Here is a 72,089-nt window from a genome sequence, read left to right on the forward strand (position 1 = left end):
CCAAAGAATAAAAACCTCCTTCACGTTTTTCACAGGTGTCATGGTTTTAGAGAAATGTCAAAATTGAAATCGCTAGATCCAAGGCGGTTGGCCAAGGCACAAAAAAGGAGAAAGAGGCCCGATCCCCTCCATATCTTGGCCGAGGCCTCACTGAAGAACCAAGGCACTAAATAGCCTAGCCACAGCACAAATCCCAAGAAATTTTGAGCATTTTTGGTAAATTTTGGTTTTTTCAGGCAATTTACAGGTTTTCTCCATTAACGGGTCTCACCCCCGCGCGACCCTTCATGCTGGCAACTCCATTTTGCAAAAACTCAGCATTTCCAGATTTTTCATGAGAAGTTACATATGCTCATCCATGGCCAAGAGATTTTATGAAGTTTTGGGCCTCCAGAAAGTCAAAAAACAAGCAAAAAATGACTTTCTGCCACATTTTTGAGACACAGAAAGCAGTCTTGGGAGATTGCAATTTTGGAGGGGCAAATGACCACCAAATTCAGAAATTCCAGTTGGGTTGGAAAGTAGACTCACAGAAATTTCCAAAAAGCCTACTCTTGCTCAATTTGGACACCTGGAAGTTCCCCAAAAGTGGTCCCAAAGGCGCGCGACCCGTCAGGCAGAGGCGCGCGACCCGTCAGGCAAATTTCTCCAAATTTCAGTGTACAGCTCAGAAAAACGCAGTTTGACCATGTTTGACTTTTTGGGGTGGATTATTATCCTCTTTGATGTAATTAATGTACTTTTATGACACTTTTACACTTATGTACCTCTTCTAGAAGATTCATTCATGAAATAGGTGAAAATTAAATGAATGAATTGGTTTCCTAGCTTATAGAGGCAAGTTGTTTTGACTGCCTAGTTTTCAGTGCTTAGTTTAGAAGTGGTTGAAACAGCTCCTAGGATAGTGAGCTCGACCCATGGAGGCAGGGAAAGAGGTTATATGATCTATATTATGTACTTTCTTGCTCATTTTCATGGTTGGACTCTTGAGGGAGAAGCTATCATTGTATTATTCACTGTATCTCTGCAATTTTTGGCTAAGGAAGACCAGGGTTTTGTAGTCCTTTTTGGGATTCTTGTGGACACATGTATTGATGGTGTGTTTCTCTTTGTACTTGTAAGTGTGTTATGTGAATCATTTCCTTACTTTTCCTTCTGCACATTAGGCAAATGAAGTGTTAAAGTATAACTCGTGACGGTCATGCTCTGCTTTTAAGTTTGCTTAATATCAATGTTTTCGACTGTTTAAAGGGAATTCAAGGTTATTGCTTGCTCCCTTTAACTCCTCACTGGTCATTCTCATCCATCCATCTCTATTAAAGGCATCAATACTGTTTCCTACCTCGCCCCAAAGAACCCCCTGCGAAAACTGTGTCCAATCCCCGCACCTAAAATTGCCATTTCCCCAATTTTCCACCAAAAACCCTAAAAATCCCAAATCAACCATTTTGATCAGTTTAATAGCCTAAAATTAGTGTTACCATATTGGTTATCTCGCCTATTGAAGATCTTTATCGAGATAGACCGGAGAGAGCCCTCTCCTGCCCCGTAGGGCTAGTTACGAGGCTAAGTGGTTTGATGTTGCCTTGGAGTTTACCTTTCTCAGCCTGAGGTGAAATTTCAAGCGCTAACACATCACATCAGCTCCGAGTGCAAACAAGCAAATCATGAGGAGTAGAAGGCAGCCGAGCAAGTGAGAGACAAAGCACCCATTTATCTCGAGTTTGGGAGCCGAGCCTCCCTTATTTTAAGGAATTCATTGGGGACTTCAAATGTATAAGTAGAGAGGCCTAGGGCCTCAGAAGGATTCATATCTTTATTGTAAAATCTAAGCTATTTTCGAGCTACAATACTTGTGAAATTTCTCTTGATGTAATTTGTTGTTTTGGTAATAAGAATGAGTTTTGTTTTGAGCCAACACTAAGTTAAGATAGAGGGATGAAGCTCTTGGGTCAGGGCTCAACCCTAGCAGCCAAGTATCCTCTTTATTGTACATGTATGTTTAGTGTAGATTCATAGCTTCATTGTTAATTTCGTTTTTATATGCATTTCCATTACAAGTAGTGTAGATTAGATTGGTGGTTTAATAGTGTGCTTCCACTTGTGCCTTATTTCAAGTAGAGGGTTAGCAAGGAGAAAAAAGATCACCACAAGGTTGTTAGAAGGTGTCTTGGCCTCACTTCCTCCCTCTATGACCATGACTTGAGGAAGAGACCCTTAAGTAGCTCCAAAAACACAGATTTCTAGTTCTTTTATGAGCTTTGGAGTTTGTTGTCTTCAATTTAGTATTTGGTTAGTTTTGCAAGGTAGATTTCATTGTCTTCTTTTTCATATCCATTTATGCACTAGATCTCACTCATGCTTTCATTCCTTTCAACAACTTTCTTCATGCATAGTATAGGCAGTTGATTCATTAATTCTTCTTTTCTAGTTTATGAAAATGTATCTTGTTGCATAGCTTTTTGGAAACCACACATGTTTTATGCAGAGCAGGTGCTTCAGGAAGAGACTAAGATTTCATAGATAGCAACCACCTTCTACTTCATCCACCTTAGACATCCCTTGTTTTCACCATCACCTTCTCTAGTTTTTCATCATTTTTCATAGAAATTCTCCTAAGCACATTGAGCGAATCTAGCCATATATTATCTTGGATATTGACTCCTAAGTGATCCTAGACCTTATCCCACTTCATTCCACTCCATTTCACCCATCACAAACCTTTCCTAAGCCTCCCATCACCTACAACACCTCACATTATGCTCTCAGTTGTATCTTGTAGGTTTCCTGTAATTCCTACACGATCATCCTGTAGGTTTTCCTGAAATGGTCTATTTTGAGGCTGAATTAATGGAAAACCTCTAGGAAGTCACCAAAAGCATCCTAGGAGTCCTCCAAACCATACAACCATTTCATAACCCTTCCATCCATCCTCAAACATCCTTAATTCACCTACCACATCCACAAAAACAATTAGTTGCATACTTGATTTTTCATAAAAAGAGAAAAAATAAAAAATATATTTAGTTAGTCTCTTTACTTGCACATTAGTGTTGTTTGATGCTTCTTACTTCTACAAATTAGATAGTAGCATTTGTTTCATGTTGATTTAGCATATTTGCCTAGCTTAGCTTCTTAAATGGTTAATTAGGGAATGGTGTGATTTAGCATTACGTGTTGACCTTTTCTATTAATGGAGTAGAGTAACTCTCTTAGAGTAGATTTAACTTTCTTCCATGAAAGAATCAAGCTTCTTCTGACTCCATAGAAGTCTGGCTTGGAACCCCAGTGGTCTCTCACCAATTGAATAGTGACAACAAGCAAAACCATCACTTTTACTTGTGCATACAACACTGGCACCTCCAAGTTTATACGAACCCCGAGTTGATAAGTAAAGCTGGTAGCCCAGAAGTTGCAGCATCCTTGCTGCAATACTGGCGCTCATCAGTTTTTGGCACCATTGCCGGGGAGGTGTTTGAGTAGAATGTGATTACTACTTTCTTTTCTTCTATTTCTTGTCTTCAATATTCTACCATTAGTTTATTTCTGCAAAAGAATCTAGTTGTTTCTTTTCTTTCATTTTGCATTGTGTGCTTTCCTTTCCATTTTGAAAAAAAAGATTTCAATTCAATAAGTAGCTTTTCCATTCTGTCAGTAATTTTCATTCAATCAGCAATTTCAATTCTACAAGTACTTTCCAAGTTTAAAAAAATACAAAACCAAACCAAAAAAATTTCCTTTCATGCCTCATACGAATAGGGACAACTTAGGGAAAGTTTTGCCAAATACCCCCACTGCATCCAACAGCCAACCTTCTCTCTTATTCGTTGGCTGTGAACTAGAGGAACCCTTAGGTGAGCAACCTGACATATTTGAAGAACCTACAAGGGAAGAATAAGAAGAAGAAGAACCCATTCCTACTGAACCAATGGCTGAAAACAGAAATGAGAGAGGGAATAGAGAGAGAGTTGAGGGTGCCTTCCTGTTGGCTTGTTGGGGCCTGAACTAGGTTCAGAAGTGATTTAGCCAAACAAATCCCAAACCTACGGCCCTTTCAGCAACAGTCCACGGTGCATAGACTAAGGTCTCAATCGAGGTAGTATGGGAGGGTGCTGGAACCAGGTTTCCGCACCCTAGGGATGTCTTGATGAAAGCTGGGAAGTTTGCAAACCAATCTTGTGTGCTTGTGCTGCTTCACACAACCATCTGTCCTTCGCAACTTGTGCTATTGCTTCCGCGTAGCTCTGTAAAGATCACGAAGAGGTGCTATCTAGATCCTAATTCCTGACTGTGCGTTTATTATAGATCTTAACTTAGTTATGTGGGACCAATATTCTCATTAATCATTCAACATTCATAACAAGTGCGCGTAAACATAAACTGTAAAGAGATGCATAAAGATAACAGAAACATAAACATAGAGTATTTCAGAGTTAATTTATCTTTTATTAGTTATCTGTCCTAGATGCAATCCCAACTCCCCCTTGCACACTCAACTACAAGGATCCATGCACACAGCTGCGGACTCTACCAGGCCTCTATGCACTCAACTGCAGAGCCTCTCACTACTACTACAACCCTAGACTTGGACTTACAGACTTAGATCTAACTCATCATCCAAAAACCCCTATGACTTAAGACCCAGACTGCCTTTACACATAGAGCCTCACTCTATTTATATAATCCAATGGTCTGTGGACCATGGGTAGGCCGACACACTCTACATTAAATCACATTATTTTAGGATGAACAACCCTAGGCTCTCGTGCTCTGCACTCACATTTTGTGGGGTATTTACATTACATTGACCAAAACTTCGGGCTTTACACCCCAAAACTTGCTATGGGGGGATCCGCTGCCCAACAGGCCCCCAACATAATCATCGTGACTTGTCCGAGTCACTCGGCTGGTGCGGTAATCTTCATGCGGAGTCCATCCAACAAATTTTGCACTTCACTTACATCCACAACACATTCTTCCATTTTCCGTTGTACTAGTTGTGCACGTATCTCCGATGCATTATTGTGAGTTGCAATTCCTTGATTGAGTGCATATATGCCCTACATCTATGCCAACTTTCCTTCAATTGTGGCAGTAAGTGTGAATTCTTCCTCGAGCCAAGGCTAGATGCGCACTTTAAGCACTGCTTCTTTTTGGTGCACGACGTCCACCTGTTCCTTTAGAGCCTGGGCTTCCTTCATCTTGGCAAGTCACTGAGTAAGGGTGACCGTCTGTGTGATCCGCCTAATATTGTCATATGCTTGATGTAACTGTCATGCTTCTGTCTCCAGATGTTGTATGGTTGGATATTCCTACAGTGAGGTGAGCATGAAGAGGGACTCATCCAACAATCTCGTGCAGTCCTGTACAGTGTGCTCTATTTCTTCCAACCCCGATTGAATGGTGCGGTGGCGCTCCTCTCTGACGTCTGGGGGTGTAGAGGGTTGTGCCTTCAGCCACAGCTCATCGATCTACAGGTTCAACTCCAACTGAACCTTTGTGGCCTCTTCCTGGGCCTTGCAAAATCCAGCTGCTAGCTGGTGAATCTTTTATGTTGTTGGGAGTATTGCCAGCACGGCCAAATCCGGTATGCTGCTACAAGCCTCCTCCACGGCCTGTTCCAATCCCTCAATTATCAAACAACCAAGTGTTGCCCTATGGCTAGCCTTGGTGGTTTTATAGCATCTTTTGAATTTGACTTCGACCCTTCCCCCCACTTCTAAGTCATTAATGTGTTTTTGGCGGCAGATTGTCCCAAATCTAGCTCTTAATTCGTGTCTTAATTTCCCACCGCCCACTCCTTTTTGCCTTAAATTGGACCTCTTTTCATGAACAGTGATACCAACGCTCACCTCCCAGCCTACTCGTGTAGCAGCGTAGCTCCCTATGCGCGACCGCGACCCCTGTGACATACCGATCCTGCGTGTAACCTCCTTGTCACGCAGCTCCCATACAAACTCTTTTATAGTCCCACGCTCTCTTTCAACTGCTTGCAGCGCTGAGACTATGCTTCCTATAGATAGTCAGGTGGTCGCACCCATGGTGCGAGGCTTCAAGTCACCTTTCAACCTGGTCCACGGGCCTTCCTTAGCCACCCTTTCACCAGCTAGCACCTCACGTTCTTCCTTAAACGATGCGCTCCCCTGGTTACTTTGTTAGATAAGGTGCAGTCGCAGCCATGGCATCAGAGCCAGACATTCTCGGTGACAATCTGCTAATGTGGTGGTATGGTTGCTCATATCTTGTCCTACCCTTCCATCGACATGGTATGTTTGCGTGATTTCAGTTTCTAGTTTTCTGATTTCCACGTCTATTAACATGCTTTTCTGCTTTAGTTGTACCCGATCTTCTTCGAGTTTGCGAAGCTCAACGTTCCCTCACCGAATGGCATCTTGAATTTGCATATGTTCGTCTTCGCGTGGCTACATACTCTCTTCGCTTTGGTCCTGACATGCCGTCCCAATTATGGGAGTTATTGCATGAGGATTCTTTCCCACTGCTATAGCCTCGGCTCTGCTCATCGTCTCTGAAATCATTCGCACGCTCAGGTTCTTGTGCATGGCCCCATAGGTCCATCGAACCGCTGGCGCGCGCAAGTCCCAATCAGTTCATTCCACCTAGTAAACTATGTTCATGATTCTGCATAGCTTTGTGAATGCTCCAACGTGGACTATTTGTGGCATGCATCACTTTTCCTTCTACCGCATCAGGTTTTGATTTTCAATCCTTAGTCTAGGATGTGCTTGCACAGCACACGTCTACACCCATCGACACAGATGGGTGCGCATATTGCTTTGTCCTAGCTGCCCAGATCTTGCTCGACGTTGGGGACTTCTAAACCGTAAATGCATCTACCTTTTACCTTCATGCCAGCTTACCATGGTCTCTTGTCATGTACTCCATCCCCTTACAGGCATCACACACATTATCCTTCTAGTGTAGCGTATTGCTATTGTTCCGGTACTGTGCTTTCAACCTTGTCCAAGAATTCCTCTACCACTTCACGTCATCATATGTTGGAAGTTCCTTTCTTCTGTCATTACACAATGGAATGATCTAATCATCATGTTGCAATTTAGTATCATCACCTTGTGCAACTAATTCTGCCAGCTTTCTACCTCCTCATCTAAATCCAAAGTGCAGGAGCTATTGCACTCCCATGAGATTCTTCCATCCATGGTCGGGTTCACCTGATCCTGATCTTGTGCAGTTTTCTGGTAAATACAATATAGCTCATCATCGTGCATGGGCTCAGTGTACTGCACTCCTTTGGCTGGGTCCAGCGGGACTACTATGCGTAGGGAATTTTTCTCGAATATCATCTTCCTCTTCTTTAGGTTGATGACTCCATTCATATCAGTCACCCAATCTATTCCTAACAATGCAGGATAAGGATTGTTGTCATCAACAATCTCTATTACTTCAAAGTCCGTTTGTGTGCTCGCGCCTTCAATATCAACTGTTACTCCTTGCAACCTTCCCATGGGCATGATCTTTTGTTGGTTCACAATTTGTAATTGAATAGAGGACCACTACAATGTGGCCCTACCCATACGTTACCAGGTTTTCTTAGGTAACACATTCACGTCTGACCCCAGGTCCAAGATAACTTGATCTATTTTGTATTCACCAATCTGCGTCGTCAATCTCATCTCCCTTCTAGTGTGTAATGTATGCTTTCCCAGTTTTTGGACTACGTGCAGTTCACCCGACCTTGCACACCTAGTGATTAGCTCTTGTAGTCCTTTAACTGCCTTATTATCACACAACAACTTCATGCATGTCTCCAGAAAGGTAGTAAGCATAGAATAATCCATTCTTGTCTCTGGTTGATTCTTACTACCTAAAGTGGAGGCCTCCGCGAAGCTCTCCTTAGCTTCCATGAACGTCTCCTTTGTGCTTTCTAAGTCAAACTCAGGTTCCTTTGCAGGAGCCTTACAAAACCATGTATCTTCCTTGGGCTGCTTCCCCTTATCTTCCCCTATGGTCGCACCACTTCTAAGCATCATGTTCACATTGGGGTCTTCGTCGCGAGGTTCAGATTTCATCATTTGAATATTTTGAGTCAGAGTAGGGTGGAGTACCCCTTTCTCACGCATCTAGGTGATCAACGTAGGAAAATCTACCATTTCATGATAAAATTGAGCACAGTATGCACAGGATACTCTCATCGAGTTGGTACAATCACGGTGTAGTGCCTTCATCCTCTGAAATTGTAACAAATTAATTGCCTGTGGCCCCTTGTTGGCCCCATTCCTCCTCATCCTCGACCTCGGCCCTGAAATCCAATACCCGCCATCCCCACGGCTGGGTCGAGGCCTTGTGTTTCTATCTATATTCTATATGCTGGGGTTTGCTCCATCATTAACTCATAGCTACGACAAGTACAATCTTCATGGCCCACTGACCTACACAAATTACAAAACAGCTACTGGGGAGTCTGCGTATACTTCTGCAATAAATGAAAATTATCTATCGTGTGTTTCCCTCCTATCTGAAAAAATCGCGCACCATAATGCTGGTGTCGCACTTGGCCCTATCTGTGCTTCTGGTCTTAATGGCATTGGTCCCCCCCCTACCAAGTAGTTCACAAATACTGGACAGTGATCCTTGTCATGACCATGACCTTTACATTTTATACACCATACTTCTATGCATGCTTCTGGCCATGGTGTGCTGTCCTGCTTCAAACTCTGCATCTCCAAGAATAGATTTTGTAGTTACACATGGATTTGTTGAACTCCCAACCCAGGATCTTGTATCAGAGTTTCATGCAACCTCATCGCCATTTCTAATGCTTCAGCCTGGGTTGAAAGCTTCTGCTATGACAGCGCTATCCTCAGGTGCGGTGTTAGAGATGCCACAAACCATGCATGGTGTTGCACATCTATGAGCGTCATATTAGCCTCACAGATCGTAATCTTTAGTCGCTGATCCAGATCCCAGGTGGTCTCACCTGGAAGCATCATGATCTCTTTAAATATTATGATTGACTATGTCTCTAATTTTGGCTGGCTAAATTCTCTATTTAGTGTATTCTGGATCTCCACTATTCCTGCATTTGGGTGATCATTAGAGTGCTTGATATACCATGTCAATGCGCGATCCTGTAGTGCGCTCACCAATGTGGCCTTCTTAATGTTGTCGTCTGTGACCCCTTGTGCTTCCCAAACTGTTCTTACTACGAACTAGAACTGGTCCGGATCCTCATTCTCGACTCCTTTGAATATGGGTAGCTTGATTTCACTCGCCATGCTGAACTGGGGGGGTGGTGGAGGTGGGGTGGTTGAAGATGGATGTGAAGGAGATGAAGTGGGTGGTAGCATAAGTGGAGGTGGTAACTGTGGAATGTGCTACCCTATCAAACTGACTGCACTTCTCGAAGAAATCCGAGCGAGCTCTTCCTTGCTCTCTAACGAAAGTGAAATTAAGGGACTATTTCCTAATCCTTTGCTACCTTTGTAGATTTTTCCGCTCTGCATCGTTCCAAACATTAATGTATTCGCATAACTCACTTTTCACATAACAACATGTTAATCCAAGTATTTAACGACTTAATGTACTTACCTTGTGGTCCCTTGAGAAAACGTCACTCTGCTTCGCTATAGCTCACTGTTGTGTCTGTCACAAAGTCAGTGATAAATCCCCCTATTATCCAGTCGAGCCAATGGTCCACATCTCGCGCAATCTTATCTTCTGATGTCTCTAGTCTGCGCACTAATTCCAGAGTCCACACTACGGTTGATCAAACTTATACCTTCCCTGGTTGTCAGCTAACATCGTGATCCACTCATACAGTTTAGAAGGGAAGGACGTAAAGAAGATCTCGTGGATTTCTGTATATGCATAGCGATCTAGACACCTCTTCTTGGATATCTGTGGAGTTCTGTTTTCCTATGTCACGAACTCGTGAAGCTTCTTTTCCAAACACTCTTCAATTTCCTCCTTTGTAGGGTTCTAATGGCATGACATCAAACATCCCTTAGGCAGATCCCAGTCCTAACAACGGAACCATTTGTTAGCTACGTGGGGCCTGACCCAGGTTCAGAAGTAATTTAGCTTGACAAATCCCGAACCTACCGACCCTTTCGGCAACAGTCCGTGGTGCGCAAACTGATGTCTCACCCGAGGTAGTATGGGAGGGTGCTGGAACCAGGTTTCCGCACCCTAGGGATGTCTTGATGAAAGCTAGGAAGTTTGAGAACCAATCCTGCATGGTTGCGCTACTTTGCGTAGCCGTCTGTCCTTTGCAACTTGTGCAATTTCTTCCACATAGCTCTGTAAAGAGCGTGAAAAGGTGTTGTCTAGATCCTAATTCCTGACTATGCGTTTATTATTGATTTTAAATTAGTTATGTGGGCCCAATATTCTCATTAATCATTCAACATTAATAACAAGTGCACGCAATCATAAACACTAAAGAGTTGCATAAAGATAACAAAAGAATAAACATAGAGTATTTCAGAGTCAATTTATCTTTTATTAGTTCTCTGTCCCAAATACAATCCCAACTCCACCCTGCGCACTCAGCTGCAGGGGTCCACGCACATAGCTGCGGACTCTACTAGGCCTCTGCGCACTCAGATGCAGAGCCTCTCACTACTACTACAACCCCATACTCGGACTTACAGACTCAGAGCTAACTTATCATCCAAAAACCCCTATGACTTAAGAACCAAATTGCCTTTACACTTAGAGCTTAGCTCTATTTATACAATCCCATGGTCCACGAACCATGGGTAGGTCTACACACTCTACATTAAATTATAATATTTTAGGGTGAACAACCCTAGACACTCGCGCTCCGTGCCTAAATTTTACAGGGTCTTTACATTACATAAACAAAAACTTTGGGCTTTAAGCCCCAAAACTTGCTATGGGGGGATCCGCTGCCCAACACTTCCCCATCAAGGAAACCAATGGGGACACTAAGATGAAAAGTATCAGCCCCTGTGCCCTACCTCATTTCCATGGCCTGACCACAAAGGACCCTGACACGTTTCTATTTGAGTTTGATGTTATATGCCGAACCTATGACTATATAGATGATGAGAAAAAGTTAAAACTATTTCCATCTACCCTCAAGGATGCAATATTGTGTTGTTTCATGGGTTTTCCTATAGATAGCATCACAACTTGGGCTCAGATGTAGCAGGCCTTTAACAACAAATATTGAGACTACTATCAGTGAAAGGATACTAAAGAAGAAATTTTTAGGATGACCATAGGCAATGATGAATCCCTAGAAGATTACGAAGAAAGATTCCAGCTTAGTTACAAAAGGGCCAGGTGCACACTTGACCCTGAGTCACTAAAGTTGGTCCTACTTAGGGGAGTAAGAGAATATCTTTTGGATACCTTACATTTGTTAGCAGAAGGAGATATCTACCAATTACCCTATGAGGATATCAAGACTATCTTTAGAAACCATTCTAGGGCAGCAAGGAGAAAGGATAGGGGTAGTCAACCTATGGTTAGTACATCATCTTCCAACTCATCCATCAAGGGTGAAATTGGAAACATGCTGGAATATTTCAAAAGTGAGATGCTGCAAACCCTTGCCTTGCAAATGGACACCATGCACATTAAGAGGAAGCAAGAGGAAGTAGAGAGAGCCTTGGCCATTTTTTGTCCTAGATGCACTAGGAGGCATCCTAGGAATGAATGTCCATTGAAATCTATTGAAATTTGCTCCATCTATGAAGAAAACCACTCCACAGAAAAGTTCCCTTCTTTTCCTGTACTCAAATCTATATATGAAGGAGATCAAGGGGTCACTGAGCAGCTCTGCTACATTAACCAAAGGATACCTCATGGGCATAGACCATACCAGCAAGGCATGCAAGGGTCGTCCCATGCATATTACAACCCCAACCAAACCACATCCATACCTTCTTGGGGACCCCCTGCTCATCCTTCTTGGTCTACACCCCCTCCTTGGATCTATGCATATCAGTATCACTCCCAGCTAGCCAGCCAGTCATTTCAACCTTATGCTCCACCACAACCTCAATGGAACAAAACGCTCTAGAGGTGAAGGCCCGAATACAACAATGCTCCATCTCTATTGCCTCCACCACCTGCCCAACCATATCTCCTATGCTCTTCTCCACCCATGCAACCCCAGATGCCTGCCCAGCGAAATCCGAACCTGAACAACAAGCAGGATCAACAAGTATATAGTGGAGAGACATCATATCCGGCTTATGCTATGGAAATCTAGGATATTAACCTGATATCTGAGAGAGTTCTCCTAGATAAACAACCTCCACCTCCACCTAGGGAGGTTGAGGAAGAAAGAGAGGAAATCAATCTTAAAGTAAATCCATCCTTTCCTAAGAGGTTAGCCCAACCACTCTAGCCTACCCCAAAAGAGGCTAAACTTCTGGGAGAATTGAAAAATCTATGTGTACAAATTCCACTTTTCCAAGCAATAAAAGATGTTCCTATTTACAATAAATTGATTAAGGAGAAGTTATTAGAGCATCTAGGGAGGTGAAAAAGGGATGCCCCTACCATTAATGTCATTGGGCAGCTGTCTGACTTAATGTTGGGGCAGGTAATCTATCCAAAATATTTGGACCCTGGAAGCCCTGTATTGGATGTGCACATCAATGGCACCATTGTCCCACACACTCTAAACAATCTTGTGGCTACCATTAATGTGATGACCAAGGACACAATGCTCAAGCTCAACCTCCAAGGTACATTGAGGAAGACCACAATAGTTCTGCAACTTGCAGACTGTTCCACAGCAACCCTTGAGGGAATTGTGGAGGAGGTGATTGTATCCATTAAATCTTGGGAGTACCATGCATATTTCCTAGTTCTCCAGCCTAAGGCTAAGCTTACTGGTTACCCTCTTATCCTTGGGATACCATGGTTGGCCATTATCGATGCTTACATTAGCTACAGAGCTAGGAATATGACCATTAAGAATGGGCATATGTCCAAGCATTTAGTCCTACACCCTCCTGCTCAACCTTCTCCAGAGCGTGACTTACCTTTATGGTTGGAGGAGGAGGAAGAATATGAAGTTTGTTCCACCTAACTTTATAGTTTAGAAGCAACCATGGGAGGAGGACAACAGGATGAGGATGGCTTGATTGAACACCTACTCTAAAGTCCAACTCCCAATTCATTTCCCTTAGAAGAAGCTTTAGAGGAAACCCAGAAAAAATAATCCAATTAACTTATGCTTGACCAATTCCAACCCACTCCATGTCAAAACCATAGAATTTGGGCTAGAGAGAACCTTGAAAACCAATCCATCTATTTCTTCTCTCCAAGAAGAGAAGTTATGTAACATGCTAAAGGAAAATCTAGAAGCCTTTTCTTGGAGTTACAAAGAAATGAAGGGAGTACACCCCTTAGTGTGTACTCACCACATATACATCAAAGAAGGTTGCAAGATGGTCTGTCAACAACAAAGGAGGATGAATCTAGTTCTTAAAGATATAGTCAAAGAATAATTGCAAAAAATGCTATTTGCAGGATTCATTTACCCTATATCTGACAGTTAGTGGGTCTCTCCTTTGGTGTTAGTTCCCAAGAAGAATTGTAGGTTGAGAATTATGTTGATTATAGGGAGTTGAAAAAAGCCACAAAGAAGGAACATTTTCCTCTACCCTTCATTGACCAAGTTCTAGATGGCCTAGCAAGGAAACGATTTTTCTCTTTCCTAGATGGATTCAGTGGGTACAACCAAATCCATATTTGCCTAGAAGACTAGGATAAAACCACATTCACTTGTCCTTGGGGTAATTTTTCCTATAGGGTCCTTCCTTTTGGCCTATGCAATGCAACTACCACTTTCTAGAGAGCAGTCCCGAGTATTTTCGTCGAATTAGTCCATGATACGGTGGAGATTTATATGGATGATTTTACACCTTATGGTTGTGATTTTCAAGAAGCCCTGTCTAACCTAGGCAAAGTACTGCACAAATGCATTGAAATGAACCTATCTCTCAGTCCTGAAAAATGTGAATTCTTAATGACTGCAGGGATCGTGCTAGGTCATTCAATATCTCAGCAAGGACTATAGGTGAACCTAAACAAAATAGTTATCATCCAAAGGGTTCCACCTCCTCAAAAGAAGAGAGATGTCAGAAGTTTCCTAGGGTTAGCTGGATACTACTGAAGGTTCATAAAGGACTTTAGCAAGTTGGCCTCTCCTTTATTTGGTTTGTTGGCCAAAGACTCTGAGTTTATATGGTCAAAAATTTGTCAAGAGGCCTTAGACATCCTAAAGGATAATTTAACCACTGCACCGATTCTCCAAGGCTCAAATTGGGCCCTCTCCTTTCATATTCATGTTGATGTCTCACACAAAGCTATAGGAGAAGCCATAAGTCAGATAGATGAAAAACTGCCTTGTGCTATCTATTTTATTAGTACGAATTTATCAAAGGTCGAACTAAATTATACAGTGACCGAAAAGGAACTACTGGCTGTTGTGCATTCATTGAACAAATTCAAACATTATATTACAGGCTATCAAACATTTGTGCATACTGACCATGTTGCAATCAAATATTTAATGAACAAACCAGATGTGAATTCTCGAATTATAAGATGGTTACTTTTATTACAACAATTTGATCTAAAAATTGTTGATAATCCGTGTAATGAAAATGTTGTTGCAGACTTTTTGTCTAGAGTAAATTTTCCTGCAGGTGAAGAAGGAATGGTTGATGACTAGTTACCAGATGAGCACTTATTTGATATTTCAGTTCTCTCTCCATGGTTTGCTGATATATCAGACTATTTGGTATCAGAACAGTTCCCCCCAAACTTATCCTCCAAATAAAAGAGTAAGATATTCAGGAAAAGCACCCCCTTCACTTGGATTGGGGGCAATCTCTTCGAACTTGGCCTAGATCAACTCTTGAGAAGGTGTGTTAGGGAGGAGGAAGTCTTTGACATCCTTCTAACTTGTCATGATGGGCCTTGTGGAGGTCACTTTGCAGAAAAGATGACAACATTCAAAGTGTTACAAGCAGGCTATTATTGGCCGACTCTTCATCAGGATGTGAGAAAAGATACTAGTCAGTGTGATCAGTGCCAAAGGATGGGAAGGCCTACTCCAAGAGATGAAATGCCTCTGCAGCCTCAAGTGAATTTTGAGCCATTTGACAAGTGGGGCATGGACTTCATTGGGCCTATTGACCCTCCTTCCAAGAAAAAACATTATATTATTGTGTGCACTGATTATTTGACTAAGTGGGCTGGAACAAAGGCAATTAAGGCAACAACAGAGTATAAGGTGGTTGAGTTCCTAAGGGAGAATGTATTCTACAAATTTGGGTACCCTAGAGAGTTGGTCACAGACTAAGGCTTCCAGTTTACCTCCAGAATGATTGAAAACCTACTCAGCCATCACAAGATCAAGCATAGAACTTCCACTCCCTATGATCTGAAATGGGGCACTAAAGGCTTCTTGTCAGCTTACAAGAACTTCTTCCACTCCAAAGCTTAAACAATTTCCAAGATCTATGCTTATGATTGATAATTTGCAGAAATAAGCACTTGAAATAGGTGTATTCTTGTGTTTATCTTTAACTACTTAATTTCCTTAATTTTGTTTGCTTAAACTGATATATAAACACACATAACAGAAAATGCAACAAATAAACAAACTATAAAGACAACAAGTTTAATTAGGAGTTCACCCTGATATCTTGGGCTACGTCTCCATGAGCTCTAGTCAACTCAACTAGGCTCTTTGGTATTATGGTAAAATTATTTTACAAGTTCCACACTCAACTCCAATGGTTTACAACTGAACCTATGGGTTTAGAATACCATCTTATCCCGTTGGCTATCCATACTCTGCAGACAGATCTAGGCTTCTCTGGAATAGGTTCCTTCAATCAGTGCTCCTAGCTATCTTCAGTTCCTGGCTTGCACCAACTCCCTTAGAATTCTTTTACTATCTTTGGAATTCCTTATTATGTCTTCATCACACATCAGACACTAGCAATAGCTTGATCATTTGATCTCTTTGCTATTCTGAACTTCATTACAGCTCCATGGCTCTTAGAAGTATACTTTGAGCTCTTTGGCTCTTAGGCTTTGCCTCCAACCTCTGGTGGCTATGCCTTTGTGTTGCGGGGAAAAATATCCGACTCGGAATGATTCTATCCCTACTCTAAGGGTGATAGTTCCTTAGCAACAACTGAAAGTAAAGCTTTGATATTTTCCTTTATGAAAGTACAGAGAAGGAAGAAAAGATTGACCAACCGATATCCCTCGCTTTTGTCGATCCTGTCTTCTCTCGTTGCCTCTTGTTCCCAGCTCCTTACTCCCTTTGCCGGCCCAGCTACACAAAGATCCTGCAAAAACAAGAGAGGGAAACTACAAGAAACATGTACTCATAACTGATGCATGGATTAGAGTGAATCAGATATACAAGTAAATACAATACATCAATGCAATACAAGTATATAGGAGAACATTCAAAGCTTTATTGATAGAAGTAAAAGGTTCTGAGAAGGTTACAACCATAAATGGCTCCAATCCAGCAGCACCTCCCCAACAGCAAGAAATCTCCTCTTCCCCTCTATAAAAGCAATCACCCAATAGCTCTAACTGTAAACCAACAACACTTCCTTGCTTTGCCCAAAATTCCAGCCTCCTGAGCTCATAGGAGAGAGCTCAATATATAGATGAATTGAGAAAGGATGAGTCAGCTTGCAACTGATGTGTAGCTGCCTTGTGTCCTCTCTCTCTTCAGTTAATCTTTAGTTAGTCTTCAGTTCTTGAGTCCACTTGGTGAACCTTGCTTCCACTTGGAGAAACAAAGCCTCTGACTCATCACAAGGCGAAATACCTGATCCAAGTGTCATTTTTGGAAGTTTCCAAGGTAATGACTCACTGTGCCACATGTCCAATCTCGCCCAGCGCAGGTAGCCTTCATTGATTTTGACTTCCAGCGCAGGTACAAGGAAGAGCAGTTGACTTCCAGCGCAGATGCTCAGTGGAGCAGCTGACATGATCCATAAATAGCCTGTTTTTGAGTGTTTTCAGGTGGAGAACTGATCAGGAGTGTTGTGGTTTGCTGACCTTGTTCCTCTAAGGGTAAGAACAACATGTTTAGGGACTGAGGATCCCTGTAATTATTGACATTTCATGCTCCATGATGCGAGGCACAAAAATGTCTATAACAGTTGCCCCCTAAAGTATGAGGTCGTTTATCGGGTGAAATACTTTATCCAGAGGGTCCGAAGTTCATTCAAGTGCTGAGAGGTGCCCTGTAATACAATACAATACAATACATTATTTTTCATTCTGCTTTCATGATCTAGCTGAGGCGGGCATTCCCATGCTCAGCTTTATAAATACATTTTGGTACATAGAACAGACGATCGTCTGATGGTAGACTGATAATTCTCTGCTGAAATTATCATCCTTTGAATAGGATGATCATCTGCTGCAATGATGTACATGGCAAATGCTTTTATATATCCTGAATATATATCGCAGCCCGGATGGATGAAACTAGATCCGGGGTCTTCAAACTCGTTCGATCTTCACTCTAAGTACAAGTCGGTCCATGTGAGAATTTCGCTGAAGTCGAACATGGAAAGACATCGCTTGATTACCGGTCAATGATGAAAACCGTTAACAAGCGCGAGAGGAATCACCGATAATGATAATGACCCTCAAGGTACTTCAGTACAATTCACGTGGGGTGAATAAAGGACTTGGCGTCGAACGCCACGCGAAATCTTCTGGTCGAAGGTCATTGATGTATACCTGTCGCCGGAAGTGAGAAACTTGCCATTGAGGCATGCAAGCTTCAAAGTACTGATGGGGTTGTTCCTAGATCAACTTCTCGGATAATGAGCTGAAGTCGACAAGAAGCGATCCGTCAAAGGAGGGCCTTAATGAATCCCACATCAATGACACGGAACTGAGCTAATGATTTTAATGGAGGTGAAAACAAACTGTGACATATGATTCAGGGTGGCGATCATGAATGGATGAAGGATAATGTATGGAAGTGGATGGGACACGGTTGACACTTTCAGAATGACCTCTCTTGAACATATAACGACACTGATGCGATGGATCGGTAGCATTACCCCAAAATGTGGATGGTTTGGCGAAGACCATGGTGATGAGACCAGTGAATGAAACAACCCAACCCGATGTGGTACGGAGGAAAAGTGTCATGTTCAAGAGCGACTTGCTACCATTAAGCTTTGATGTTCTCCCAATTTTTCCCCAGTCATTTCTGACCAGTACCTCTTTATTTTTGTCAAGCTTGAGGAGGATAACATATGCTTGTTCTATAACCTGCCCTTCGAGCAAGCCCATCGCTATGATTTAACGAGCTTAGCGATAGGGAAACTCGTTCTCGTCTAAAGACAAGTTTGTCGCTATTTAATCATTTTAACGAGTCTAACGACAAGGAAAACTCAGTCCTTTTCATTTTTAGAGAGTCTGAAAAGGGTACAGAAAGTTAACTCCATAATTCCTTTTTCGTCATCTAATCCCTTAAGTCCGAAAAAGTATAAAACAATACAGAAGGGATGGGTGTTCGGTACTTTTAACGAGCCGAACAAGACAAGCGCTCGAACTTTTTGTGTAATAATCCCTCAGGTCCAAAAAGATTAAAATCTAGAGGAGGGATAGCTCTTCCGGTCGTTTAACGAGCTGGAAGGCCAAAACTCGGCAAACTTTTCATATTTTACGAGTCAGGAGAAAAGAGCTCAAAGAAAACTCGTCTTTTGAGGAACGAGTGATAAACAGGGATAGCAGCAGATTCCAGGTACAGGTTGGAATTTTCCAATCACGGCAGTGTCACAAGGATGGCTAGGTGAAATCACTCTTCGCAGCTGTTTCTCAAAAGAGGTAAACACACAAATGGAAGTGAACGATCGGCCAAATGACGGTGGAGGTGACGGTGCACAAACACGACCAAGGCTTTTATGGCTGATGAATTTACGATCTCAAAAGGTTATTTACCGGTTCATTTTTTCTGAATGAGCTTGAACTCTGAAGGAAAGCCTGCTCATAAACTTATGTTTATTTTTTAACGAGCATGAACTATGTGCTAAAACTGCTCGGATCTTGCGTTTATTTTTTAACGAGCATGAACTATGCTAAAACTGATCGATATACCAGTCATAAAATCAGAATGCCTCCTGTGAGATATCTATTTTTTAAGGAGCTTTATCTCACGAAGCTATGCTCCAAATTTGGCAAGTTTTTCTTTTGCCCCACAGGCTTTCTTCATGCAAGGTCGGAATCGGCTAATCCTACGAGTTTAAAGGGTTAGACCTACAGGTTTAAAGGGAGGATCTAAAAATTTAAAAAATAAATAGTCGTCCCTCGCTCACATTCCAAAAGGTTTCCATGCCCCCAGGTATAGGATAGAATTTCAGGCTGCCCCTCCTCTCCCCCACTTCTGCTTTTCTTTGGGTGTTCACAGCTACTTGTCATCTTGCCAATCTAATGTTAACGATACTAGTCTTCTCGTTATTTTAAGGGGTCTTACGCGGTACTCAGGCTTCCCGTCGGCCCAACTTTTAACGAACAGCTATTTGTGACAAGAGAAGAACACTTCTCAAAGACAAAACATTGGTGAAATTGAAGGAGGCTTGCCTCTTTCTTATTATCCGAAGAGGGTTCTATTTGCTGCCGCAAATCAATCTCTTTCTTCGGTGATGTCTATCATTGGGTTACTCAAATATGGTTACCCTATGTCACAACAATAGAATCTCTTTCTTTGGAGGCTGCCCCTACTTATCCTTCAAAACATTTGTTTTAATGGGTGAGGCTTGCTTTCCCCAAAGATGGTTACTACTTGTTGCAACAAGGGAATTCCTACTTGGGCATTGCCCACATCTTTAGACAAAGGTGAATGACATGCTTGTCAAACACATAACTTTAACAAAAGAATACTATTCCAGAACAACCCCTCTTCCATCCACGGACGGGGTACGGACTAGTCATATTCTTCTGCGGAAATTCTACCTTGTACCCAGGGTTTCTTCTGCCCGAAGCAGACCAGGGTGCATGCCCCCTGGGTTCCAGTCTTTCTTTCCGAATCACTCGCACTCATCGGGAAGGAGGACTGGGGGTGGAGGCAAATCTTGAGTGAACAGACCATTTAGGATTGGTATTTGACTATTTGCCATGCGAGATCCCGGAAATGAAAGTTGGTCTACGAGCTTGACCATCCTTCCTTCGTGTGGAAAACACATTACTCTAAAGAGTGAGGAGACTATCGCTCCCATGCAATAAATATAGTCACGTCCAAGGAGTAGGTTATAATCCAAGGGTCCTTGGACGACCATCACGTTCATATTAACGGTCTTCCCTTTTAATGTAATAGGAACATTGGGGAGGATCCCTAATGGTCGACTGGTTCCTTTATCAAAACCTGAGAGATTTCTTAACTCAGGTAAAAGCGCCGGGGAACCCAGTGCTTTCCAAGCAACAGAGGAAAGGATACTCACAGACGCCCCTTCATCAATGATAGTACCAGCCATAATCATTCTATAGATCTGGACAATGATTCTGAATGGTATACTGGCTGGTAACCGGGGTCTACCTAGTTGATTCCAATCAAAGGATACAACCAGGTTGCTTGGTGGTGGGACCGAATATACGGCCGGGTATGACCCTGATGATGTTCCTTCCTGCGATAAAGGAATGGGCGCATTTCCCTGACGCTCATCAGAGTCGGTGCTGATGAAAAGAACCTGGATGGTGTCATCCTTATTCTCTTCAGTGAGGGTGTCGCATGAAGATGACTCTTCGGCGACGGTGTCATTTGAAGATGAAACTTCTGAAGGTAGAACCGGGTCAACTGCCGTATCGACCTTTGGACTTTCGTCCGGTCTGGATTCAGTAGGTTCATTTTCAGTGACCGACACTTCAGCTGACCACTTGAGCGGGTCAACTGGATTTTCAACTATCGAGGGATTAGGCGCGAGTTTTTGGTATCCAGGAGGAAGTTGCAACGGTGAAACCGGGCGATCTTCCAAAACTCTCTTTGCCTCATCTAAGAATGGACATCGGTGGATGGCATGCTCGCCTTCACACAACATACAGGGTGATCTTGGTCTCCCTCTTCGTCCTTCACTCTCGCTAGTTGACGAACTGCAATCAACATGACTACCAGAGGTTGATGCTACCGGATTGTGCAACCTTGGGGACCAGTCCCTTAGTATCCGGGGAATACAAGGACAATCACGATGGAAGTGGGTCCCTTTGCAAATGACACATGGCGATTTAGGCCCGGTCGGTGCAGTGTGTGGGTTTTTGTCAGCTATCTTTTGTTTGCCCCCAGTCGCCTTCGCCATAGGCTCCTTCTGCTTCTTTTCTTTCTTCTTCTTTTCTTTCTTCTCCATGGGAGGCTGACTTTTGCCAGCTCTACCTCGTGAAGATGAAGGATGAGAGGAAGAATTGTAAGAAGTGGAAGGCTGGTGGGTAACTCTAGATTGGTCTGACTGTTGATTCGACTGCTCAGGATTAGTGGCGATCTGGACTACATTAGTTGAAAAGAGCCATACAGGTAGGCCAATTGTCAATCCTGGAAGTGACAATGTTGCCATATGAGGCGCACCAACATCTCCCCTAGAGGAGAAGGGATTTGGACTTCCTCCAAGGTTGTTTCCTTGGTTGGTGGGCTCCATACTTTTCGACTGGAAGATCAACGTGGGAATAATAGGTGATTATGTTCCGCTTAAAATAAATTTTATTAACGACGCTTTTAGACACAAACTTGCTTTTTCATGTTTTAAGAGACGAGAAAAAGCTAAAGATGACTCTAGTCGCCTTCGATGTATTAACGAGCCCGAAGTGACAAATGCTCGGTTGGACCTTTTCAGTTATATAGTTTGAAAAGGGCCAAAAGAAACTGCTCTGGAGATCTAGGCAGAGAGTGTGCCAAACCTTTCGCGAAACCACAGAATACGTTTTACGGTACGGGTGGTCGATCTTCGTGAATGCTGTGTTCACTGCATCGCGATCAGTAGGGTGGCCGACACGGCTTCCTAAGGATAAAGGATAAATGCCTATAGGGGTCTCCCAATATATACGCGACGGTACGTGGGAGCACAAATCCGTATTAGTGCCACCGACTCTCAGGAGGAATCACCAACCTTCGTAGAGATCGACAGTCACTATGTTTAACGACGCCGGAACACGTCTCTACCTAGACCTCTAGATGTTTGCGTTATGTTACAAAGCGTTGTTATGTAAATTGGGTTTATTTTAATGTTGATCTTGCTTAACAGTTTGCCTTTAAGGATCACCACGAGATGTATATATACAACTTCCTAAATGCAATCTAAGATGAGAAGCAAAACTTTTCAATCTTTCAACTTTGAAAACCTTAATCTACTGAGGGAAAAGAAAGACATCAACTTTTCTCACAGATCATAGAACACACACTAAAATGCAAATTTTTCCTAAATCGTCAAGCACACAGTCAAATGCAAAATGCACAATGCATGTATTTTCTTTTCTTTTTCCTTAATGTTGATGTAAGACAAAAAGGAAACTGTTGTATAACTTCGAATCTAATTTCAAGCGAAAGTAAACAAGCTTGTCCAAAATCAAAAGACACCTTAAGATCGACTTGTTTCGACACTGGAAATGTATAGATTCAAACCATAAGATGAAAAACAAACTAACTCAAACAACCATGAACAGTAATAAAACTAGCTCTTAAGATCACAAAGACACTTTTACAGTTCAGGATCTAAGAGGCCACAGCTATACTGGTTTGCTTTTCACAATGGGAAACTGTAACTGAAGCAAGAAATACTGAAAGAACAATCACAGTTTCATCACACAACTGAGGCGGAATAATGTCAAGGAAAGTTGGTTTACAGCAAGTACAAATGACAAGCAATCAGCAGCAAAATAACAGTGAAAACAGGGCTAAGACTCAGTAGGAAACCTCAGCAAGACACTGGCTAACTGGTCCAGCGCAGGCTCTGGTCTGTCAAACTGAATTTCAGCGCAGTTCCCGAAGGGAGTACCTGCGCTGAAATGCAGACTGCCTGTGGACAGCCTGCATTGAGACACGAGAGTTGCGTTTACAAGGATTTCCGGGTCATAAAAAGTTCAAAAATTCACTGTTTTTGCTGAAATAAAAAGCTATAGGTCAAGTACAGGCTAAGGGATGATCAAGAGGGTGAAAAGATATCACAAAGAGTACAAGAGGATCTTTGTAGATCAGCTCTTCAAATCACGAACTGGCTCAGAAATGAGCCAGAGTAGCTGTCCCTCTACTTCGCTTTTGATATAGTCAAAAGCTTTTCGATTCGGTACTCTTTGGTTCAGGAAATGAATAGCAAAGATACTACAAACACAATCAAACGGATACGCTCCCCAGCGGAGTCGCCAGTTTGTTGCGGGGAAAAATATCCGACTCGGAATGATTCTATCCCTACTCTAAGGGTGATAGTTCCTTAGCAACAACTGAAAGTAAAGCTTTGATATTTTCCTTTATGAAAGTACAGAGAAGGAAGAAAAGATTGACCAACCGATATCCCTCGCTTTTGTCGATCCTGTCTTCTCTCGTTGCCTCTTGTTCCCAGCTCCTTACTCCCTTTGTCGGCCCAGCTACACAAAGATCCTGCAAAAACAAGAGAGAGAAACTACAAGAAACATGTACTCATAACTGATGCATGGATTAGAGTGAATCAGATATACAAGTAAATACAATACATCAATGCAATACAAGTATATAGGAGAACATTCAAAGCTTTATTGATAGAAGTAAAAGGTTCTGAGAAGGTTACAACCATAAATGGCTCCAATCCAGCAGCACCTCCCCAGCAGTAAGAAATCTCCTCTTCCCCTCTATAAAAGCAATCACCCAATAGCTCTAACTGTAAACCAACAACACTTCCTTGCTTTGCCCAAAATTCCAGCCTCCTGAGCTCATAGGAAAGAGCTCAATATATAGATGAATTGAGAAAGGATGAGTCATCTTGCAACTGATGTGTAGCTGCCTTGTGTCCTCTCTCTCTTCAGTTAATATTTAGTTAGTCTTCAGTTCTTGAGTCCACTTGGTGAACCTTGCTTCCACTTGGAGAAACAAAGCCTCTGACTCATCACAAGGCGAAATACCTGATCCAAGTGTCATTTTTGGAAGTTTCCAAGGTAATGACTCACTGTGCCACATGTCCAATCTCGCCCAGCGCAGGTAGCCTTCATTGATTTTGACTTCCAGCGCAGGTACAAGGAAGAGCAGTTGACTTCCAGCGCAGATGCTCAGTGGAGCAGCTGACATGATCCATAAATAGCCTGTTTTTGAGTGTTTTCAGGTGGAGAACTGATCAGGAGTGCTGTGGTTTGCTGACCTTGTTCCTCTAAGGGTAAGAACAACATGTTTAGGGACTGAGGATCCCTGTAATTATTGACATTTCATGCTCCATGCTGCGAGGCACAAAAATGTCTATAACACTTTGTCGAGCCTCCAACCTCTAGTGTCTCTTTCACTATCCTCCCAACCTCTGGTGGCCCTCTGTGAATCCTGGGACTCTATGGCCCTCTGTGCTCTCTGGCCTTCTGCGCTCTGCTTTTTTTTACTCTCCGAGCATTCACTGGGCCTTCCAATGGATTCCCCAATATCTTTGCTCTGCCCAAGCACTCACTAAGCATTACGAGCCTCTATGAGCTTCTCAGAGCTTCTCTTAAGCATCATGTTTCCTCTGCATTTGAGAATCTACCACACTTTGTTTATCTGTGTTTCTCTCAGCATTCGCGCAATTATAGTTTTGCTCAACCTACAAGAGACCCTATGTCAATTGTGCTCTCTATGTATTCATTGTGGATTGGTTTTTTCCCTTGCAAGCATGGAAGATTGATCAATTCATTAAAGAATCAGTTTTCCCATTGAAATGCACCAGTAGGTACAAGAAACCCGGTCATTTGGCCTCCTCCTACAATCATCCTGAATTCCAACACGTCATGGAAATACATAGAGAAACGCATGAAAAACACATTATTAGTCATTCATCCAGACTTCAAATAATATAGAATCACATCTATATCGGTATCAGGTCTATGTTCTTCATCGCTCATCGCAAATCTCATTTCCTATGTGTTAGAAAATTATATATTACAAAGAAATGGAACACGCAAAATATTGCAGAAATATAAACAAAAAAAACACATAAAACAGGAGAGACACATATATACGTGGTTCACCCAGTTTAGGCTATGTCCACAGAGTAATAGCTAGTCCCTCCTTTTATATTATCCAGCAAACTGAAGAGATACAACCTACAATAGATCCTCTGTAATTCCCTCTTCACTCTCAATCTCATCTCTCTTCCTCACTCAGAATAAAGATCCACATAGATGCATTACGATTCCCTCATATATAGCGAGGGGTTGCCTTCTAGGGAAAAAAACCCTAAGTTAAACATAACTTCTACCATCATATCTCCACCTAATGAATGACCTAGATTGACTACGAAATTACAACATTTTACAAGGAAATTTTACATCTATTCTTAGCTTTGGGGGCACTACCCCTGATCCCCCTGCCAAAGGGGGGCTCCCAAAGGTTGCAGCCGCCCCCCCAGGACCCCCCCTATAGTGAATATTTTACAGGTGTCGTTGCCATCCCATTACAAAATGGGGTCCAATGCAGCAATACCTTTGAATACAGAAGATAATCAGGCTCCACACCCAACAATCTCCCACTTGGAGACTGATTATAGCAACTCCACCACTGCTTCATTTGCTAGACAATGACTCCACTTTGGACCTGGTTGTTTCTCATATTATTCACCATACTTGAAGGCCAATTGAAACTGAGTAGATTATCGGTTTCTCCCTGGTTACATCTTTTGTTAACATATTTGCAAGATTCTGACTATTGTGTATCTTTTCTAGCTTCAACTATCCATCTTCCAACCCTGAACGTATGAAATGGTACTTGAGCTGTATATGTTCAGTCATGGAATGAAATGCAAATTTCTTTGCAAGATGTATGGCTCTTTGGCTATCACTGTATAACTTTCCCAACTCTAGCGTCTTACCAAATTCATCCAGAAACCTTTGTAACCAAATAATTTCTTTACTAGCTTCTGTAGCAGCAACATACTCTACTTTTGTTGTTAAGAGTGCAACAACACTTTGTAGTTTTGAGACCTAGCTAATAGTTGTCCCACCTACAGTAAAAACATACCCTGTTGTGCTCCTCCTGTTATCTCTATCACCCGCCATATCTGCATCAACATATCCCTGTAGAGCAATGTTTGAACCACCAAAGCATAATGCTTGATTTGTGGTACCTCTCAAATATGTGAGAATCCACTTCACGCCATTCAATGTTCTTTTCCTGGATTGTTCATGAACTTGCTTACAACTCCCACTGCATGTGCAATATCAAGCCTTGTGTAGACCATTGCATACATTAAGCTTCCAACTGCTAATGCATATGGAACTTAGACATATGAGCCATTTCTTCCTGAGCCTTGGGACATTCCTCCTTACTTAATTTGAAATGGCTAGCCAAAAGTATACTAACTAGTTTTTCATTCTACATATTAAACCTTTTTAACACCTTTTCTATGTACTCACTTTGAGACAATGTTAGTTTGTGATTCTTCCTATCTCTAGTTATTCTCATACTAAGGATTTGTTTTGCAGCACCCAAATCCTTCATTGCAAATGAGTTTGCCAATTTTCTTTTGAGCACATTTATTTCCTGCATGTTAGAATGTGCAACAAGAATGCCATCTACATACAATAACAATATAATATAGTTGCCATCATTTTTCCTTTTGAGATAAACAAAATGATCGGAGTGACATCTAGTATAACCTTGTTCAGACATAAACCTGTCAAATTTTAGATACCACTACCTTGGAGCTTGTTTTAAGCCATACAATCTCTTCTTCAACCTGCACACTAGTTTCTCCTTCCCTTTTACCTCATATCCTTGTGGCTTCTGCATAAATATCTCTTCCTCCAAATCCCCATGGAGAAAGGTTGTCTTTACATCTAACTGCTCAAGATGCAAATCTTCAGCTGCTACTAGACTTAAAACAATTTTGATTGAAGTCATTTTAACAACATGAGAAAATATCTCATCAAAGTATATACTCTTTTTTCTGTGCAAACCCTTTCACCACAAGTCTAGCTTCATACCTTTTTCTACCTCCATATTCTTCCTTCAACTTGTAAACCCATTTATTTTGCAATTTTGTTTTACCTGCAGGCAAACTGACTAAGTCCCAAGTTTGGTTATGTGCTAAGGAGTCCATCTCTTCTTTCATGGCTTGCTCCCACTTCTTCCTGGTTTCTACCTATACTGCTTCATCATAACATTCTTGTTCACCAGAATCAGTCAACAATACATAATATAATGAAGGAGAGTATTGTTCAGGGGGTCTACTTATCCTAGTAGATCTTCTAACACCACTTTCAGGTGTTTGAGGTGCTTGTTGTTGTTGTGGTTGTTGTTTTGGCTGTTTATCATTATGATTTTCAGGAACCATCACCTTTTCTGTGATCTCGTCAAGCACTATGTATTCACTATTTTCTTTTTCTTGTTTCTTTTCCTACAATTGATCCTTATACAAAACCTTTTCATTGAATATGACATCTCTGCTCTGAATGATTTTGTGTTTTTCATAATCATAAAAGCGATAACGAAAATCATTAACACCATATCCAATAAAAGTATATTTCTTTGATTTTTCCTCAAGCTTTGTTCTATTTTCTTTATTAATGTGGACAAAGGCCTCACAACCAAAAGTCTTTAAAAAATAGTAGCTTACCTTTTTACCTATGCATGCCTCCTCTAGAATACCACCATCCAAGGAACTTGAAGGCCCTCTGTTTATTAAATAAATAGCAGTATCTACAGCATCTACCAAAAATTGTAAAGGTAATCCTGCATGCCATCTCATGCACCTTGCACACTCCATGATTGTCCTATTCATCCTTTCTGACACACCATTTTCTTGTGGTGTTCTTGGAACTGCCTTCTCTCTACGAATTCCATTCTCTGAATAGTACCTATCAAACTCTTTGCTACAATATTCACCTCCATTGTCTGATCTGAGACACCTCAACCTTTTTCCTATCTCATTTTCAACCAAAGCTTTCCATTTCTTGAAAGTATCAAATACATCAGATTTATTTCGAATACAATAAATCTAGATTTTTCTAGTTGCATCATCAATAAAAGTAACAGAATAATGAGAACCACCAAGAGATGATACCTGACCTGGTCCCCATACATCTGTATGCACAAGTTCTAATTTTTTCGCTCTTTCTTTCTTTCCCAACTCTAAGGAATCTGACTCTCTTCTATTTTCCATAGACACAATTCTCACAGAATTTTAAATCAACATGCTTCAAACCTGGAAACAAATTTCTTGAGTGAAGAATCTGCATCCCCTTCTCACTCATGTGCCCGAGCCTATGATGCCACAATGCCATATCTTCTCATGTAGAGGTTAAAGAATTAACAGAATTAGAAATATCATTGCATAAATACAATGTACCAACCTTTCCTCGTTTCGCTATTACCAGGGATCCTTTAGTGACCTTCCAGGTTTTATCTGTGAAACTAGTTACGCAACCTTCACCTCCCAACTTCCCTGTTTAAATTAGATTTTTCTTTAGATTTAGAACATGCCTTAACCTCCTTCAATGGCCACTGATTTCCATTTTTTTTGTTTTATGAAAATTGTACCCATTCCAATTATTTTATAGGGTTTATCATCACCCAATCACACCTATCCAAAATCTCCTTGAACATAATCATAAAAATGTTTCCTATCAGGTGTGGCATGGAATGAGGCCCCTAGATCTACCACCCAGACATCAATAATATTTTCTAATGAAAGAATCAAAGCATCTTGCAACACATCACCTATTACATTCACTTCATTATTAGTTTCTTGCTGCGTGTCTCCTTCTTTTCCCTTTCGAGACTTGCAATCTTTCTTCAGGTGTCCTTTCTTCTCGCATTTCCACGCTAAGGATTGCACTGAAAACATCATCAAACTTTAAAGTACTAGATCCAGAGGTAGAGTTAATAATGGCCATAACTAAACCATTCCAACTTTTTGGTAATGAGCATAGAAATAATAGAGCCCTAACTTCAACATCAAAATTTACCCCTACAAAATTTAACTGACTGGTAACTGTATTAAATTCATTTAAATGATCAGCAACAGATCCACCTTATGACATCTTCATATTAAATAAACGCTTCATAAGAAATACCTTATTGAGGCTGAGGGTTTTTCATATAGTTTGTCCAATGTCAACATTAAACCCTCTATTGTCGTTTCCTTTGAAATATTAAATGCTAGCGACGCCACTAGGCACAGCCGTATTGTTCCAAGTGCCTTTCTATCAAGAATATCCCATTTTGTGTCTATCATACTCATCAGATTTTTTGTCTTTCCGCTCAATGGTTGGTATAGATCTCTCTTATACAAATAATATTCCATTTGCATTTTCTACAGCTAGTAGTTTTGGCCGTTGATTTTTCAACCCTAAACCTACCATCTTCTGCCATTACTCCCAATCGAACCAGGAACCCTTATCTTCTGCGAGTTTATCAGCCAAATAGACCTTCGGCTCTGATACCGGTTGTTAGAAAATTATATATTACAGAGAAATGGAACACACAAAATATTTCAGAAATATAAACACAGAAAACACATAAAACAAGAGAGACACAGATATATGTGGTTCACCTAGTTTGGGCTACGTCCATGGAGAAACAACCAATCCTTCCTTTTATATTATCTAGCAAACTGAAAAGATACAACCTACAGTAGATCCGATGTAATTCCCTCTTCACTCTCAATCTCCTCTCTCTTCCTCACTCAGAATACAAATCCACATAGACACAATACAATTCCCTCATATATAGCGAGGGGTTACCTTCTTGGGAAAAAAACCCTAAGTTAAACATAACTTCTACCGTCATATCTCCACCTAATGAATGACCCAGATTGACTATGAAATTACAACATTTTACAAGGCAATTTTACATCTATTCTTAGCTTCGGGGGCACTGCCCCCAATCCCTTCGCAAAGGAGGGGCTCCCAAAGGTTGCAACCACCCCCCCAGACCCCCTTGCAGCGAATATTTTACTGGCGGAATTGCTACCCCATTACGAATTGGGGTCCAATGCGGCGATACCTTTGAATATAGAAGATAATCAGGCTCCACACCCAACACTATGGCCAAAAACCAAATACACAGAAATACACTGAAAATCCAAAAATTTGGATTTCAAAATTTATGCAATCGCATTCATAAACCTCATCAGGTCCATGCCTCGATCACATATTGCAATCACAATAGGCATATGTCAACAACCCTTTATATGGTTGCGATCCCGATCGCGGATCGCCGATATCGGTGCATCGCATATCGCAATCACAATAGCCTGGGTATCTATACCACTTTCAATGAACTACTCTACTGCAATATATATCGTCGATCGTTGATCGTCGCTTTACACCTCTGAAATGTGATTAATATCAATTCTTGATCGTTGATCTACTCCTCGATCCGATGGTCGATATGTGATCACACATCACATATCACAAATCCTCCAGCGAGGCCTCTTACACTTGAAAGGCTCGAATCTGATAAATATCGTCGATCACATCGCCGCTTGCCACTTCATCGCTATCACAAATCGACTCACCCAGGTTCTGATATCACACGGAGGTCTTCCCCCGATGCGATATGTCTTAGATTGCAAATCGGGAGTCCTTAAGGCCTGCTGCTAAGTCCCCCCTTTGGAACCTTTTTGATGTGATATTTATATATAACTCTGCCTTTTACCCTTTTCTTTATCCGACTCGGATTACATGTGATTTGCACCATTTAGCATCCTTTATCACTTATATAAAGTCTTTTAGACCTAGAGGTTTTGTTATGAAACCGGCTCACAAAAAGATAGAAAAGATAGATCAACACCTTAGAATTCAGCCTCTTCGAGGGGGAAACCTCCTTTACATTACACAAATGAACAATTCTTGGATGATACAAATGAAAAGACCTCCTTTCTATATATAAGAGTCTAAGGGGTCATAATATAATCAGAGCCTACATAACAATAATAATTTAAGGGCACAATAATAACAATAGTGGGATTCTATGGGGCATAATAGTAACAATATGGGGAATACATGGGTACACCAATATAATAAGGGGGTTTTACTAATAACAATAAGGGGTTACACTAGTAGTATAGGGGCCTAACATGCCCCTCTCCTTCAAAAAGTGTTGTCCTCAACGCTTGAGTAGTTCTTAATGCTTCTGTATAATTTTTTTTTCCTCCCATGTGGAATATTCAATAGGTAAGTTCTTCCACTTGATGAGATACTCTGAAATTGATCGATTTCGTAGGTGTCGGGTTCTTGTTTCTATGACTGCTGCAAGTTCCAATATGATTTTTCCTTCTATTAGAGTCGGTCTAGTAGCCCTCCACCAGAGATCAAAGCTCTTTGCATTTCGTGATTAGGTGTCCCATCAGTGTGATCATGTTGCATTCCGTTAGGCATGCCATAACCCTGGTGGAGGGAGTTTGTGTTTTTTATTCCCCTCCTGTTTGGCACTGCTGGTTCAGGTTTGTCTAAGTAAATAAAATCTTCAAAGGGTCATTCATCTTGTTTTAAATTTCGAGGTCTTAGGTCTAGGGTTGGGTCAATTTTTGTCTTGAGAGGTCATAAAAGACCAGCAGGCCAGAGGGATGTCCTTCATAAAACATCATTTCAATAATTCTCACTATTGTACAGCTAAATTTTCACCTTGTTTTCAAAATTCGGTTTTTGAAAAACAAAGGTCATTATCTCGTTTTTGTAAAAATTGTCAAAATTTCAAATTCTTCAAATGTTGAAGCGCAGCCTTGGTCTCCTTTGCCAAAGCATCTTAGAAGCTATCCCTGCAAAAATTTTCAGAAGAAATCATCATTTCAATCAATTTTTTCAAAGAAAGGAAACCAGAAGTCAGAGCCAATTAATTCAAAAAAGTGTCAACACTCAAACATTATAAAGTGGGTTTTGGGCAAATAAAAATCTAAAGGGAGCCTATAAAAGCACATCACTCTTCATTAGCAACTCATTTGCCTCTCACAAGCTAAGTGAATCCTTGCAAAGGCGATTTCAAGAGTCATTGAGCAAATTGGGCAGTTTCAGAGGCGCGCTACGCATCAGGGAGGGCGCACTACGTGTTAGGGGCGCGCTACGCATCAGGTTGCCTTTCTCAGAACAAAATTGCTCGTGCGCTACGCAACAGAGGGGCGCTACACGTTGGGCAAGGCACGCTACGCATTGGGTTTTTCGCCCAATAAACTGCCAGCAAGCTACCAAATCCTCTTTTCTCTCAAGCAAATTTCAGGTAGGCCTCTCCTCCATGGCTAGTTTTGGTTTTGCAAGATGAATGAGAAATTAATATGTTAAAATGCCATGAAAATGAGAAATCAAAACCCTACATTGCTGTGGAAGATTTAACGACTTAATGGTGCTAGGGTTTCAAAATATTTTTCTGTCCAAGGTTGCCCATTTTTGATCCCTCTTTTCCCTCATCTCCATCAACATTCTCCTTCAAATTTTCCCATAAAATTTCATAATTTTCCTCTCTAAAATCCCTAAAACCTACTAAATTCCCAAACCCTACTTCACCTTAAAATCCCACAATTTTATGATTTCCCATGTTGCCTTCCCTAAATTCCTTATTTATGTTTATTGTCCCTAATTCCCTCATGTTCCCCTATCCCTAACAATTCCCTTGTATTTATGTCCCCTTGGTGACAACATTTGAAAAAGCCAAACAACAGTTAATTGGGTGCAAAGTCAGCATTACATTTCAGCCATCTTGCCTTCAAAACCATGTTAGAAACCGAATCAGATTATCAGCAGAGTTATGACAGTGATTCAACACCAGAGGTAGAAGTGCCAAGGAGGCATCACAAGGGTGGTAAAGGTGGTCGGCATGTCAGGGAGGAGCCCACTTATTTGGCTTATTTTCAAGCTTGTCCACTTGCAATGACATGTTTTCAGTATCAATCATGCTTTGGATATTGTGAGCGGATCTCACAAATTCAACATCACAGAGAACTAGTCCGCTTGTTTGTCCTACATTTGCTCAATGGTCATGTGAACCTTGCAGGAGTGGATTTTACCCTATCACCCGAAATTGTTGCTCAAGCCACTGGGATACAAAATGTTGGGGAGGAGTGGAATAAGCGCCAACAGCTAGACAGATTTCATTATCAACCATATATCAAACCCAGGTGTATGAGACACCTAACTGCTGTTTTTCCCTTCAGATTCCTAAGGGATGAGTATGCACCCTTGATGAGGCTCATTATGCGCTATTTCACTTGTGAGGGCAGATTTTCACATTTATATTCGTACCATATCCGTTTGTTGATGCATTTCACCCAGGTACGAATGATGAACATTCCATTTTTCATGTGCCGAAATATAGATAGGATGGTGCCCTTAGTGCAAAGGAAGAACCCCGCACAGCAACACAAGAGTATATATCATTATGCACTGATCGAGATCATAGTGATGCATCAGTTGGCACAGCAGGATATTGCTTAGGAGGATTTCATCTCTCGTGACTTCTTCATGGTGCCACAGCCACCTCCTGAGATTGTCCATGATGAGGGAGGGCCTTCACATCAGTTTCACATTCCAGAGCCCGAGCATGTCAGCACTCCAACATGTGTTACATATCAGAGAGGCCATAGGGCCTTATTTCCATCTGCACGGCGAGTATTATCTCCACACCAGGTGGAAGGGGTCTCACTTTCTTCATCAGCACAGCGAGTGTTATCTCCACATCAGGTGGAAGGGGCCTCGCTTTCGACAGCAGCACATGTATAGGAGAGAGGCAAGCAGCCCATGATTGATGAGGGACCATCAGGTGATCCGGACATAGACATCATTGACCTTGACATCAGTTCTCCTAGCTCGGAGCCAAAGGAGATCATTCAGCAACTAAAGCCTGAAAATCACTTGTTACAGCTGTTAGCGCTTGAGATTTCACCCTAGGCTGAGGAAGGTAAACCTTCAAGGCAACATCAAACCATTTCACCTCGTAGCTAGCCCTACGAGGTATGAGAAGGCTTTCTCCGGTCTATCTCAGTAAAATATTCAATGGACAGAGATGACCAATACAGTGACACTGATATTAGGCTAGTAAACTGATTAAAAAGGTTGATTTGGGGTTTTTTGGGTTTTTTGGTGGCAATTGGAGGGAGTGAAATTCAGGGTGCGGGGATTGAGCTCAGGTTTTGCAGGTGGGTCTTTGGGGCAAGGTAGGAGTTTGTGCTGATGCCTTTAGCTGAGATGGATGATCAAGGAAGAAAAAAGAGAAGCTAAAGAGGGCAAACAATGACTTTGAATCCTCTCTAGACAGTGGAAAACATAAACATTAAACAAATTTGAAAGCTGAGCATGGCAAGCATGAATTCAAACTTTATCACTTCATTTGTTTAATAAGCTGCAGTAAAGAAAGAGATGGAACACATAAACACACTTACAATTACAATAAGAGAACACACCATCAACACAAGAGTCCACAAGAATCCCAATGATGTCTGCAAAACCCTGGTCTTCCTTTTCCTCAAATTGCAGAGATACAAGTAAAATATACAATATGAGCTTCTCCCTCAAAAGTCCAACCATGAAAATGAGCAAGAGAAGGCATAATATAGATGATCTACCTCCTTTCCCCACCTCTAGGGGTCGAGCTCAGCTTCCTAGGAGCTGTTTCAACTAATTCTAAACTGAGCACTAGATAATAGGCAGTCAAAACAACTTGCCTCTAAAACTTAGGAAACCTATCCATGCATTAAATATTTACCATTTACATCAAAGAATCTTCTAGAAGTGTTCAAGGAGAGTAAAAATATCTAAGTGCAATGAAAATTACACAAAAATCCATCATTTACATGCCTCAAAAGTCAACCAAGATGAAAATAGTGTTTTGCTGGCCGAACTGGTCAAAACAGGCAAATTTCCCTGACAGGTCGCGCACATCACTCTGACTAGTTGCGCACATTCACAGCTTTGTTTGAGGGCCTTCCCGGTTTCCAAATCAGATGCAAGATAGCTCGTTGGAAAGGTCTGTGAGTCTACTTTCCAACCCCACCGGAATTTTTGAATTTGGAGTTGATGTGACCCCTGAAAAGTCATTTCTCCCAAGACAGCTTTCTGCAACTCAAAATAGGGGCAGAAAGTCAAAATTTGCATGTATTTTGAGCTTTTGGAAGCCCAAATATCCATAAAATATGAAACCCATCCATAGGAAAGTGTATTTTTGCATGAAAATTCCAAAAATGCAAAGTTTTCCCCGTTCTGAGTTGCCCCCATGTATGGTCGCGCGCGGGGTGAGACCAGTCAAATGGCCAAAACTTGTAAAATTCCCAAAAATGCTTCAAAACTCTCAAAATTTCTTGAGTTTTCTGCTAGGAGGATGCTAATGAGTATCATGGTGAGTGAGAGAGGCCTCAGCCAAGATACGGAGTGGGTTGGTCTTCTTCTTCCTCTTTTTTGTACCTTGGCCAAACTCCTTGGATCCAGCGACTGTAATTTTGGCATTTCTCTAAAACCATGACACCTGTACAAAAAGTGAAGGAGGTTTTTCTTCTTTGGCATGTCATGGACAAAAACCTCTCTCAGAGTTCCAAAATTCATGTTTTATTGCTCTGAAACATCATTTGAGTGCAACTTGTCCCGATGTGTGAAACAAGGGATTTTGTCGAAATGAAGCGAAATGAAGGGGATAGAGGTTCTAAATTCTTGGGGAAATTTTTTGGGAGTAGGGAGGGATGTTAGGAAGTAGGGGAAAGTGGAATCTCAGAGATTGTGTGAGGGGAAGGGGTCCAAAAGGGCAAAACACAGGCCAAACCTAGAAAATTGCCAAGTTGTAGCTAGAAACTAGGGTTTGTGCAAAAATGAGGAATTTGGCGGATCTAAGGGATGGGAAGTGTTTGATAAGGTACCTTAAGGATAGGGAAAGGTGTATGAACATCAGGAAACAAGTTTTACCGGTGATTTGACCATCCAAGAGAAATTGCCTTCAAAACCCTAGGAGAGGGAAATGACCTTGCCAAGGCGCAACTGAAGCATGAATAAGGTATAAAATGACTCATTCGACACTGACATGATAATGAAAACCCTCTGAATGATGACAGACTCAGCTGAATGATGACATGGACTGACATTTGGGCAAACCCTAGACCTAATGCCTAGTGACCAAATTTTGCTTGAAGACTCACTGAAATAACAAAATTTGACCTTGACACTCTGAGAACACTTTGTAAGAGCATATTTGATCACTGTAGGAAGGCTGGAAAGACTGACACTAACATTGGCTCCAATGGGGATGGTAGCTCCTTGGAGGTGCCAAGAACCTTAGACCTCTCGGAGAGCAGACCAGTGCCTTACAATCATTGGGCAATGGAGTCATTATTTGCACATGTGACCCAACACTTTGACACATTTATTAGATGAAAACTTGACTGAACACTGACTGCAACTTAACTTAAGCTTGACTCAAACCGACTCAATGACAAGCTGAAATAATTTGAAAAACTCACTCAATAGACCAACACAAATGACTCATGACTGACTTAACTAAAACAGGAGAAGGGCAACAGTCCATCAAGATGTGAAATCATGATGACAACCACCGGTGTTTCTTACAAGACTATATATATCAAACTATATCAAAATGCCAATGCAACCAATCAAGCAGATGCCTTCTTGATTGATTCTCCTGATTAGATCTTCTGGTCAACAATACAAACCTATCACTGTGCATCCAAAAACATAGTTGACCATATTCTCCTTCATCACTGAATACTGCAATAAACACTATCACTGCTGGCTGCAACAAATCTGCCATTGGATCCTGGAAAACATGAAGACTTGACATTGTCACCTCCTGCTGAAAGAACAAGGTATCCATTGTTTCAATTTCTAATCTGCCTTCATCATGTGCTTCGGTAAAAGTATACTCATGGGCTTCAAAAAACTCTGAACAAATGGATGGGCAAATCTCTTCTTGGAAAAGCATTTCAGCACATGAAACATATGAAGAATCTGAAAGGTAATCCTGTATGCTATGATCTTCGGTAGTCAGACAATATGGTGGGTGATCTTCATATGATATGACAGCCAGATTATCATTATCTGTTTGCTGATCTACAAGACAATCATCTTCTTCAACAGAGGAAGAAGTTTCCCCAACACTTTCCTGACTATGTGTGCATTGCAAATCTGCTGTAGCTTGGGCTGTAACAAGACCTTTCAAAAGCTGATCTATCTCCTCTTCAGACAAAGGAGACAATGCCTTTTGTTTTCTTCTGCTTAAACAATAATTATCTTCATATGACAAGGCATTCAAACTATCCAAATTATGATTGAAAGAAGAGTTTTCACTTACTTGAACAAAGATCTCATCTTGCTGTTCATGAACATCTGAATCCAAAACTCTGTCTATGATCTCAACAGTAGAGCTCTCTTTGATGGGCTTCAGCACAAGATATTCCTGGTCATCATAATCTAAATGTTGTTCTGAAGTAGTTGTCCTGTCTTCTTCAATCTGCATGATGTCTTCTTCTGTGGGCAGATCTGAAACAAGCTCTTCTCTTTCATCAATTACAGCCATATGGCCATCTTCAACCTGCTGATCTTGACAAGTATCCTCTAAGATTTCTATGTGCTGCTGAAACGACTTTTCATAAAGGGCTTCCATGATCTCTTCATCCATGAAATTATCATCTTCATAAAACTTCTCAAGGCTTTCAATAAAACTATAGGCATGCTTGCAGCAGTCTTGAACCAAATTTAATGATGGATAAGATGCTTGATATCTTTCAATGAACATAGCATGAAAATCCTTTAAACAGTAAATACAAGCAGGCGGCAAACTTTCATACCATGATTGAGCTGTACCTTCCAGAGTGGCCAAGAATATCTTCATCAAGCAATCTTCAGGAAAATCAACCTTCAACTTGCGAATATGCATGTGAAATCTAACCAGATGTAAAGCAGCATCCTTCTTACCATCATCATTAAATATAGGCAAATTCTTTGACCAATCTACCTTGGGAATTTTATTTGGAAAACCGGGGATGTGATCTCGGCTCAAGGGAGCATATCTTCTTGCGATCCGATCCATTTTGAAAATCTCACAGCTACTGATCTCTCTGCAGTGAAGTCACCATGAAGCATTGATCTCTGGAGTTTTCAGTGAAGGAGTCGCCAGTGAATGATTTCAGCCTTTCAAGTGTCTGATCGTTGTCCACTATCAACAATCAGATCTGAAATTGATATATGTACTGGGGTAAAGATTCAATGAAGCGCTACGTTCACAAGCTCACGGAGATTGACTGAAGCAGCGTTTATCTACTAACGCTGATGTAAAACAAGAGCGTTTTCGAAGGCTACCTGGCATAACTTCAGGCTCCGTCTAACACTTATGAAATAATACGTCAATGAGCAAAGGATTAGATGTTCTCCCCAGTATGGTCGCCACTATGTTAGCACTTGAGATTTCACCCTAGGCTGAGGAAGGTAAACCTTCAAGGCAACATCAAACCATTTCACCTCGTAGCTAGCCCTACGGGGTATGAGAAGGATTTCTCCGGTCTATCTCAGTAAAATATTCAATGGACAGAGATGACCAATATAGTGACACTGATATTAGGCTAGTAAACTGATTAAAAATGTTGATTTGGGGTTTTTTGGGTTTTTTGGTGGCAATTGGAGGGAGTGCAATTCAGGGTGTGGGGATTGAGCTCAGGTTTTGCAGGTGGGTCTTTGGGGCAAGGTAGGAGTTTGTGTTGATGCCTTTAGCTGAGATGGATGATCAAGGAAGAAAAAAGAGAAGCTAAAGAGGGCAAACAATGACTTTGAATCCTCTCTAGACAGTGGAAAACATAAACATTAAACAAATTTGAAAGCTGAGCATGGCAAGCATGAATTCAAACTTTATCATTTCATTTGTTTAATAAGCTGCAGTAAAGAAAGAGATGGAACACATAAACACACTTACAATTAAAATAAGAGAACACACCATCAACACAAGAGTCCACAAGAATCCCAATGATGTCTGCAAAACCCTGGTCTTCCTTTTCCTCAAATTGCAGAGATACAAGTAAAATATACAATAGGAGCTTCTCCCTAAAAAATCCAACCATGAAAATGAGCAAGAGAAGGCATAATATAGATGTTCTAACTCCTTTCCCCACCTCTAGGGGTTGAGCTCAGCTTCCTAGGAGCTGTTTCAGCTAATTCTAAACTGAGCACTAGATAATAGGCAGTCAAAACAACTTGCCTCTAAAACTTAGGAAACCTATCCATGCATTAAATATTTACCATTTACATCAAAGAATCTTCTAGAAGTGTTCAAGGAGAGTAAAAATATCTAAGTGCCATGAAAATTACACAAAAATCCATCATTTACATGCCTCAAAAGTCAACCAAGATGAAAACAGTGTTTTGCTGGCCGAACTGGTCAAAACAGGCAAATTTCCCTGACAGGTCGCGCACATCACTCTGACTGGTCGCGCACATTCACAGCTCTGTTTGAGGGCCTTCCTGGTGTCCAAATCAGGTACAAGATAGCTCATTGGAAAGGTATACGAGTCTACTTTGGAACCCCACCAGAATTTTTGAATTTGGAGTTGATGTGACCCCTCAAACGTCATTTCTCCCAAGACAGCTTTCTGCAACTCAAAATAGGGGCAGAAAGTAAAAATTTGCATGTATTTTGAGCTTTTGGAAGCCCAAATCTCTATAAAATCTGAAACCCATCCATAGGCAAGTTTATTTTTGCATGAAAATTCCAAAAATGCAAAGTTTTCCCCGTTCTGAGTTTCCCCCATGTATGGTCGCGCGCGGGGTGAGACCAGTCAAATGGCCAAAACCTGTAAAATTCCCAAAAATGCCAAAAATGCTTCAAAACTCTCAAAATTTCTTGAGTTTTCTTCTAGGAGGATGCTAATGAGTATCATGGTGAGTGAGAGAGGCCTCAGCCAAGATACAGAGTGGGTTGGTCTTCTTCTTCCTCTTTTTTGTACCTTGGCCAAACTCCTTGGATCCGACGACTGTAATTTTGGCATTTCTCTAAAACCATGACACCTGTACAAAAAGTGAAGGAGGTTTTTCTTCTTTGGCATGTTATGGACAAAAACCTCTCTCAGATCTCCAAAATTCATGTTTTATTGTTCTGAAACATCATTTGAGTGAAACTTGTCCCGATGTGTGAAACAAGGGATTTTGTCGAAATGAAGTGAAAGTAAGGGGATAGAGGGCTTCTAAATTCTTGGGGAAATTTTGGGGAGTAGGGAGGGATGTTAGGAAGTAGGGGAAAGTTGAATATCAGAGATTGAGTGAGGGGAAGGGGTCCAAAAGGGCAAAACACAGGCCAAACCTAGAAAATTGCCAGGTTGTAGCTAGAAACTAGGGTTTGTGCAAAAATGAGGAATTTGGCGGATCTAAGGGATGGGAAGTGTTTGATAAGGTACCTTAAGGATAGGGAAAGGTGTATGAACATCAGGAAACAAGTTTTGCCGGTGATTTGACCATCCAAGAGAAATTGCCTTCAAAACCCTAGGAGAGGGAAATGACCTTGCCAAGGCGCAACTGAAGCATGAATAAGGTATAAAATGACTCATTCGACACTGACATGATAATGAAAACCCGCTGAATGATGACAGACTCAGCTGAATGATGACATGGACTGACATTTGGGCAAACCCTAGACCTAATGCCTAGTGACCAAATTTTGCTTGAAGACTCACTGAAATGACAAAATTTGACCTTGACACTCTGAGAACACTTTGTAAGAGCATATTTGATCACTGTAGGAAGGCTGGAAAGACTGAAACTAACAACAACAAAAGTTGGAAATGGAAAATTGGACAATCAAATACTTAGAGCAGCGCAACACACAGTTAGAGGATGAACACACTCTTGATGAGTTGCGAAGGATCCGAGAAGACCAGAACTTGGCTCGCAAGAGACCCGGTGATTTGACACCTATTGAGCAAGGGTCTATGCTCATTCACGTGAACACTCATTTAGAGAAGTTGCTAGCCAAGGAAAACAGGGACAAAGATATGCTCCGCCACATGAAGAATCATTATTGGGCCTGCATGCATGTGTGCAAAGCGAAAATGAAGGTACTCAAAGGACGATTGGCCAAGGCACTAAAACGGAGGAAAAGGCCCGATCCACTTCAAATTTTGTCTGAAGCCTCCTTGAAGGAGCATGGTGCTCAATGATACACCCCTAGCTCAAAATTCAGAAAATTTGGAGCAATTTTGGTCAATTTTGAATTTTTTTTTGCTAAAAACAGGTTTTTGCCCTCAACGTGTAGCGCGCTGTGCGCTACCCTGAAGATGGGGAGGTCCATTTCACAAAAACTCTACATTTTTGGATTTTTCATGACAAATTACACTTTCTTATCCACTTCCAAGACATGTCATTGAGATTTGGGCCCCCAAAAGGTCAAAAAACAAGCAAAAAATGACCTTCTGCCACTTTTCGGACGCACAGGAAGCAGCCTTGGGAGATTGCATTTTTGGAGGGGCAAATTGGCACCAAAGTGAGAAATTCCACTTGGGCTGGAGAGTAGACATCCAGAACTTTCCAACAAGCCCACTTGAGCTTCATTTGGATGCCGGAAAGTGCCCCAAAAGTGGGCTCAAAGGCACGCTACGCGTTGAGAAATGGCGCACTACGCATCAGGACATTTTCTCAATTTTTCATCTTCAGCTCAGGAAAACGCAACATTTGACCAGTTTTGACTTTTGGTGGGATTTTTCACCCTCCTTGATGTAATTAATGTAATTTTATGTTTACATGACACTTATTTACCTATTCTAGAAGATTCATTCATAAAATAGCAAAAAATTAATGAATGAATTGGTTTCCTAGCTTATAGAGGCAAGTTGTTTTGATTGCCTAGATTGTAGTGCTCAGTTTAGAATTGGTTGAAACAGCTCCTAGGATGATGAGATCGACCCCTAGAGGCAAGGAAATGTGTTAGCTTTCCTATATTATGTACTTTCTTAGTCATTTTCATGGTTGGACTCTTGAGGGATAAGCTTAGACTGTATTACTCTTTGTATCTCTGCAATTTTGGCAAAGGAAAGACCAGGGTTTTGCAGCACTATTTGGGATTCCTGTGGTGATTTGTGTTGATGGTGTGTTTCTGTCATGTACTTGTAATTTTGTTATGTGTATCATTTTCCTACTCTTCTCTTCTGCAAATTAAGTAAATGAAGTGTTAAGGTAGAATTCATGGTTTCTATGCTCTGCCTTTAAGTTTGCTTAATATCTATGTTTTCATCTGTTTAAGGAGAACTCCTGATGGTTTCTTGCTCTCCTTAGCTCCTCACCAGCCATACCTATCCATTCACTTCCTTCAAAGGCATCAATACAATCTCCTACCTTGCCCCAAAAAGACCTCTGCAAAAATTGTGTCTCATCCCCGCACCCAAAATTGTCGTGCTCAGTTTTCCAACAAAACCCTAAAAATTTGAAATCAAACTTTCCCTATCAGTTTACTAGCCTAAAATCAGTGTTCTTTATTGGTCATCTCAGCCCTTTGAAAACCTTTTTCTGAGATAGACCCGGAGAGAGCCCTCTCCTGTCCTCGTAGGGCTAGCTACGAGGCTAAGTGGTTTGATGTTGCCTTGGATTTTGCCTTCCTCAACCTGAGGCCAGATTCGAGTGCTAACACCTTCCTCTTCAAGTTCTGGCAATATTGTTTGAATTGGGATCTTCTGCAACTTTTGAATGAGTGGCCATACTTCTTTGTCCTTCTTCCATTCATCCCTTGCTTTGTTTATCCAATCTGGTTATATAATAGATATAGCACAAAAAAATGCTTCCACATCCTCATTCTTTCTTGAGAGTACATCTGAAACAAAATTTTACTTCCCTTTTCTATAGATGATGTCAAAGTCACTGAACATATTTTTGACCCATTTTTTCTATTCTTCTAAAGATAATAGTTGTTCTAAAAAGTATTTAAGACTATCATGATCCATTTTTACCTTGAAGTGTCTTCCCATTCGGTAAGGTCGCCATTTCCGAAGTGCATGTTGTATTGTGAACATTTCCTTCTCATAAATAGATTTCTTGAGATGTAGCAGAAAAATTACCCAATCACCTACATCAAAACATTTTTCACTACGATGTTGATCTACCTGTTGTTTCATTCGATTTTGGAACAAAGTGGCATTATCCTTTAAAAGTTGGAGAACTTGTTGTTGATGCTTGATGTGATCTTTCATTGCTTGAACCTTTTTCTTCTTGACATGTCCTTCTATCTTGAGAGTTTGAGGAGTGGTAATTTCTTCCAATGCTTTACAAGATATGGTCAGATTCATTTCTTGATGCTCAATGTGATATTTCACTTCTTGAACATTTTTCTTCTTGATATGTCCTTCTATCTTGATAGTTTGAGGAGTGGTAATTTTGGACAATGCATTACAAGATATGGTTGGATTCATTTCTTCTTTATTGATGTGATATTTCACTTCTTGAACCTTTTTCTTCTTGATATGTCCTTCTATCTTCAGCGTTTGAGTGGTAATTCTTGCCAATTCTTTACAAGATATGGTCTGATTCATTTCTTCTTTCTCTAGGGTTGGGTCCTGGCATATATCCTCTTCTTTTGATGTTTCTTGATCCTTTTCTTCTTCCTCTTCATACTCTATGTAAAATAATTTCTTCTCAGCACACTTATGACCTTTAGTGCATTTATTATCACAATTGTAACAAAGCCTTTTTTCTCTTTTTCTTCCAATTGTTGTGGTGTAACCCTTGTAGGTTATGGAAGGCTAGGAGAAACAACAATTCCATCTTTATAGTTGTGAGGGGTAGAATTCCTTGTTGCCATAATTTTTCTTTCCACTTTGTAACAAAGCCCTTTTTCTCTTTTTTCTTCCAATTGTTGTGGCGGTTCTCTAAATAAGTTGTTTCTCTTTTTATTCTCATAATGTGCTATAATTTCCTCCATGAAAATTGACCACATAACAAGTTGTTTACAAGAACAAAGCCCTTTATACCATAAAAATTGATCTTGTTGTAAATATGAAGATGCAATACATACCTTTTGTAATAGTGGTACACCATGTAGATCAAAAATATTTCTCCATCTGTAGTATCCAATTTACTAGATCCTTGCCATCAAACTTCCTCATCTCACTTTTTCTTGATTTTAGGAGCTCGATCTTAAAATGGCTGTAACTCTGTACATTCAGATCTTTAAGTTATGAAATTGCGATCTACAGTATCCCTTTGTGTTTTATTTCCAATTCCACCAATCTGATCAAATTTACATTCTCCCAGAAATAGTTATGCATAATCTCCCAACATGACCTGATTATATAACTTTTTAGAAGAGAAAACTTGTACGAAGTGCCACATGTCACTGTTTTGACCTTAGGATTTGAAAACTATACACAGGAAACTAAAGTCCATCCTCTTTTTGTAACTTCTTACGAAATTTCAATCCGATGCTCAAAACAAAAGTTATGACTATTTTCCCCAGGTCACCTATTTGGAATGTAATTCAGGAGTCTGAAAAAAGGCCAACTTCCTCAGATCATATCTCCGCAAATATAGCACAAAAAGATCTGAAATTCGGACCTGAGGTTCAGAACAATTTCAACCCAAACGGGTTTTTTTTTAGCATCTGAAACGTTGCAAAAAAAAGCGTTATAGTGACAATGCCATGATGACCTGTTTGGAGCAGCAAAACCCTAGAATCCAAAGCTCTGATACTAAATGTTATGAAACTGGCTCACAAAAAGATATAAAAGAAGATCATCACCTTAGGATTCAGCCTCTTTGAGGGGGAAATCTCCTTTACATTACACAAATGAATAATTCTTGGATGATACAAATGAAACGGCCTCCTTTCTATATATAGGAGTATAAGGAATCATAATATAATCAGAGCCGACATAACAATAATAATGTAAGGGCACAATAATAACAATAGTGGGCTTCTATGGGGAAAAATAGTAACAATATGGGGACTACATGGGTACAAAAATATAAAAAAGGGGTTGTACTAATAACAATAAGGGGTTACACTAGTAGTATAAGGGCCTAACAGGTTTATCCAAGATCCATTTTGGATCACAACTTCCCACTAAAAATCTTTTGGACTCCAAAAGACTAATATACTGATATGAACAGTAACTGAGAGTATGTCACCATCTTCTTTCAGCCTCCATATACTTTCCTTGCGTGGTGCCTTTGAACCAAAGCCTTTAAGCACTTTCCTTCTTGGATGTGCTTGTCCTCCTAGGAAGAATTGTTTTCCTCCTTGACTTCATGCAGAACTCCTACTGAGAAGGTTACAGAAGGTAGTTTGAACTTCTCTTCCTTGATCATTGATCCAAGGTGGCTCAAACAAATGTGAAGTTACCTCTTCTTCACAAAAATTTACATTTGTACCTGTTATAAAAATGTTCTATTAACATCTTGTCAAGAACAACAAGATTACAGACAAAATTGGATGGCCTAAACTCTTGATTCATCAAAAGAAATAGATTTTCACATCTCTTGAACACCTCCATGTCTTTACATCTGCATACAAATGATTGACTAGATAACAAGCCAAAAAAACATGACTTTAAAACAATTGACCCTTCAAGTCAAGCATGTAGAAAAGGAACTTTAGGATTCTTTTTCAAAGATGAAACACTTCATCATTATCTCCATCTTGGAGACCAAATCAACTTTTTCCAAGTCAACACTAACATTACATGCATGCTTAAATACAAAGCAATCAACCCTTCAATTTAATTACACATGTTCAGATACAAGGAAATCATCAACATCCTTGTGTTCATGCACATCATTCTCATGCATGCATTTCATCCTTCAACTTTTGCTTAAGTACACTGTACTTTCGAAGATGAAATGAACATAATGTTGCAGCAATAAAGTGAGTCTCCTACTCAACTTTTCCATTCACCTTCTTGGTAAAACCCTGCAACTTGCATCTCATTAACAAATAAATGAAAATAGATGCATTATATCAATAGACATGCAATCTTAATTGGATAAGAATTCTAACCATTTCTTACCAATCCATCTCAAAGGTGCTACCTTTGTCTGCACATCAACAACAACATGTGAATCATCTTGAAACACATCATTTATGGAAACTTCCTTTCCATTCTTGCCATTTTCTCTTTCCACCTTCTTCAAGTTTCGTGGAAGCATTGTTGGATTCAAAGTCCAACACCTTTCAGCAATATGTCCTTGCTTATGGCAGTAAGTGCATCTTCTTGACAGCATGAATTGCCTTGTCCAGTGGACCTTTGGCTTCTTAGTTCCTTTCCTTCAAAAGTTTCTTGTATGTGGCCATTCTCTTCCAACATCTAGAAACATTATGGTTATCAAACCACAAAAGGAACATGCAATTCTTTTCCCATACTTATATGGAAATTTACCATGTTGAACATAATCAAAAGGAATATGATTAGAACCAGATTTATACCTTTCTCTTTCACCTTTATTGCCTTCATGAGGAGGTGAATTGAATGAAGAAGTAGCTCCCTTTGGAAAACCATCAACCTCTTCAAGGCTTTCAGGGTTTCCACAACCCTATGCTTATGAACACCTTCATCCTGCAAATGATGTTTCAAGCTATTGCATTCCCCATGAATACAACCTTTACACTCTTGAGGTAGAAGACCTTAAATGAAACTCCTTCTTGGAACTGTTTCAATTGTCTTCATGGCAGCTTTGGAACTTTCTCCATAAGATTTTCCATAACCAAGACCCAAATACTTAGGCCTTTCCTCAACCATTATTGGCTCAAAAATACCCTGTGCATGTTTGACCAAGTGTTTTCCTTCATAGCCCATTTTTAACATCAACTTGGACCCTATACCTCTTGTATTTTTTCTCAAAAGAACCAACATAATCATTTTTAGAGGAATTTGAAGAAAAATTAGAATTGTTTACCTCTTCTTCAAGTTGATACTTGACTAAGGCTTCTTTAGAAATAAGGAGTTGTGTCTCTAACTCATGCATCTTTTCCAGGTTCATATTTGCAATATGAAGTTGTCTTTCCATTTCCTGCAAGTTGTCAAAAAGAAACTAATTCTCTCCTTCATGGAATTCAACTACTCTCGAAGTATGATGCTCTTCCTTCCATCCTCATACATTTCTCTCACCATATCCATCATGATGAACAAGTCTTGCTTCATGTCTTCATCAAATAATCTTGTGATGAAGGAAGAATTTGAGGACTCACTTGTAGAAGTAGTCATTATCAAAATGAACAAAAGAACTTCAAACAAGATTAACAAAGAGCTTATTCAAGAAACCTTTTGCAACAAACCTCTTTTGCTTCAAGGATTTCTTTGAGGTCCTTTGGATAATAAGAATGCCTTCAACCTTTCTTCATTCTTCTCCTCTCCTAGACTTATCTATCAATAGCTTTCCTTTCACCTCTGCAAACTCAAACAATAGTCAATTTACAAACAATAAAACACCTTTCAAGTCAACCAAGCATATATATTGCTCTGTCAATCAAGAATTCTGATCTAATACCACTTGCATCATGATACAACCTGCTTCATGATACCACCTGCTCTGGTATAACTTCGCTTTGATATAACTTGCTTTGATACCACCTTCTTTGAAGGTAGGGTTAATCATCCCGGGGCTCTGATACCACCTGATCTGGTATAAATTCATTTTGATATAACTTGGCTCCGATACCACTTGGTTTGAAATGGGGCACTAAAGGCTTCTTGTCAGCTTACAAGAACCTCTCCCATTCCAAAGCTTAAACAATTTCCAAGATCTATGCTTATGATTGATAGTTTGCAGAAATAAGCACTTGAAATAGGTGTATGCTTATGTTTATCTTTAACTAATTAATTGCCTTAAGTTTATTTGCTTAAACTGATATATAAACACACATAACAGTAAATGCAGCAAATAAACAAACCATAAAGACAACAAGTTTAATTAGGAGTTCACCCTGATATCTTGGGCTATGTCTCCATGAGCTCTAGTCAACTCAACTAGGCTCTTTGGGATTATGGTAAAACTCTTTTACAAGTTCCACACTCAAATCCATTGGATTACAATTGAACCTATGGGTTTAAAATACCATCTTATCCCACTGGCTGTCCATACTCTACAGACAGATCTAGGCTTCTCTGGACTAGATTCCTTCAATCAGCGCTCTGGGCTACCTTGAGCTCCTAGCTTGCGCCAAATCCCTCATAATTCCATTACTATCTCTAGAATTCCTTCTTTTGTCTTCAACACACATCAGAGACCAACAACAACTTGATCATTTGATCTCTTTGTTTTTTTTAACTTCATTACAGCTCCATGGCTCTTAGAAGTCTGCTTTGAGCTCTTTAGCTCTAAGGCTCTACCTCCAACCTCTGGTGGCCATGCCTCTATCGAGCCTCCAACCTTTGGTGGCCATTCCTCTATTGATCCTCCAACTTCTGGTGGCTCTTTCGCTGTCCTCCCATCCTCTGGTGGCCCTCTGTGAATACTGGGACTTTGTGGCCCTCTACACTCTTTGGCCTTTTGCGCTCTGCCTTTTTCGACTCTTTGAGCATTCACTGGGCCTTCCAATGGATTACCCAGTATATTTGCTCTACCTAGGCACTCACTGAGCATTATGGGCCTCTATGAGCTTCTCGGGGCTTCTCTTGAGCATCATGCTACCTCTGCCTCTAAGAATCCACCACTCTCTGTTTGTCTGTGTTTCTCTCGGCATTCGCGTGATTCTGGTTTTTCTCAACCTCCAAGTGACCCTCTATCAATTGTGCTCTATGTATATTTATCGTGGATCGGTTTTCACCTTTGCAAGCATGGAAGACTGATCGATTGATTAAATAATCAGTTTTCCCATTGAAACACACTGGCGGGTACAGAAAACCTGGTCATTTGGCCTCCCCCTGCAATCATTTCGAATTCCAACATGTCATGGAAATACATAGAGAAACGCACGAAAAAAACATTATTAGCCGTTCATTCAAACTTCAAATAATATAGAATCACATCTACATCCCTCTCGGGTCTGTCTTCTTCATCGCTCATTGCAAATCGCATTGCCTATGGCTAAACACCAAATAGACAGAAATACATTGAAAATCCGAAAAACTAGATTTCAAAATTTATGCAATCGCATTCATAAACCTCATCAGGTCCGTTCCTGGATCGCATATTGCAATCACAATAGGCATATGTCAATGACCCTTTATATGGTTGCAATCCTAACTGCCAATTGCCAATATCGGCGCATCGCATAACGCAATCGCAACGGCCCGGGGGTCTATACCACTTTCAGTGAACTACTCCATTGTGATATATATCATTGATCTCTGATCGCCGCTTTACACCTCCGAAATGTAATTAATATCAATTCTTGATCATTGATCTGCTCCTCGATCCGACAGTCGATATGTGATCGCACATCGCATATTGCAAATCCTCCAGCCAAGCCTCTTACACTTGAAAGGCTCTAATTCGATAAATATCGCCGATCGCATCGCTGCTTGCTGCTTCATCGCAATCGAAAATCAGCTCACCTAGGTTCCGATATCACATGGAGGTTTTCCCCTGATGTGATATGTCGAAGATCACAAATCGGGAGTCCTTAAGGCCTACTGCTAAGTCCCACCTTTGGAACCTTTCCAATGTGATATTTATATATAAATCCGCCTTTGACCCTTTTCTTTATCTGATTCATATTACATGTGATTTGCACCATTTATCACCCTTTACCACTTTTATAAAGTCTTTTAGACTTAGAGGTTTATCCAAGATCCATTTTGGATCACCCTATCATCCACAAGTTAATGGGAAAGTGGAGGTGACCAATAGAGCATTGGAGGGCATCTTGACCAAAGTAGCAAGCAGCAGTAGGAAGGATTGGGTAGATAGACTAGTTGAGGCCACCAAGGCCTATAATACCACATGGAAGACCACCATTGGATTCACACCCTATGAGCTGGTCGATGCGAAAAAGGCCTTGCTTTCCATTGAATTTGAGTATAACAAATTAAGTATGGCAACCCAATTAGATCTGGATCTCAGTAGTGCACAAAAAGAGAGATTTCTCTAGTTGAATGGTTTGGATGAATTCAGAATGCAGGCCCTCCTACATACAGAGGTAGTTCAACTTCAGAGGAAGATCTGGCATGATAAATATATCAAGGAGAAGCAATTTCAGGAAGGCAATTAGGCATCGCTATATGACTCTAGGTATAAAGACTTCAAGGGAAAGTTAAGGACCAGATGGCTAGACCTTATGTTGTGGAAAGATACCATGATAACGGTTCAGCGCAAATTAGAACCATAGATGAAGAATCCATTCCTTTTCTTGTTAATGGACTTTGATTGAAAATTTACAAGAGACCTATATCAAAACAAGAGTTCATTGATGATATCTATAAAATAGTGATGATAGTGGAGCAAGTTCCAGCTCCTCCCTCATAAAATCATTGAGAAAAAGAAAAAAGAATAAGGACTCAGGTGAAAACCTCCATGAGGCACCTGAGTCCCATAATTGGGTTGAAAACCTCTTGAGGCAGCTCAGTGATGTCAAAAAAAAAAGAATAGGAAAGATCCCTCGGTGAAAACCTCTCTTGAGGCACCCAAGGCAAACTGCTAGGGTGAAAACCTCTCATAGGCAGCCTAGTTGTTTTTCAAAAAAAATAAAAAATCAAATCATGAAAATTCCATTTGGTGGTCAGCAAGAAGGACAGTCAAGGAGAAAAGGAGGATCACAAAGATACCCCTATCACTCACATATTTATTTTTCCACTCATTACCATGCATTCCTCCATCATTTTTGTCATTTTTTCCACTCCATTGCTTCACTTTACAAAGGGACTGTGTTTTCTACAGGATCCCCTGTATTCCTATAAGATCCCCTGAAGACCTACAGGATGATCCTATAGGAATTACAGTGACCCAAAAATCCTACAGGAAGTAGTCCTAAGGAAAATAAATGACTTTCTAGGCAAATGAATTTCACCCTCTTCATCATTCAGTAACCATAACTTGTCCACCATCATCACCCTTGCACTCACCATTAAGAAAAAAAATCAGTTTCAAGAGTATTTTTTTCCAATCTTCGAAAAAAGGGAAACAAGGAGGGATAAAGAGAATCACCTAAATATTGCTTGCTCTCCACACTCCTATTCCTTCTTTCCATCCATGTCACCATCCTCACAACCCTAGCAAGAGGAATTATTAAAGAGTTCTAAGGGAGAAGCAGCTACAAGACATCTTGTAGGAAATCTTGTAGCAGCCTATCCCACAGAATACAAATCATACTATAAACAAGCCCTCGGTATGTTGATCCAGGAGCTCCAAAGCAGCAACATCATATATTCAAGCATAGGTACCTACACAAACAAAGAAGCCATTAACATACAATAAGAGGAGGAAGAAGAATAACATGCAGCAAATACATACATCAGCACCTCTGGTCTTCAACAACTGCAGCATAGCATTGGAACACAAGGTAAGTATCCTGCTCGCTCTCTCATATGCATCATGTAGTCAAAAAAATGTAAGGGTTACGAGATAGTTGGTTTATAAGTGAAAAGGTGGCCAGTTAACTTGGCCACCTTCATTCAGTCAATACATACACAACCGAGTGTCCTCTCACATGTGGTTGTAGTCAACTCAAAGACATAGAAGGAGTAGGACAAAAGTGGTTAAAACTATGGATGCATAAGGTGGTAGCTGATTACAAGGAGTGGGGAATGATGAGGTGGTAGAGGGGACCAACGGTCCAAAAATGGAAACATACCTTTGCTACCAGAACACCACTCACCCCGAATCACCATAAGAGGAAATCAAAACATTGTTCCCATGCATTCATGCATTTCACTTCCTTGAAACTCAGTCTCTCATGTCACTCTCATACCCAGGAAACCCACCGAAAGTAGAACTCCATCATTTTACTGCACATGAATTCCTACATGATTGCAAAAGAATTCCTACTGGATCATGCACATGCATTCCTATAGGATACACAAAGACTATCTGCAGGATTGGTAGAGAAGACTTCAGAAGGGATAACATGGGATTTGGCCACTGAAAACAATCTAAAGAGGTGGGCTCTATAATTACATCCCTCTTTACAATTAATTGAACCAAAAATCCTCTAAGTTTGAGTGAATTAGCAACTATGTAAGGATATTACATACACAATCATCTCTATTTTGGTTATGAATTTGAAATTGTCTCAACCCTCTCATCTCCTCAAACTTCACCAACAAGATGACAAGAGGGTTTAATAGGAGGGAGCCCACAAACACTGTGAGAATCCAACAACACCCCCAAGTGCTTGAAATCTTCTCAAGACATAATTGGATAGGGTTTTTCGAAAAATTCAGAGGGTATGATGATGAGGTGGATCAAGAATTTGTTCTCTCCTTCACTCCACTCACCAAAATCCATGCCACTATTGTAATAAGGGGCATCTCTATAGATCTAAGCCCTATGCTCATCAACAAAGTCACCACACTTCCCCTAGGAATACCATGGAGGAAATAAGACAAAGGAGATAGCCAGGTTGCCAAAAGAAAATTCTTTTTAGAAGGTGAGGAACCCACTGAGGACAAAAATGGAGTAAGGAGGGAAAGTCTACCATATCCATGTAATGAGGTAAGCTACCAACTGATCAAATACATTTCATGTGAGGGTAGGTATAGTTTGGTCTATGACTATCATTTTAGGATCCTTCAAGAATTGAGATTTGGAGCAGAAACACCCCCTCACCAAAGGCTCAGCATACCATACTTCCTGCTTCAATCACTCATAGACTCAAGCATCAAAGTGAAGGAGGGAAATTCCCAATAGTTATATCACCATGGGTTAATTAGGATCCTTATAGAATATGCCCTCCAGAACCTTAAAACTCCTATAACATGGTCAATTTTGAGAGACATGCCAGTAGAGGATGACATCAAAGCTCTCACATATGATGTTAGTCCTACTGTCAGTGAAGAGGAAGTAAAGCAGGAAGAGGAAGATACATAAGGAGATGAGGATGAGATGGATGAAGAAGGAGATGACATAGAAGAACATGATGAGTTTGAAGAAGAAGAGGGAGAAGAGAAGGAGGATGATGAAGAAAAAAAGGAGGATGTTAAGGAGCAAACTGATAGAGATGATGAAGATCTACAAGAAGAAGAAGACATGAAGGACATAGAGGAAGAAGGAAAAGGAAAAGAGGTGATCCGGATTTAAACAGGAACGCAAAAAATTGCAGAGATAACCATATACACAAAGATGTAGCGGAAATAATACTTCATTTCATTAATGGAAAATACTGAAATATGCTTAGAACCAGAAATGGAAATAAACCAGCTAGGGCGATGGTAGCTTATCTCTGAGAAGAGATGTGGTGACTACATGCCTCTAAACTATGTTACAATGAGGCTCAAAGGCCTATTTATTGTTGAGAAACAATGGAAAACCCTTAACATTCCAAAACCTAACCCTAGGAGATGAAACACCAAACTATGGGCCCCGTTTGGGTAAATTGATACATAGACTTCCCGGGGTCGTAACTTTGGCATACGATCTCCGTTTGACGCGTACAATAGCTCGTTAGAAAGATCTATCCGAGCACTACCATCTCAGACACCAACAACAACTTGATCATTTGATCTCTTTGTTTTTTTTAACTTCATTACATCTCCATGGCTCTTAGAAGTCTGCTTTGAGCTCTTTGGCTCTAAGGCTCTACCTCTAACCTCTGGTGGCCATGCCTCAATCGAGCCTCCAACCTCTGGTGGCCATGCCTCTATTGAGCCTCCAACTTCTGGTGGCTCTTTCGCTGTCCTCCCATCCTCTGGTGGCCCTCTGTGAATACTTGGACTTTGTGGCCCTCTACACTCTTTGGCCTTTTGCGCTATGCCTTTTTCGACTCTTTGAGCATTCACTGGGCCTTCCAATGGATTCCCCAGTATATTTGCTCTACCCAGGAACTCACTGAGCATTATGGGCCTCTATGAGCTTCTCGGGGCTTCTCTTGAGCATCATGCTACCTCTGCCTCTAAGAATCCACCACTCTCTGTTTGTCTGTGTTTCTCTCGGCATTCGCGTGATTCTGGTTTTTCTCAACCTCCAAGTGACCCTCTATCAATTGTGCTCTCTGTATATTTATCGTGGATCAGTTTTCACCTTTGCAAGCATGGAAGACTGATCGATTCATTAAATAATCAGTTTTCCCATTGAAACACACTGGCGGGTACAAAAAACCTGGTCATTTGGCCTCCCCCTGCAATCATTTCGAATTCCAACATGTCATGGAAATACACAGAGAAACGCACGAAAAACACATTATTGCCGTTCATTCAAACTTCAAATAATATAGAATCACATCTACATCCCTCTCGGGTCAGTCTTCTTCATCGCTCATTGCAAATCGCATTGCCTATGGCTAAACACCAAATAGACAGAAATACATTGAAAATCAGAAAATCTAGATTTCAAAATTTATGCAATCGCATTCATAAACCTCATCGGGTCCGTGCCTAGATCGCATATTGCAATCACAATAGGCATATGTAAATGACCCTTTATATGGTTGCAATCCTAACTGCCAATCGCCAATATCGGCGCATCTCATAACGCAATCGCAACGGCCCGGGGGTCTATACCACTTTCAATGAACTACTCCATTGTGATATATATCACCGATCACTGATCGCCGCTTTACACCTCCGAAATGTAATTAATATCAATTCTTGATCATTGATCTGATCCTCGATCCGACAGTCGATATGTGATCGCACATCGCATATTGCAAATCCTCCAACCAAGCCTCTTACACTTGAAAGGCTCCAATTCGATAAATATCGTCGATCGCATCGCTGCTTGCTACTTCATCGCAATCAAAAATCAGCTCACCTAGGTTTCGATATCACATGGAGGTTTTCCCCTGATGCGATATGTCGAAGATCGCAAATCGGGAGTCCTTAAGGCCTACTGCTAAGTCCCACCTTTGGAACCTTTCCAATGTGATATTTATATATAAATCCGCCTTTGACCCTTTTCTTTATCTGATTCATATTACATGTGATTTGCACCATTTATCACCCTTTACCACTTTTATAAAGTCTTTTAGACTTAGAGGTTTATCCAAGATCCATTTTGGATCACCCTATCATCCACAAGTTAATGGGAAAGTGGAGGTGACCAATAGAGCATTGGAGGGCATCTTGACCAAAGTAGCAAGCAGCAGTAGGAAGGATTGGGTAGATAGACTAGTTGAGGCCACCAAGGCCTATAATACCACATGGAAGACCACCACCGGATTCACACCCTATGAGCTAGTCGATGCGAAAAAGGCCTTGCTTTCCATTGAATTTGAGTATAACAAATTAAGTATGGCAACCCAATTAGATCTGGATCTCAGCAGTGCACAAAAAGAGAGATTTCTCTAGTTGAATGGTTTGGATGAATTCAGAATGCAGGCCCTCCTACATACAGAGGTAGTTCAACTTCAGAGGAAGATCTGGCATGATAAAGATATCAAGGAGAAGCAATTTCAGGAAGGCAATTAGGCATCGCTATATGACTCTAGGTATAAAGACTTCAAGGGAAAGTTAAGGACCAGATGGCTAGACCTTATGTTGTGGAAAGATGCCATGATAACGGTTCAGCGCAAATTAGAACCATAGATGAAGAATCCATTCCTTTTCTTGTTAATGGACTTTGATTGAAAATTTACAAGAGACCTATATCAAAACAAGAGTTCATTGATGATATCTATAAAATAGTGATGATAGTGGAGCAAGTTCCAGCTCCTCCCTCATAAAATCATTGAGAAAAAGAAAAAAGAATAAGGACTCAGGTGAAAACCTCCATGAGGCACCTGAGTCCCATAATTGGGTTGAAAACCTCTTGAGGTAGCTCAGTGATGTCAAAAAAAAAACGAATAGGAAAGATCCCTCGGTTAAAACCTCTCTTGAGGCACCCAAGGCAAACTGCTAGGGTGAAAACCTCTCATAGGCAGCCTAGTTGTTTTTCAAAAAAAATAAAAAATCAAATCATGAAAATTCCATTTGGTGGTCAGCAAGAAGGACAGTCAAGGAGAAAAGGAGGATCACAAAGATACCCCTATCTCTCACATATTTATTTTTCCACTCATTACCATGCATTCCTCCATCATTTTTGTCATTTTTTCCACTCCATTGCTTCACTTTACAAAGGGACTGTGTGTTCTACAGGATCCCTTGTATTCCTATAAGATCCCCTGAAGACCTACAGGATGATCCTATGGGAATTACAGTGACCCAAAAATCCTATAGGAAGTAGTCCTAAGGAAAATAAATGACTTTCTAGGCAAATGAATTTCACCCTCTTCATCATTCAGTAACCATAACTTGTCCACCATCATCACCCCTGCACTCACCATTAAAAAAAAAAATCAGTTTCAAGAGTATTTTTTTCCAATCTTCGAAAAAAGGGAAACAAGGAGGGATAAAGAGAATCACCTAAATATTGCTTGATCTCCACACTCCTATTCATTCTTTCCATCCATGTCACCATCCTCACAACCCTAGCAAGAGGAATTATTAAAGAGTTCTAAGGGAGAAGCAACTACAAGACATCTTGTAGGAAATCCTGTAGCAGCCTATCCCACAGAATACCAATCATACTAGAAACAAGACCTCAGTATGTTGATCCAGGAGCTCCAAAGCAGCAACATCATATATTCAAGCATAGGTACCTACACAAACAAAGAAGCCATTAACATACAACAAGAGGAGGAAGAAGAATAACATGCAGCAAATACATACATCCGCACCTCTGGTCTTCAACAACTGCAGCATAGCATTGGAACCACAGGTAAGTATCCCGCTCACTCTCTCATATGCATCATGTAGTCAAAAAAATGTAAGGGTTACGAGATAGTTGGTTTATAAGTGAAAAGGTGGCCAGTTAACTTGGCCACCTTCATTCAGTCAATACATACACAACCGAGTGTCCTCTCACATGTGGCTGCAGTCAACTCAAAGACATAGAAGGAGTAGGACAAAAGTGGTTAAAACTATGGATGCATAAGGTGGGAGCTGATTACAAGGAGTGGGGAATGATGAGGTGGTAGAGGGGACCAACGGTCCAAAAATGGAAACATACCTTTGCTACCAGAACACCACTCACCCCGAATCACCATAAGAGGAAATCAAAACATTGTTCCCATGCATTCATGCATTTCACTTCCTTGAAACTCAGTCTCTCATGTCACTCTCATACCCAGGAAACCCACCGAAAGTAGAACTCCATCATTTTACTTTACATGAATTCCTACATGATTGCACAAGAATTCCTACAGGATCATGCACATGCATTCCTATAGGATACACAGAGACTATCTGCAGGATTGGTACAGAAGACTTCAGAAGGGATAACATGTGATTTGGCCACTGCAAACAATCTAAAGAGGTGGGCTCTATAATTACATCCCTCTTTACAATTAATTGAACCAAAAATCCTCTAAGTTTGAGTGAATTAGCAACTATGTAAGGATATTACATACACAGTCATCTCTATTTTGGTTATGAATTTGAAATTGTCTCAACCCTCTCATCTCCTCAAACGTCACCAACAAGATGACAAGAGGGTTTAATAGGAGGGAGCCCACCAACACTGTGAGAATCCAACAACACCCCCAAGTGCTTGAAATCTTCTCAAGACATAATTGGATGGGGTTTGTCGAAAAATTCAGAGGGTATGATGATGAGGTGGATCAAGAATTTGTTCTCTCCTTCACTCCACTCACCAAAATCCATGCCACTATTGTAATAAGGGGCATCTCTATAGATCTAAGCCCTATGCTCATCAACAAAGTCACCACACTTCCCCTAGGAATACCATGGAGGAAATAAGACAAAGGAGATAGCCAGGTTGCCAAAAGAAAATTCTTTTTAGAAGGTGAGGAACCCACTGAGGAAAAAAATGGAGTAAGGAGGGAAAGTCTACCATATCCATGGAATGAGGTAAGCTACCAACTGATCAAATACATTTCATGTGAGGGTAGGTATAGTTTGGTCTATGACTATCATTTTAGGATCCTTCAAGAATTGAGATTTGGAGCAGAAACACCCCCTCACCAAAGGCTCAGCATACCATACTTCATGCTTCAATCACTCATAGACTCAAGCATCAAAGTGAAGGAGGGAAATTCCCAATAGTTAGCTCACCATGGGTTAATTAGGACCCTTATATAATATGCCCTCCAGAACCTTAAAACTCCTATAACATGGTCAATTTTGAGAGACACGCCAGTAGAGGATGACATCAAAGCTCTCACATATGATGTTAGTCCTACTATCAGTGAAGAGGAAGTAAAGCAGGAAGAGGAAGATACATAAGGAGATGAGGATGAGATGGATGAAGAAGGAGATGACATAGAAGAACATGATGAGTTTGAAGAAGAAGAGGGAGAAGAGAAGGAGGATGATGAAGAAAAAAAGGAGGATGTTAAGGAGGAAACTGATAGAGATGATGAAGATCTACAAGAAGAAGAAGACAGGAAGGACATAGAGGAAGAAGGCAAAGGAAAAGAGGTGATCCGGATTTAAATAGGAACACAAAAAATTACAGAGATAACCATATACACAAAGATGTAGCGGAAATAATACTTCATTTCATTAATGGAAAATACGGAAATATGCTTACAACTAGAAATGGAAATAAACCGGCTAGGGCGATGGTAGCTTATCTCTGAGAAGAGATGTGGTGACTACATGCCTCTAAACTATGTTACAATGAGGCTCGAAGGCCTATTTATTGTTGAGAAACAATGGAAAACCCTTAACATTCCAAAACCTAACCCTAGGAGATGAAACACCAAACTATGGGCCCCGTTTGGGTAAATTGATACATCAACTTCCCGAGGTCGTAACTTTGGCATACGATCTCCGTTTGATGCGTACAATAGCTCGTTAGAAAGATCTATCCGAGCACTACCATCTCATACACCAACAACAACTCGATCATTTTATATCTTTTTTTTTTTTAACTTCATTATAGCTCCATGGCTCTTAGAAGTCTGCTTTGAGCTCTTTGGCTCTAAGGCTCTACCTCTAACCTCTGGTGGCCATGCCTCTATTGAGCCTCCAACTTCTGGTGGCTCTTTCGCTGTCCTCCCATCCTCTGGTGGCCCTCTGTGAATACTGGGACTTTGTGGCCCTCTAAACTCTTTGGCCTTTTGCGATCTGCCTTTTTCGAATCTTTGAGCATTCACTGGGCCTTCCAATGGATTCCCCAGTATATTTGCTCTACCCAGGCACTCACTGAGCATTATGGGCCTCTATGAGCTTCTCGGGGCTTCTCTTGAGCATCATGCTACCTCTGCCTCTAAGAATCCACCACTCTCTGTTTGTTTGTGTTTCTCTCGGCATTCGCGTGATTCTGGTTTTTCTCAACCTCCAAGTGACCCTCTATCAATTGTGCTCTCTGTATATTTATCGTGGATCGGTTTTCACCTTTTCAAGCATGGAAGACTGATCGATTCATTAAATAATCAGTTTTCCCATTGAAATACACTGGCGGGTACAGAAAACCTGGTCATTTGGCCTCCCCCTGCAATCATTTCGAATTCCAACATGTCATGGAAATACACAGAGAAACGCACGAAAAACACATTATTAGCCGTTCATTCAAACTTCAAATAATATAGAATCACATCTACATCCCTCTCGGGTCAGTCTTCTTCATCGCTCATTGCAAATCGCATTGCCTATGGCTAAACACCAAATAGACAGAAATACATTGAAAATCAGAAAATCTAGATTTCAAAATTTATGCAATCGCATTCATAAACCTCATCGGGTCCGTGCCTGGATCGCATACTGCAATCACAATAGGCATATGTCAATGACCCTTTATATGGTTGCAATCCTAACTGCCAATCGACAATATCGGCGCATCGCATAACGCAATCGCAACGGCCCGGGGGTCTATACCACTTTCAATGAACTACTCCATTGTGATATATATCACCGATCACTGATCGCCGCTTTACACCTCCGAAATGTAATTAATATCAATTCTTGATCATTGATCTGATCCTCGATCCGACAGTCGATATGTGATCGCACATCGCATATTGCAAATCCTCCAGCCAAGCCTCTTACACTTGAAAGGCTCCAATTCGATAAATATCGCCGATCGCATCGCTGCTTGCTGCTTCATCGCAATCGAAAATCAGCTCACCTAGGTTCCGATATCACATGGAGGTTTTCCCCTGATGCTATATGTCGAAGATCGCAAATCGGGAGTCCTTAAGGCCTACTGCTAAGTCCCACCTTTGGAACCTTTCCAATGTGATATTTATATATAAATCCGCCTTTGACCCTTTTCTTTATCTGATTCATATTACATGTGATTTTCACCATTTATCACCCTTTTCCACTTTTATAAAGTCTTTTAGACTTAGAGGTTTATCCAAGATCCATTTTGGATCACCCTATCATCCACAAGTTAATGGGAAAGTGGAGGTGACCAATAGAGCATTGGAGGGCATCTTGACCAAAGTAGCAAGCAGCATTAGGAAGGATTGGGTAGATAGACTGGTTGAGGCCACCAAGGCCTATAATACCACATGGAAGACCACCACTGGATTCACACCCTATGAGCTGGTCGATGCGAAAAAGGCCTTGCTTACCATTGAATTTGAGTATAACAAATTAAGGATGGCAACCCAATTAGATCTGGATCTCAGCAGTGCACAAAAAGAGAGATTTCTCTAGTTGAATGGTTTGGATGAATTCAGAATGCAGGCCCTCCTACATACAGAGGTAGTTCAACTTCAGAGGAAGATCTGGCATGATAAAGATATCAAGGAGAAGCAATTTCAGGAAGGCAATTAGGCATCGCTATATGACTCTAGGTATAAAGACTTCAAGGGAAAGTTAAGGACCAGATGGCTAGACCTTATGTTGTGGAAAGATGCCATGATAACGGTTCAGCGCAAATTAGAACCATAGATGAAGAATCCATTCCTTTTCTTGTTAATGGACTTTGATTGAAAATTTACAAGAGACCTATATCAAAACAAGAGTTCATTGATGATATCTATAAAATAGTGATGATAGTGGAGCAAGTTCCAGCTCCTCCCTCATAAAATCATTGAGAAAAAGAAAAAAGAATAAGGACTCAGGTGAAAACCTCCATGAGGCACCTGAGTCCCATAATTGGGTTGAAAACCTCTTGAGGCAGCTCAGTGATGTAAAAAAAAAAAGGATAGGAAAGATCCCTTGGTGAAAACCTCTCTTGAGGCACCCAAGGAAAACTACTAGGGTGAAAACCTCTCATAGGCAGCCTAGTTGTTTTTCAAAAAAAATAAAAAATCAAATCATGAAAATTCCATTTGGTGGTCAGCAAGAAGGACAGTCAAGGAGAAAAGGAGGATCACAAAGATACACCTATCACTCACATATTTATTTTTCCGCTCATTACCATGCATTCCTCCATCATTTTTGTCATTTTTTCCACTCCATTGCTTCACTTTACAAAGGGACTGTGTGTTCTACAGGATCCTCTGTATTCCTATAAGATCCCCTGACGACCTACAAGATGATCCTATAGGAATTACAGTGACCCAAAAATCCTACAGGAAGCAGTCCTAAGGAAAATAAATGACTTTCTAGGCAAATGAATTTCACCCTCTTCATCATTCAGTAACCATAACTTGTCCACCATCATCACCCCTGCACTCACCATTAAAAAAAAAAATCAGTTTCAAGAGTATTTTTTTCCAATCTTCGAAAAAAGGGAAACAAGGAGGGATAAAGAGAATCACCTAAATATTGCTTGCTCTCCACACTCCTATTCCTTCTTTCCATCCATGTCACCATCCTCACAACCCTAGCAAGAGGAATTATTAAAGAGTTCTAAGGGAGAAGCAGCTACAAGACATCTTGTAGAAAATCCTGTAGCAGCCTATCCCACAGATTACCAATCATACTAGAAACAAGCCCTCAGTATGTTGATCCAGGAGCTCCAAAGCAGCAACATCATATATTCAAGCATAGGTACCTACACAAACAAAGAAGCCATTAACATACAACAAGAGGAGGAAGAAGAAAAACATGCAGCAAATACATACATCAGCACCTCTGGTCTTCAACAACTGCAGCATAGCATTGGAACCACAGGTAAGTATCCCGCTCGCTCTCTCATATGCATCATGTAGTCAAAAAAATGTAAGGGTTACGATATAGTTGGTTTATAATTTAAAAGGTGGCCAGTTAACTTGGCCACCTTCATTCAGTCAATACATACACAACCGAGTGTCCTCTCACATGTGGCTGCAGTCAACTCAAAGACATAGAAGGAGTAGGACAAAAGTGGTTAAAACTATGGATGCATAAGGTGGGAGCTGATTACAAGGAGTGGGGAATGATGAGGTGGTAGAGGGGACCAACGGTCTAAAAATGGAAACATACCTTTGCTACCAGAACACCACTCACCCCGAATCACCATAAGAGGAAACAAAAACATTGTTCCCATGCATTCATGCATTTCACTTCCTTGAAACTCAGTCTCTCATGTCACTCTCATACCCAGGAAACCCACCGAAAGTAGAACTCCATCATTTTACTGCACATGAATTCCTACATGATTGCACAAGAATTCCTACAGGATCATGCACATGCATTCCTATAGGATACACAGAGTCTATCTGCAGGATTGGTAGAGAAGACTTCAAAAGGGATAACATGGGATTTGGCCACTGCAAACAATCTAAAGAGGTGGGCTCTATAATTACATCCCTCTTTACAAGTAATTGAACCAAAAATCCTCTAAGTTTGAGTGAATTTAGCAACTATGTAAGGATATTACATACACAGTCATCTCTATTTTGGTTATGAATTTGAAATTGTCTCAACCCTCTCATCTCCTCAAACTTCACCAACAAGATGACAAGAGGGTTTAATAGGAGGGAGCCCACCAACACTGTGAGAATCCAACAACACCCCCAAGTGCTTGAAATCTTCACAAGACATAATTGGATGGGGTTTTTCGAAAAATTCAGAGGGTATGATGATGAGGTGGATCAAGAATTTGTTGTCTCCTTCACTCCACTCACCAAAATCCATGCCACTATTGTAATAAGGGGCATATCTATAGATCTAAGCCCTATGCTCATCAACAAAGTCACCACACTTCCCCTAGGAATACCATGGAGGAAATAAGACAAAGGAGATAGCCAGGTTGCCAAAAGAAAATTCTTTTTAGAAGGTGAGGAACCCACTGAGGACAAAAATGGAGTAAGGAGGGAAAGTCTACCATATCCATGGAATGAGGTAAGCTACCAACTGATCAAATACATTTCATGTGAGGGTAGGTATAGTGTGGTCTATGGCTATCATTTTAGGATCCTTGAAGAATTGAGATTTGGAGCAGAAACACCCCCTCACCAAAGGCTCAGCATACCATACTTCCTGCTTCAATCACTCATAGACTCAAGCATCAAAGTGAAGGAGGGAAATTCCAAATAGTTAGCTCACCATGGGTTAATTAGGATCCTTATAGAATATGCCCTCCAGAACCTCAAAACTCCTATAACATGGTCAATTTTCAGAGACATGCCAGTAGAGGATGACATCAAAGCTCTCACATATGATGTTAGTCCTACTGTCAGTGAAGAGGAAGTAAAGCAGGAAGAGGAAGATACATAAGGAGATGAGGATGAGATGGATGAAGAAGGAGATGACATAGAAGAACATGATGAGTTTGAAGAAGAAGAGGGAGAAGAGAAGGAGGATGATGAAGAAAAAAAGGAGGATGTTAAGGAGGAAACTAATAGAGATGATGAAGATCTACAAGAAGAAGAAGACAGGAAGGACATAGAGGAAGAAGGCAAAGGAAAAGAGGTGATCCAGATTTAAACAGGAACGCAAAAAATTATAGAGATAACCATATACACAAAGATGTAGCGGAAATAATACTTCATTTCATTAATTGAAAATACTGAAATATGCTTACAACCAGAAATGGAAATAAACCAGCTAGGGCGATGGTAGCTTATCTCTGAGAAGAGACGTGAAAACTACATGCCTCTAAACTATGTTACAATGAGGCTCGAAGGCCTATTTATTGTTGAGAAACAATGGAAAACCCTTAACATTCCAAAACCTAACCCTAGGAGATGAAACACCAAACTATGGGCCCCGTTTGGGTAAATTGATACATCAACTTCCCGGGGTTGTAACTTTGGCATACGATCTTCGTTTGACGCGTACAATAGCTCGTTAGAAAGATCTATCCGAGCACTACCACTTTGGGAAGGGAAACATCGGTCCATGGACCCATGTTGCCCCACGATTTCCCAAAAAACGTTGTTTAGGGCCTCAAAACAGCTCCAGAAGTTCAGGACCCGAAAAAACTGCTAAAAATAGTAAGTTGTGCTACAATTAAGGAACTCGAAAATGCTGAGAGAAACAATGGTGGGGGTCCAGGTGGACTTGGCAGGTGGCCACCAATATCCACCTGGATCATTCCTCCCCCCTTAGGAAGCAATGGTCCCCATTGCGTTGAGTTCCTCCATGAGATGAGGAAACTTTTGCTGAACTTGTTCCCTAGTGAGCCACCTCCCCTGCTGAAGGAGTTGGCCTGCTTTGACAACTCGATACAATTGGATATTCTGTTGGCGAGTTTTCTTGATTTGTGTGTCCATGATCCGATTAGTTGCAGCTTGTTCCATGCAATCTAGATTTAATTCTATGGGTTTGAGCTGTTCTGCAATGTCGGATGTGTCTAGCAATGGTGGAAAGTATAGCTGAAGGTGGTCCACATTGAACACTTGGTGCAGGCCAAGGAATGGGGGAATGTTGAGCTCAAATGCATTGTCTCCCATAGCCTTAGTAATGGTGTAAGGACCATATCGGAGTGGTCTCAATTTCCGATAGGCTCCAGTAAGGCGTTCCTTTTGCAAATGCAACCAGACTTTGTTGCCCACCTGGAACTTGTGTGGCACCCGATGTTGATCATGTCGCTGCTTGTACTTGGCATTTGATTTCTCAAGAATGTCATGGACTTGCTAGCGAATATGTTGGATGCACTCAATGAAGCTAGTGTCCTTATCTGTTTCGGACTGGACATGAGCTGAATTTATGTGAGTAGCTGCAAGTGGCATGGCCACATCAATGGGGCATAGTGGCTGGAAATCCCAGACCGACCTAAAAAGGGCTATGGCTAGTGGAGATGTGAAGAGCTCGGTTGTAGCTGTGTTGAACATAAGGGAGGCTCTCATCCCATGTGCGTGGATGCTTTGAGTTATACATGCGCAGAATGTGCATAATCATCCTATTGACAACCTCTGGCTGGGCATCAGTTTGAGGATGGAAGGCTATGGACTTCGTGAGTTTGGTGTCCAGCATTGACCAGAGACTGGACCAAAATGTTCTGAGAAACTGACTGTCCCGATCTGAGATGATAGACTGTGGGATCCCAAAGTGCACCCACACTCGTTCAAAGAAGAGTTTAGCAGTGGCTTCTGCTGTGATATTTGTTGGGTTGTGTTATATTCTTTCCACGACTAACCTACGTAGTTAAACGGGGGGTTAGAGGGGGCCGGTAGCCCCCCTTCGTTGCGCCGATTGTGCAATGGGGGGGTCACATGGGGGTTTGAGGGGGGCGGGTAGCCCCCCTCTACGGGGTCCGGGGCAGCGCCCCGGGAAAATTTTTTTGGACCCTATATTAGGTTGGGCGAACCTACCTATGGTTTTGTGCATGATTTTCACACATGGTTTTGGACGCGATGGTTTTTCGGTCCATGGTATTGGATGCTTCGGCATGTATAAATATGTATTGTAACATTGAAAGGAACATAATGAAAAATCAAGCTGGTAGTCCCAGTTTTGGGATCCAGTGAAAAATCTCTGTGCATATGTGTTTTATGGGTTATGCTCTCGCATAGTTTATTTTCTTTGTTTAAGAATTCGTATGCAGGTAATTTTTGTACAGGGTTAAAACCTACATTTGGTATCAGAGCTGTTTTGGCTTCAACGGGACGCCTTTGTTGCTGAGGGGTTTCGCTCGGGCCTGTGGTAAACCCTGTTTAGTGGGAGATCTGCGAGATCGATTCTGGTGGTGAAAGAAGATGGCGAGCAGTGGAAAGATCGAGATTGAGAAGTTCAATGGTCAGAGTTTTGAGTTGTGGAAACTCAAGATGGAGGATCTGTTGGTCGATAAAGATCAGTGGATGGCGGTAGATCCGGGTACTAAACCATCGGGAGTGACCGATGAAGAATGGAAGAAATTGGATCGGAAGGCAAAGAGCACAATACGATTATGTGTCTCAGATTCAGTATTGCTGAATGTATCAGGGGAAGATACGACAAAGGCTTTGTGGGTCAAGTTAGGGACTTTTTACAAATCTAAGTCTCTGGTGAATAAACTGTTCCTGCGGAAAAAGCTGTATAACCTGAGGATGAAAGATGGAGACTCGGTGACAGAGCATCTGAATGCGTTTAATACTGTGGTAAGTCAATTATTATCTGTTGATATTAAAATTTCAGATGAAGATAAGTGCATCAGTCTATTGTGTTCTCTACCAGATTCGTGGGATAGTCTGGTTATTGCAATAGGTAGCAATTCAACTGCTTTGCAGTTTGATGAAATAGTCTTAGCCTTGCTGACGGAGGAGATGAGACGGAAGAATATGGACAACCAGAATGGTGATGCCTTGTCTGTACGAGGACGGTCCCAGAACAGAAACAAAAATAAGTCATCGAGTGGGAGATCTAAATCTAGAGGGAGATCTAAATCTCCAGGAAAACCTACAAAGGTGGTGTGCTGGAAATGCGGTAAGGAAGGGCACTTCAGAAGGGATTGTAAATCTAAAGCTCCTGATAAAGGAAAGGGATCTGATGATGCTCCTTCTGCAGAGGCGAAAACCACCTCAGATGAAGGTGGGGATGTGTACTTGGATTCTTCAAGTACACATGTAGATCATGAGGCATGGTTGATTGACTCAGGTGCATCCTTTCACTTCACTCCCCATAGAGAGTGGTTCTGCGAGTATGAGAAATATGATGGTGGTGATTTCTTCTTAGGAGATGATAGAAAGGCTAGAATCATTGGTCGGGGAAAAGTAAAGTTGAAGTTGCAAGGTGGAAGGGTTAGAACACTTCCGGTTGTTCTACATATTCCTGCATTGGCCAGAAATCTGATTTCTGTAAGTAAGTTGGATGATGCAGGTGTAAAGACGGTGTTCGAGAAAGATACCTGCAAGATGGTTCGAGGAGCACTGATATTGATGCGGGGAGTTCGGACTGGAACTCTGTACAAACTGCAAGGTATCACTGTTGTTGATGGGTGCAATAGTTCTATGGTTCCTGAAAATGGAGTAGAAAATCTAGTGGTCTCTGGAGAGAAGACCATGTTGTGGCATCAAAGGCTTGGACATATTGGAGAGAAGGGCCTTCGAATACTTCAGAGTAAAGGTATGGTAGAAGGTATGAATGATAGCTCTCTGGATTTTGATTTCTGTGAAAATTGTGTGTATGGGAAGCAGAATTGAGTGAGTTTCCCCTCTGGTGGTAAGAGGACGAAACAGATATTAGAGCTTGTGCACAGTGATGTGTTTGGACCTGTGAAGGTTCCATCACTGGGTAAGTCTGTGTACTATGTATCATTCATAGATGACTTCTCAAGGAATACATGGATATATTTCCTTAAGAAGAAATCTAAAGTCTTTGACAGGTTTAAAGAATTTAAGGCTCTGGTGGAAAATCAGACAGAGAAGAAGATAAAGGTGCTGAGGATAGATAATGGTGGAGAATTTTGCAGCAAGGAATTTGAAGAATTTTGTAAGAAGTGTGGTATAGCACGATAGAAGACTACTCCATATACACCTCAACAAAATGGAGTCGTAGAAAGAATGAACAAGACGTTGATGGAAAGGGCAAGAAGCATGCTCAATGGTGCCGGGTTAGGACAAGAATTCTAGGCAGAGGCGGTGGATACTGCACGTTACCTGATCAACAGATCACCCTCATCAGCGTTGGAGGATAAGACTCCACAAGAAGTATGGACTGGTAAGAAACCCTCTCTTTCACATCTGAGGGTATTTGGATGTGATGCATATGTACATGTTCCAAAGGAGAAATGAACCAAGTTGGATAGTAAATCTGAAAAGTGCATCTTTATTGGGTATAAGGATGGTTTAAAGGGTTATAAGCTTTGGAACCCAGTCACACGGAAGGTTGTGTACAGCCGAGATGTGGTGTTCAGAGAGGTAAAAGATGTTATTCAATCTGAAGTCCAACCAAAGGAACCTGAGAAGATAGAGTTTGAGCCAAAGGAGGAAGAATCAGACTCTGCAGCAGAGGAGGAATCAGAAGATGAAGAGCCACAAACTCCGGCTGTGAGAAGATCAGGTCGAGAAAGAAGGAAGCCAGAAAGGTATAGTCCATCTGCTTTCAGTTCAAATTCTGCTTTTTCTGTTACTGATGATGATCCCAGAACTGTGAAGGAAGCAGTGGATTCAGAGGATGGAAAACTCTGGAAAGAGGCCATGGTTGATGAAATGGCATCTTTGCACAAAAATGAGGCTTGGGATCTGGTAGAGTTGCTGGCTGGAAGGAAACCCATTAGCAGCAAATGGGTGTTCAAGAAGAAGACTAATGCAGAAGGAAAGGTGAAGAAATACAAAGCTCGGTTGGTAGCAAAAGGTTATTCCCAGGTGCCAGGAATTGATTTTGGTGATATTTTTTCTCCTGTTGCCAAGGTAGCTTCTATTAGATTACTTTTATCTATTGCTGCTGCTTTTGATTTTGAGGTAGAACAGATGGATGTGAAGACAACATTTCTTCACAGGGATTTGGAAGAGGAAATCTACATGAGGCAACCTGAAGGCTTTGCGGTGAAGGGTAAGAAAGAACTGGTATGCAAGTTAAAGAAGTCTCTGTATGGGTTAAAACAGTCACCAAGGATGTGGTATCAGAAATTTGATACATTTAAACGGGGACTTGGCTTCACCAGAAGCAAAGCAGATCATTGTGTGTATTTTAAATTAATTGGTGACCGTGTTATTTATCTGGTCTTGTATGTGGATGATATGTTGCTGGTTGGAAATGACAAAGAAATTATCCAGGATTTGAAGACCCAATTGTCCTCCAAATTTGACATGAAAGATCTTGGTGCTGCAAACTATATTTTGGGCATGGAAATTAAAAGAGATCGGGCAAAGAGGAAGCTCTGGTTAAACCAGAGGAAGTATGTCGAGACAATACTGCAGAGGTTTAATATGCAGGATAGTAAACCGGTGAAGGTTCCTATTCCTGTAGGTGTGAGGTTATCTGCTGAACAGTGTCCCAAGACACAAGAAGAGGAAGAGGACATGTCCCGTGTTCCATATGCAAGTGCAGTCGGTAGCCTGATGTATGCAATGGTCTGTACTAGACTAGACATTGCACATGCAGTGGGAGTATTGAGCAGGTTTATGTCAAAACCTGGGAAGGAGCACTGGACAGCAGTGAAGCGGGTTTTCAGGTATTTACGTGGCACTAGTGATTATGGTTTGTGCTACCAAGGAAGACCAGGATTGGACAGAGTGTTGGATATTCATGGTTTTGTCGATGCAGACTGGGCTGGAGATCTGGATCAGAGAAGATCTACAAGTGGGTATGTGTTTAACCTATTTGGAGGTGCAGTCAGTTGGATGAGTAAGAAACAATCTGTAGTGGCACTATCAACTACAGAGGCAGAATACATGGCAGCCACTCATGCAAGCAAGGAAGCAGTTTGGTTGCAGAGATTGTGTTCAAGTATGGGGTTAGTACAAGGAGCTATAAGAATAGACTGTGATAGCCAAAGTGCAATTTTCTTGGCAAAGAACCCTGCTTATCATTCAAAGACAAAGCACATTGATGTTCAGTATCACTTTGTGAGGGATATGATAGAAGACAAAAAGGTGTTGCTGGTAAAGGTGGACACTTTGAAGAATACTGCAGATGCATTGACAAAATCTGTGAGCTCTGAGAAGTTCTCTTGGTGTAGAGAAACAATGGGTGTTCCAGGGCTGGAAAAATGACTAAGCTCTCCTCTGGCCCCCTGTGGAAAGAAAACCTACCTATGGTTTTGTGCATAATTTTCGCACATGGTATTGGACGCGATGGTTTTTCGGTCCATGGTATTGGATGCTTCAGCATGTATAAATATGTATTGTAACATTGAAAGGAACATAATGAAAAATCAAGCTGGTAGTCCCGGTTTTGGGATCCAGGGAAAAATCTCTGTGCATATGTGTTTTATGGGTTATGCTCTCGCATTGTTTATTTTCTTTGTTTAAGAATTCGTATGCAGGTAATTTCTGTACAGGGTTAAAACCTACAATGTTCTTCTTGCAGGCCGCCATAATGGCCATCTTCGAGAACCTGTCGACAACCACAAAAACACAGTCATTTCCATGCTTAGTGGAAGGAAGGCCTGACATGTAATCCATGGAGATGGATTCCCAAGGCCGACTAGGGGTAGGCAACGGGGTATAGAGGCCGTGCTTCTTAATGGTCGGTTTGGCAATGGCACAGGCAGTACATGATCTGATGTACTTCCCAACATCCTGTTGAAGATTCGGCCAATAGAAATAATTTTGCAGTACTGCCACTGTTTTCTCGACCCCGAAATCCCCAGCAGCCCAACTGTAGTGTGCTTCCCAAATCATCTTGGCACGCTCGCTTGAAGGAACACAAAGGTGACCCAGGTGGCATAACAGGGCATCCTGGAGGTGAAAATCTAGAACATGTCGACCCTCCAAGAGTGTCTGGTATGCGTGGCCGAATTCTTGGGTCGCTTTTGTAGAGAAGTGGCCAATCAAAAGTCTCATGCCCACAAGAGTTGAGCACGGTGGTTAACGCCATGATCGGTGGTCGACTGAGGCAATCTGCAACATTATTGGTGCTACCCTTCTTATACTTGATATTCAAGTGGAACTGTTGTAGGTATGTAGACCACTTCTGATGGCGATCATTCTGCAATTTCCCTTGGGTCTGTATGAAATGTAGGGGTCGGTGGTCTATGTGGATGACCGTTTCCTTCCCCAAAATGTAATGCTTCCATTGTCGCGCCTGTACAATGGAATACATCTCTTTATCATAAGTGGGGTACTTCTGGACTGTGTCTAAAAGTGTTTCACTGTGATATGCCACTGGATGTCCATGTTGAGTAAGGAATGCCCCAATAGCATAGTCAGAGGCATCTGTCTTGACCTCAAATGGTTGTTGTAAATCTGGTAACGCGAGCACTGGTGCCGTGCAGAGGCGATCCTTCAACTCCATGAATGCCTTCTGTTGAGATTCAGACCAAAATAAGTTTGCTTTCGCCCCTCCCTTGGTGACTTGACTCAAGGGCCAAGTAATATGAGAAAACCCCAACACGAACCTGCGGTAGAAGTTGGCAGGACTTAGAAAGTTGCGGAGCTCTGTTAGAGTGGTTGGAGATGGCCAATCCCGAATGACTCGAATCTTGGCTGGATCGACATGCAACCCCTGTTCATCAATGATGTATCCCAGATACTGAACCTAGGTCATGCCAAAAGTGCATTTCTCCAAATTGGCACATAGCTTGTGTTGCCGCAGTGTTTGGAGAACCTGTCGGATGTGGTGGAGGTGCTCTTCCCAACTCTGGCTAAAGATCAGAATGTCATCCAAGTATACTACTACAAAGGAGTTGGTGAATGGCCGCAAGATGTCATCCATTAGCCTCATGAAGGTTGCAGGAACATTCGTCAATCCGAAAGGCATAACCAACCATTCGAAAAGGCCTTCCTTGGATTTGAAGGCAGTCTTCCACACATCAGAGGGTTCGATTGGTACCTGGTGATATCTTGACTTCAGATTGATCTTGCTGAAATATTTCGCCCCCTTTAGTTGGTCCAGGAGGTCATCAATCCACTAGATCGGGTACCTATTACGGACAGTGATCTTGTTCAATGCCCGATAGTCAATACAAAGTCTCCACGTCCCATCCTTCTTCTGTACCAACACGATCGGGCTCCCACAAGGCGATGAACTCGGACGGATGTGACCTTTCTGCAC

Source organism: Pinus tabuliformis, chromosome 7, assembly GCF_031772625.1.
Source record: "Pinus tabuliformis cultivar Carrire ecotype Pingquan chromosome 7, CPIR1, whole genome shotgun sequence".
NCBI lineage: Eukaryota > Viridiplantae > Streptophyta > Pinopsida > Pinales > Pinaceae > Pinus > Pinus tabuliformis.